Source organism: Saccopteryx bilineata, chromosome 2 (assembly GCF_036850765.1).
Source record: "Saccopteryx bilineata isolate mSacBil1 chromosome 2, mSacBil1_pri_phased_curated, whole genome shotgun sequence".
In the NCBI taxonomy this organism is placed as follows: domain Eukaryota; kingdom Metazoa; phylum Chordata; class Mammalia; order Chiroptera; family Emballonuridae; genus Saccopteryx; species Saccopteryx bilineata.
Genome location: NC_089491.1, coordinates 36,207,297 through 36,278,027, shown reverse-complemented (window position 1 = coordinate 36,278,027; position 70,731 = coordinate 36,207,297). Strand labels below are relative to the sequence as shown.

The 70,731-nt window shown below is 47.5% G+C and overlaps 2 protein-coding genes and 1 pseudogene across 12 annotated transcripts; 1 reads left to right on the top strand and 2 right to left on the bottom strand.

Annotated features, from left to right (window-relative positions):
- Positions 1–17,302: 17,302 nt before the first annotated feature.
- Positions 17,303–32,797, bottom strand: LOC136322205 (uncharacterized; annotated as a pseudogene).
- Positions 32,798–33,688: 891 nt separating this feature from the next.
- On the top strand, positions 33,689–44,034 carry GRHPR (glyoxylate and hydroxypyruvate reductase). The gene is made up of 9 exons (XM_066256736.1): positions 33,689–33,847; positions 35,888–36,018; positions 36,418–36,490; positions 37,040–37,156; positions 38,726–38,814; positions 39,546–39,650; positions 40,415–40,550; positions 41,887–42,017; positions 43,706–44,034. The coding sequence occupies exons 1-9, from the start codon at positions 33,765–33,767 to the stop codon at positions 43,825–43,827; spliced, it is 987 nt and encodes a 328-aa protein (XP_066112833.1). The 5' UTR covers positions 33,689–33,764; the 3' UTR covers positions 43,828–44,034.
- An 856-nt stretch (positions 44,035–44,890) lies between these two features.
- Positions 44,891–70,384, bottom strand: ZBTB5 (zinc finger and BTB domain containing 5). Of its 11 annotated transcripts, none has more exons than XM_066256723.1 (4): positions 69,184–69,352; positions 68,597–68,730; positions 52,196–52,329; positions 44,891–49,392 (listed from the first exon to the last, which is right to left on the bottom strand). In XM_066256723.1, exons 3-4 carry the CDS (start codon positions 52,282–52,284, stop codon positions 47,358–47,360), a joined length of 2,124 nt encoding a protein of 707 aa, XP_066112820.1. In that variant the 5' UTR covers positions 52,285–52,329; positions 68,597–68,730; positions 69,184–69,352; the 3' UTR covers positions 44,891–47,357. The 11 variants fall into 11 exon arrangements, with proteins under 11 accessions (XP_066112820.1, XP_066112821.1, XP_066112823.1 ...); XM_066256724.1 differs by having other exon boundaries at positions 68,597–68,727; XM_066256726.1 differs by lacking the exon at positions 69,184–69,352 and adding an exon at positions 69,007–69,031 and having other exon boundaries at positions 68,597–68,727.
- Between the last annotated feature and the right edge of the window lie 347 nt (positions 70,385–70,731).

Here is a 70,731-nt window from a genome sequence, read left to right as displayed (position 1 = left end):
ACGTAAATGAACAAGCCTTCCCGTGTTCCAATAAAACTATATTTAAAGACACTGTAATTTCTCATAATTTCTATGTCACAAGATATTATTTTTCTTTTAATATTTTTCAACTTTCTAAAATATAAAAATAATCCTTAGCATTCAAGCCACACAGAATTAGGCACCTGGCAGGATCTGGCCCACATGCCTTTGATTGCTGACCCCTGGTGTAGCCGGTCACTGGGTGTCTGCATCCACAGGGATCGCTGGGTAAGTCAGCATTTCTCCCCCGATTGTGGGTCCTGAGCAGGAACCTCTGTCACCTGGTACAGAAGCCTCAGCCATGACCTGCCCTCACCATGTGGGAGGGAGATTTGGGGCAACCTCTGAGTGATCCACAGGCTCCCGGCATGTCAGGGCTACAAGGGCCTTGGGTGACCGCACAGCACAACCTCCTTCCTGTAAACCCAGAGAACTGAAGTCGCTTACGCCTGCCAACTGGCCTAAGGCCACACATCTTATGAGCCAGGGCCCCACAGGAGCTGGGGTGCTGTCGTCCAGCAGGCTTTCTCCCAGAGGTGGCAAGAGGAGATTGATTCTTTTATTTATTTATTTATTTTATTTATTTTTTACAGAGACAGAGAGTGAGTCAGAGAGAGGGATAGACAGGGACAGACAGACAGGAATGGAGAGAGATGAGAAGCATCAATCATTAGTTTTTCATTGCGCGTTGCAACACCTTAGTTGTTCATTGATTGCTTTCTCATATGTGCCTTGACCGCGGGCCTTCAGCAGACCGAGTAACCCCTTGCTGGAGTCAGCGACCTTGGGTGGGCTTTTCCTCAAACCAGATGAGCCCGCACTCAAGCTGGCGACCTCGAGGTCATGAACCTGGGTCCTCTGCATCCCAGTCAGATGCTCTATCCACTGTGCCACTGCCTGGTCAGGCGAGGAGATTGATTCTTAAGCCATATCCTCCAGGTGCTGGCTTCCCGTTCACACACCCTCATGAATGTGGCTGTCCTCATCCCAAATTCTGCCAAGCTGTGACAGTGTGACAGTGGCCTTTCCTGCTCACCTGTGAGGCCCAGGTCTATACCACATGCTGTGGGCCTCGCCTTCAGGGTCCCTCCCAGCCTACAGAGCCAAGAAGACACCTTTGTACCAGGCTCTGTTTCAAAGGCCCAGATGGCTCCAAATGCATCTTCTCCACCTGCAGGGGGAAACAGACATGCATGTAAAAAGGGGAATAAATGAATATTTAATGACTTAGTTTAAGTAACGGAGACAACATTCATTTTCTTTAAATGTTAATGCATAAGTAATTGCTAATAAAATTAATTGAGTAAAACAGTCTATAAACAATGCAGCCCTTGTTACATAAGTGCGTCAAAAGAGCTTTAATTGGCCCTGGCCGGTTGGCTCAGCGGTAGAGCGTCGGCCTGGCGTGCGGGGGACCCAGGTTTGATTCCCGGCCAGGGAACATAGGAGAAGCGCCCATCTGCTTCTCCGCCCCTCCCCCTCTCCTTCCTCTCTCTCTTTTCCCCTCCTGCAGCGAGGCTCCATTGGAGTAAAGATGGCCCGGGCGCTGGGGATGGCTCCTTGACCTATGCCCCAGGTGATAGAGTGGCTCTGGTCGTGGCAGAGCGACTCCCCGGAGGGGCAGAGCATTGCCTGCCCCCTGGTGGGCAGAGCATCGCCCCTGGTGGGTGTGCCGGGTGGATCCCGGTTGGGCGCATGGGTGTGCCAGGTGGATCCTGGTTGGGCACATGCGGGAGTCTGTCTGTCTCTCCCTGTTTCCAGCTTCAAAAAAAAAAAGAGGAGAAAAGAAAAAAGAGCTTTAATTGTCCCAGAGACAGTCGAGTCCCCAGAGGCAGAAAAGGAAAGACGCTTCCTCCTGACGCCCCTGCTGGAGCTAGTGAAGGTGAAGTCTGCCTCTTGAACCTCCACAACTTGACAATGGATTTAGAGCACATCTCAATGACCGTCCCAGCCCTGACAGCACCCCTTCACCATCACGAAAAAGAAAAAGAGAGAGAACATAACCTTTCTTTCATAACCTTTTCTTAGGTTATGAAAGAGAAGACTCGCTGAGACCTCATGAACCCCTCCCTTCCACCGATTAGTGCTCGACCCTGTGCTGACCGTGGCCGGGAGGCCAAACTGTGTGAGGCTCTCCTCCAGGAGGCCTAAGAGGTCAAGGGAAAGAAGATTCAGACACAAAATTCCCCTAACACCTGCAGAAGGAAGTGAGCAGGTGGGCTGGGGTGCAGTCAGAGGAGGGAGAACGTGATTGGGGGCCGGCTGGGACCGGCGGGCATTGACAGTGCAGATCAGGGCAGAACAGGAGCCACGAGGGAGGCAGGCAGGGAGGAATGGGATCCACAGGATCAGCTGGGACCTGGTTTTGCTGAAAGGGCAGAACAGGAGCCAGGAAGGGGGCAGTGATAGGTGGTGCTGGAGGGGCAAGCTGAGGGAGGGGCAGGCTGGGGGGGGCAAGCTGAGGGAGGGGCGGGCTGAGGGAGGGGCAGGTTGAGGGAGGGGCAGGCTGAGGGAGGGGCAGGCTGGGGGGGCAAGCTGAGGGGGGGCAAGCTGAGGGAGGGGCGGGCTGAGGGAGGGGCGGGCTGAGGGAGGGCAGGGTGCAAGAGAACAGCCGCTGGGCTCTGGCCACCAGGCCAGGACAACCCTGCAGGCTCTGGGTCCCACTGTGGACCTTGCCTTTTATTATTAATCTCTTGTGAATTCAGGTGAGGAAAGGTCTTCTGAGAGTCATGCCAGAATTCACAGGAGAAAGATTCTGTAATTTCTTTTAGCTCTGTGACTCTGGACAAAGTATTCAGTATTAATGCAGTTGACCATGACGTCTTCTGTGTGTGCAACTGACAGACCAAATTACCTTTTCTTATCTCCTAGGGAGGAAAAAAAGGGCCATTCATTTGACATATTTCATAATCATTTCACCTGCTTGCCCCCTGCGAAGTGCGCCCCTGACCTGGCCACACAAGGCAGGCAGCGTGTCATCTAATAAAGCCCAGTTTCTAAAGAATGTTTTTAATCTTGGAATAGTGAGCGTGATTTTCTATTGTATTTTTAATTCTCTTTCTACTTTTTTTTTTTTTTTTTTTTTGCATTTTTCTGAAGCTAGAAACAGGGAGAGACAGTCAGACAGACTCCCGCATGCGCCCGACCGGGATCCACCCGGCACGCCCACCAGGGGCGACGCTCTGTCCACCAGGGGGCAATGCTCTGCCCATCCTGGGCGTCGCCATGTTGCGACCCTCCTGGGTGTCGCCATGTTGCGACCAGAGCCACTCTAGCGCCTGGGGCAGAGGCCACAGAGCCATCCCCAGCGCCCGGGCCATCTTTGCTCCAATGGAGCCCTGGCTGCGGGAGGGGAAGAGAGAGACAGAGAGGAAGGCACGGCGGAGGGGTGGAGAAGCAAATGGGCGCTTCTCCTATGTGCCCTGGCCAGGAATCGAACCCGGGTCCTCCGCACGCTAGGCCGACGCTCTACCGCTGAGCCAACCGGCCAGGGCTCTTTCTACTTTTTAAAAGCCCATGTTTCTCTTCTCTCTAATGTTTATCTTGCCTCATCAGAGCTGAGAGGGAGCTTAGACATAACAGGCTTCCATTTCCCTGGTGTTTGACACATGGAGAAGACAGTAGGTAAAGTCACCTGCAAGGCAGTGGAGAGCAGGCTGAAGACTCAGACTTTGTGTCCTCTGTGCCCACTAGGCACTGGGCTGTGTTGGAAATCCCCAATCTGGGCAACTAAAACACCCCAGAAGCATTTTTTTTTAATTGCGGTTAACATCCTGGCCGGTTGGTTCAATGATAGAGCGTCAACCCAACATGTGGAAGTCCTGGGTTCGATTCCCAGTCAGGGCACACAGGAAAAGTGCCCATCTGCTTCTCCACCCTCCCCCCTCTCCTTCCTCTCTGTCTCTCTCTTCCCTTCCTGCAGCCAGGGCTCCACTGGAGCAAAGTTGGCCCAGGAGCTGAGGACGAATCCATGGCCTCCGCCTCAGGGGCTAGAATGGCTCCAACTGCAACTGAGCGATGCCCCAGAGGGGCCGAGCATCACCCCCTGATGGGCATGCTGGGTGGATCCAGGTCGAGAGCATGGGAGAGCCTGTCTGACTGCCTCCCTGCTTCTAACTTCAGAAAAATACAATAAATAAATAAATAAATAAATAAATAAATAATTGTGGTTAACATATAACATAAAATTTACCATCTTAACCATTTTTTTTTACAGAGACAGAGAGAGAGTCAGAGAGAGGGATAGACAGGGACAGACAGACAGGAATGGAGAGATGAGAAGCATCAATCATTAGTTTTTCATTGCGCATTGCAACACCTTAGTTGTTCATTGATTGCTTTCTCATATATGCCTTGATCGTGGGTTTGCAGCAGACAGAGTAACCCCTTGCTCGAGCCAGAGACCTTGGGTCCAAGCTGGTGAGCTTTTTGCTCAAACCAGATGAGCCCGCGCTCAAGCTGGCGACCTCGGTGTCTCGAACCTAGGTCCTCGGCATTCCAGTCCTACGCTCTATCCACTGCTCTACTGCCTGGTCAGGCCCATCTTAACCATTTTTTTTTTCATTTTTTTTTTTTTTCAATTTTAGAGAGGAGAGAGAGAGAGAGACAGAGAGGGATAGAGAGGAGAGAGAGAAGGGGGAGGAGCTGGAAGCATCAACTCCCATAGGTGCCTTGACCAGGCAAGCCCAGGCTTTCGATCCGGTGACCTCAGCATTTCCAGGTCAACGCTTTATCCACTGCGCCACCACAGGTCAGGCCATTAACCATTTTTTTTATAATAAATAAATTTTTATTAATTTTAATGGGGTTGACATCAATAAATCAGGATACATATATTCAAAGAAAACATGTCCAGGTTATCTTGTCATTCAATTATGTTGCATACCCATCACCCAAATTCAGATTGTCCTCCGTCACCTTCTATCTAGTTTTCTTTGTGCCCCTCCTTCCCCCTTCCTCTTCCCTCCCCCTGCCCCCCGTAACCACCACACTCTTGTCTATGACTCTTAGTCTCGTTTTTATGTCCCACCAATGTATGGAATCCTGCAGTTCTTGGTTTTTTCTGATTTACTTATTTCACTCCGTATAATGTTATCAAGATCACACCATTTTGTTGTAAGTGATCCGATGTCATTATTTCTTATGGCTGAATAGTATACCATGGTGTATATGTGCCACATCTTCTTTATCCAGTCTTCTATTTTTTTTTTTTTTACAGTGATTAAAGCCTTTAAGCAAACTCTTGGCCAATACAGCAAGAATCCATAAAAGAGTATTCTCCTTAACATGTTCGCCAAGTCCAAGTTGGCCCCAACACCTTGCCAAATCCCTGAAAAATGCAACCCAACCCCCATTCAGTCTGTTAGGAGCTGTCACAAGGAGCAGGAGTCCAGGAAAAGTCCACATCCAGGAAAAGTCCGCATGGCACTGGAATTGTTGTCACAATTCTATACTTTGCAGCTCACGTCCAAGTCCCAATGACCGCTGCTTCTAGCTGGTAATGATTCAGGTAGACTGGAAAAGCCATTTGCAGCATGTGTAGAGGTGGAGCTTCTGTTCTCCTCTGCCTGGAGAGATGAGACCAGGGTGCTTTTCCCTGGAGCTCTGCGACTGTGGCTTGGTAAAGAGAACCTTGGGATACACTAAGCTGGGTGGCAAAGGTAGATTCATAATAGAAGTTGGCAAAAGGGGGAAAGAGAGCTCTAAATTAGGAGTAGGTCCCAGCCTGAAATATGAGTGGGGCATTGAGGTAGGAAGAATAAAGGAAACACTATATATTAAACAAAGCAGCAGAAAATAGGACTATTAACACCCACAACAGAGATCTTCGAGGGAAGAATAAAAAAAACCTGACTATTCAGGCAAGACATAGTTAAGTGGCCCTTGTGCAAATGAGATCAGTTTACCTGCTTCTTGGAAGAAATACCCTAGGCTCGTCCACAGTGTCGTAGATAGGGCTGACGGCCCTGGGCACCTTCAGCCTTCAGTGGCAAACCCCAGCTTTCTGGGCAAGGTTAGGTCATAGGTGGCTGGAGCAGGGCTGGAAGAGACTAAACCCTCCCTTAGAGGAGCGAGGGGGGAGCCTACCTTCCAGTGTCCCTGTTTCCTCACAGCAAAGGCATGTAAGTCTGGCAGGCTTTAGCTCAATGACCTTCCTTTTCACTATTGAAGCAGGACCCAGATGGCATCCTATGAGACCCTTTTGGGGCGTTGGAGCCTTTAAGAGTGTATCCTAAAAGCTGGTAGTTCCCCTGATCTCTATTGGGCTTTTTCTGCCTCTTGGTATCTTAAAAGCCAGCTCAGAAGATCTTGCTGAGGGGTTTGAGGATCCCCATCTGCCTATATAAATCTTTTCCATATATCGGAGCTATTTGGAAAAAGACAAAACAGTGTTATTAGCTGGATCAAATAAAGAAGGTAGTAGTTTGCAGGAGAAAAAGATTTGGCGTCTCCTGTTCATCAGCATTCATTCCTAGGTCCTGGCCGGTTGGCTCAGTGGTAGAGCATTGGCCTGGTGTGCAGGAGTCCCAGGTTCGACTCCCGGCCAGGGCACACAGGAGAAGCATCTATCTGCCTCTCCACCCTTCCCCCTCTCCCACCTCTCTGTCTCTCTCTTCCCCTCCCGCAGCCAAGGCTCCATTGGAGCAAAGCTGGCCCAGGCGCTGAGGATGGCTCCGTGGCTTCTGTCTCAGGCGCCAGAATAGCCCTGGCCGCAACAGAGCAACACCCCAGATGGGCAGAGCATCCCCCACTGGTAGGCGTGCTGGGTGGATCCCGGTCGAGCGCATGCGGGAGTCTGTATGATTGCCTCTCCGTTTCCAACATTTTTAAGTGCACAGTTCAGTGGCGTTAAATACATTCATATTGTTGCACAACCATCACCACCATCTGTCTCCAGAATTGTTTTCTTCTTGCAAAACTGAAACTCCATGCCCATTAGACAATAACTGCCCAGGGGCCCCACCCCCATACTGTCGTACCACCGTTCTACTTGCTGTCCCTATGGCTCTGACTACTCGAGGTGCCTCGCAGAAGTGGAGTTACAGAACATTTGTCTGTTTGTAACCAGCTTGTTTTACTGACTCTTCAAGGTTCATCTGTTATAGAATGTGTAGCATTTGCTCCCTCTCTAAGGCTGAATAATATTCCACTGTAGGTGGAGACCGCATGTTGTCTATCCATCACCCCTGACGGACGTTCAGGCTGCTTTCATTTTGGCGATTGTGAATAATGTTGCTGTGAATAAATTATCTCTTCACATCATCCCTGCTTTCAATTCTTCAGGAAACATACCCAGAAGTGGGATTGCAGGGTCAAATGGTAATTCCACTTATAATTTTTTGAGCAGAAGCATATTTTACCAATCACTTCTCATCCTTCTTCCAGTCCTCGGGCCAGAGGCCACGCCAGGCAGCCCTCCAGAGCCTGAGAAGCAGCCCTCGCCCACAGGCTCCTGGGCGCACGGGGGCTCCTAGGGGAGAAGTGACCCCGGGGCGGTCTGCCCACCTGCCAGGTCTGTACACAGCCTCTCAGGGCCTCCCCGTGGATTTCAGGTCAGTGGTTTGGGGGTCACCGAGACCCCGGCTCTGGACACTGCCTTTGGGAGCCAGAGGCATGCACACTCCCACATTAATAGAATAAGGAGTGTGGGGGGCTTCCATGCAGTATCTCATTTAATCCTCACCTCAGCCACGGGAGGCAGGTGTGACCATTGTCGCATTTTACAGATCAGAGCGCTGATGCTCAGAGAGGTTCAATAAAGGGCCCAGGGTCCCCAGCTAGAAGGTGGCAGGACTCAGACGCAAGCCCAGCTCTATCCACATTCTTTCCACCTCAAGCTGCCTCTGGTGGCACATAGGTGCTGTGCTGAGAAGTACAAGCCCGTGCTGCAGGAGCGTGTGGGAGCAGGAATGCGGAAGGCTGCATTTCAGCAGGACCTTGGAGAACAGGTGGATGTTGGAAGGTAGAGAAAGTGGAGGGAACTGTGTGAAGAGCTTGGGTGGTTCTCTCTGGGTGGAGACAGAGGAAGGTGTGTAAACCTTCAGTGTGGTGAAGATTATTTTAAAGACAATTCTAATAAATTTGAAAGGCTTACAAAATGGGTAACTTTCTATAAAAGTAAATATTTACAAGATTGACTCAAAGAAAGGTAGAAAGCGCAAAGAAGCCATGGAAAAAATTGGAAAGTTTTCACTTTCTGTATTGTATATTTCTATAATATTTGAACTATATAATACATATGTTCTTTTGAAATCTGAAAACTAAATATATAAAATTAAATATTATGGAAAATATATATGACACATTGTTAAGTATAAAAAGCAGATCACAAATTGGTGTATGTAGAAAATGACGCCATTTATGTAAGCAAATGTGAACGCATATTTGAAAGAATACCCACCAAAATTTTATCAATATTTGCCCTTCAGAAGTAGAATTATGGGTGACTTTAGTTTTCTATTGTTTGTATCTTACTACTAAGGAAAAAATTAATTTTAAGAGAAAGCCTAAATGACCTTCAGTATGGTGATGCCTATTCAATTTCAACATCAAAGACACTGTCCATGCCTGACCAGGCGGTGGCGCAGTGGATAGAGCGCCAGACTGGGATGCAGAAGGACCCAGGTTCGAGACCCTGAGGTTGCCAGGTTGAGCGTGGGCTCATCTGGCTTGAGCAAAAAGCTCACCAGCTTGGACCCAAGGTTGCTGGCTTGAGCAAAGGGGTTACTCGGTCTGCTGAAGGCCTGCGGTCAAGGCACATATGAGAAAGCAATCAATGAACAACTAAGGTGTCACAACAAAAAACTGATGATTGATGCTTCTCATCTCTCTCTGTTCCTGTCTGTCTATCCTTCTCTCTGACTTTCTCTCTGTACCTGTAAAATAAATAAATTAATTAAATTAAAAAAAGATACTGTCCATGAAGGAAATAATTGATAAGCTAGACTTCATTACAACTTAAAACTTCTGCTCTGCAATACACAATATCAAGAGTCAGAAGACAAGACACAGACTGCCAAAAAATGTTTTCAAAAGACACAGCTGATAAAGGACTGCTGTTCAAAATCTACAAAGAACTCTGAAAACTGAAAAGTAAGAAGACAAACTACCCAGTTAAAAAATGGACAAAATACTTTAACACAGAACAGGTCACCAAGAAAGACATGCAGATGGCAAATAAGTATATGAAAAGATGCTCCACATCGTATGTCCTGAGGGAAATGCAAACTAAAACAACAAGGAGATACCAATACCCATGGGTTTGAATGGCCAAAATCCAGAACACTGACAACACCAAATGCTGGCTCCGATATGGAGCATCAGGAACTCTCATACACTGCTGGTGGGAATACAGAATGCTACAGCCACTTTCAAGTTTTGCCAGTTTGGCAATTTCTTAGGAAATTGAACATATTCTTTTTTTTTTTTTTTTTCAGAGAGAGAGAGGGATAGACAGGGACAGACAGACAGGAATAGAGAGAGATGAGAAGCATCAATCATTAGTTTTTCATTGCGTGTTGCAACACCTTAGTTGTTCATTGATTGCTTTCTCATATGTGCCTTGACCACGGGCCTTCAGCAGACCAAGTAACCCCTTGCTGGAGCCAGCAACTTTGGGTCCAAGCTGGTGGGCTTTTTGCTCTAACCAGATGACCCCACATTCAAGCTGGCGACCTCGGAGTCTCGAACCTGGGTCCTCTGCATCCCAATCCAATGCTCTATCCACTGCACCACCACCTGGTGAGGTGGAATTTGAACATATTCTTAGCATAGGGTCCAGCAGTTGCACTCCTTGGTACTTACCAAAGGAGCTGAAAACTTATGTGCACACAAAAACCTGCACACGATGCTCAACATCACTAATCATCAGAGATATGCAAATTGAAACCACAATGAGATTTCACTTCACACCTGTCAGAATGGCACTCATCAATAAATTCTCAAACAACAAGTGTTGACAAGGATGTGGAGAAAGGGGAACCCTCCTGCACTGCTGGTGGGAATGCAGACTGGTGCAGCCACTGTGGAAAGCAGTATGAAGTGACCTCAAAATATTAACAATGAAACTGCATTCTGACCCAGCGATTCCACTTCTGGGAATCTATCTGAAGAAGTGCCCATCAGTAGATGAGTGGATAAAAAAGCTGTGGTCTATTTACACAATGGAATACTAATCGGCCATAAAATAGAAGGAAATCTTACCTTTGTGACAGCGTGGATGGGCCTGGAGAGCATTATGCTAAGTGAAATAAACCAGTCAGACAGGTACCCTATGATTTCCCTCACATGTGGAATCTAATGAACAAAAGGAACTAACAAACAAAATAGACACGGACTCATAGATGCAGAGAACAGACTGACAGCTGTCAGAGGGGAGGGGGGTTTTAGCGCTGGGTGGAAAAAGTGAAGGAATTAAGAAAAAAAAGGACAGGGTGCATCCAAGACAATGGAATATTATTCAGTGCTAAAAAGAAATGTTATCAATCCATAAAAAAATGAAGGAGGGACGTTGCAGCAGTGGCTCTGACAGCTCTGGGCATGGACGGAGGAGGCGGCCGCGACGTGCCTCCAGCCAGCCGGGGCGGACAAGGAGAGACGCAGGTTCCCCAGAAGGATGGTACGTCCTTGTCTCTGCAGCGCCGTTGTTCGGGGAGCTTAGTGAAGAGGTCGGCTGATCCCATCCTTCCGTGAGAACTCAGTGCTCATCCTGTGCTCTGCACCCATGGGACTCATGGCGACTACCTCCAAGGAGTTTGCATCCCCTCTCCCTTCTTTATTTTGAATTACACAGTATTCTCCAGCCTCCTTGACGCCCAGCTTTAAGTTACACCCTAAACGGAATTTTTACCGCTAAAAAAAAAAAAAAAAAAAAAAAAAGGAGGAAGCTTAAATACACATTGCTAACTAAAAGAAGCCAGTCTGAAAAGGCTACATACTGTATGATTTCAACTGTAGGACATTCTGGAAAAGACAAAACTATAGAGTCAGTAAAAAGATCACTGATGGCCAGGGGTGGGCAAGAAGAGACGTGAAGAGATGGATAGGTGGAGTACAGAGGATCTTTAGAGCTGGGAATATACTTCATATGCTATTGCAATGGTGTAAATATGTCATTTTACATTGGTCCGAACCCATAGAACATGCAACAAGAAGAGTGAAACCAAGGTCAACTATGGACTTTGGGTGATAACGGTGTATCAAGTAGTTTCATCTTTGGTTATAAATGCCCCAAGGGAGAGGGGAGCCCAGGGGGGATAATGGGGGACAAGGAGGTGGGGATGAAGGAGTTATATTGAGTGGGACACTTGAATCCATGTTAACACAATAAATTAAAATTAATAAAAAATTTTTATAGTGCACCATGGTGGTGAGACTGTTGATAACAGAGGAGGCTATGCATGAGGGGAGGGGGGTGGACAGGGGCTATATGGGAAATCTCAGTGCCTTAATCTTTTTGTAAACCTAAAACTTCTCTAAAAATATAAGCACTTAAAAAACTAATTTTAAAAAGAAAAAGGAAGTAAAGCTTGTTCAAGCACTGCTCTTGCAGAAGGATATGGGCAGTTCTCAGGATGAATCTTGTGAGAGTTTCACGGGTTAGCTCATGCCTGTACTTTTTAACCTTTCCAGAGCTTAGAGAAAAGTTAAAATTTTTTCCAATTAATTTTACATGCTTAGAATCACTTGAATTCCAAGGCTTGATATACAAAAGAAAAGAGCACGAGATGAAGTACATTTATCTAAAATCAGGAGCCAACATCATACTCAATGAGAAAACAATCAGTTCTAGTCTAGAGGGATTCAGACTTGAGTCAGAATTAAGACAGGCATTAGGTATCAGCACTGGTGGTTGCTGTATTAACAATCAAAATCCTAAGTCTCAAAGGCTCAACACAATAATAGTTTATTCTTATACACGCAAAGGACAATGAAGGTTCCTGGTCAAGCAAGCACTTCTCATGTGGCCTTCCAGGGACAGATACTCCTCCGCCTTGTGGCTCTGCCAGAACCTATAACCTCTACTAGATCCCCTGACACCAGCCTGAAGAGAGGTGAGGAACGGATCGACGGTTCTATGTGCCAAGCAGGGAAGCCCTATACATCACTTCCACCCACAATCCAATGGCTAGAACCATTCACATGGCCACACCTAACTGCAAGGGGGCTGGGCCATGTTGTTTAGCTTTGTGCCCAAGAGGAAAAGGAGGCGGGTGATAATTCAGCATTTCGTGATGAGAGCCCGCTGCTGCCTTCTGGGCTTTTTTTACAAGTTGGCGACATTTCTGCACATTTTGATGTGTGGAAGGCAGACAATGACAGCAACCTGTGCAACAGTGATTGTAAATGCATTCCAATTTCAGAGACATAAAATGTGAAACACTTCGAATAAATGAAATACGACATGTAACTACTAGACAGAATGCGTAAGAGCCTGTGGACGGGCAAGGGCTGTTCTGGCATGATCCCAAAGGCAAAAGACATAAAAGATAGACTTCACTACATAGACATCTAAAACTCCCTCACATCAAAAAAGAAAATTAAAAGCAGAAGAACTTATTGAGGGGGAAATATTTGTAACGTGTGGTAGAGAATTAGCAGGCTTACTATTTTAAGAGGCCTTACAAACCAACAGTGACAAAGATGAACACTCCAAGATAAAAATGGACAAAGAACTGTAACAGGAAATTCATCAAAGAAGAACTAAAAATGGTTAAATATATTAACTATGTAAAACTATTTGATAGACAAAGAAAGGCAAATTAAAACCACAATTTGCTATCTTTTTTAAGGCATCAAACTGGCAGAGATCTGAGACTTGATAATGGCGTTTGCAAGGACTGGAAATGAGAATCCATTGCCCTCTGTTGGGGCGGGCGGGGAGATCAGAGCCCTGCTCAGCGCTGTGGATATAGATTCTTAAAAATGCCTAACGATCCCACTTCTGGAATTTATTCTAAGAAGACAAATTCAAAAATTGTAAAGCTATACATATGAGGATGCTAATCACAGGGTTCTGTTTTTGTTTTTCATTTTTTAATTACAGTTGACATTCAATATCATATTAGTTTCAGGTGTACAACAGAGTGATTAGAAATTTGTATAACTTAGGCCCTGGCAGGTTGGCTCAGTGGTAGAGCGTCGGCCTGGCGTGCAGGAGTCCCGGGTTCCATTCCCGGCCAGGGCACACAGGAGAAGCGCCCATCTGCTTCTCCCCCCCTCCCCCCTCTCCTTCCTCTCTGTCTCTCTCTTCCCCTCCCACAGCGAGGCTCCATTGGAGCAAAAATGGCCCGGGCGCTGGGAATGGCTCCTTGGCCTCTGCCCCAGGCACTAGAGTGGCTCTGGTCGCAACAGAGTGATGCCCCGGAGGGGCAGAGCATCGCCCCCTGGTGGACAGAGCGTCACCCCCTGGTGGGCATGCCGGGTGGATCCCGGTCGGGCGCATGCGGGAGTCTGTCTGACTGTCTCTCCCGGTTTCCAGCTTCAGAAAAATACAAAAAAAAAAAAATTGTATAACTTACAAAGTGATCCCCTGGGAAGGCTGGTACCCCCTGGCACTATACACAGTTTTTCCAGTCTTACTGACTCTATTCCCTCTGCTGCACTTCACATCCCCATGGCTGTTCTGTAACGACCAGTTGTACTTCTTAATCCCTTCACCTTTCTCACCCAGACCTCCAACCCGCCTCCCATCTGGAAACCATCCGTTTATCCTCTGTATCTATGAGTCACAGGGTTGTGGTTTATTTTAATTTAATTTTTATTTTTACCAAAGTTTATATGCAAATAATTTTAAAGGTTGAAAAATTCTACATGGCTTGTTATCGAAATCAGCAATTCCCTGAAGTCCCTCCCTCCTTCTCGCCCAACTGCCCCCCCCCACCCCTGCGCAACTGCTGTTTCTCAGTCTCAGAGAAACTGCTTTCAATCCTTCTGGCATTTACTGTATTTTCTCTAAATAACACGCTTATAGTGCTACTTATTCGTTTTTTAGGTTTGGGCATTATCTAATGATGTCTCATCATGAAAAGAGAGGATGAATTTTCTCACCAACCCCTCCCCTCAAATATCCCCCCTTCACACACACACAAAACACATAAACACTCCTCCCTCCCCTCTCTCCCTCCACTTTAGGTAACTCCTGGTCATCAGCCTCCTAACATAGATATTTGTCATTTTGACTAGATCATTATTTATTATTTGCCTTATTTTGACTGTAAATCTATTGTCGAATGAACTGTATAGAATACTATCATTTTATTTTTCTATATAACATTTCATCTTCCTTGGAGTTATAATTGACTTGTTTTTATCATTGACTTAGTTTGCTAATTTTTTTTTAATTATTTATTTATTTATTCATTTTAGAGAGGAGAGGGAGAGACAGAGAGAGTAGAGGGGAGGAGCTGGAAGCATCAACTCCCATATGTGCCTTGACCAGGCAAGCCCAGGGTTTCGAACCGGCGACCTCAGCATTTCCAGGTCGACGCTTTATCCACTGCGCCACCATAGGTCAGGCTAGTTTGCTAATTTTTATCACCAATTTAATTACAAACTCAGAATTTTGAACGTATTACTCCATGTGTTCTGGCTTCCACTGATGCTATTTAAAATATCCAATGCCATCCTGAGCCATAATCCTTTGTCTACTATCTACTTCGCCTCTACAAACTTGTAGGATCTTTTCTCTGTCCACCACTTTGCCTTAGTTCCAAGATACTTGGGGTATCTTGTGTTGGGGCCTCTTCAAGGTCCTGTCATACCAACCAGACTTCTTTTCTTTTTCTTTTTTTATACATTTTTCTCTCTTTTTTAATTAAGGTAAAAGGAGGGGAGATAGCGAGATGGACTCCCACATGCGCCCTGATAGGGACCCCTGTCAAGGGTGGATGCTCAAATCAACCAAGCTATTTTTAGTGCCTGAGACTGATGCACTCAGACCAACTGAGCTATCCTCAGTGCCTAGGACCAATGCTGGAACCAAGCAAGCCATTGGCTACTGGAGGGGAAGAGGGAGAGAAGCAGATGGTCCCCTCTCGTGTGTGCCCTGACTGGGAATCAAACCCAGGACACCTATATGCCAGGCTGATGCTATATCCACTGAGCCAGGCAACCAGGGCCAGGCTTCTTTTTTCAAGTTTGGGGTTTGGCTTTCTTGAACCTATTAAATCTCTCTCCTTTTCAATTTACAAAATGCTGACGACTCCTGTATTACTATATTCTTCCTTATGGGTTTTTTCTTTTTTAAAAATCAGTTTACTATAGTTTAGAGAGAAAACAACATACTGCCTATTGACTTTACTTCTATCTTTGTTGTCTACCTACTACACCCAGGTTGCTGTATCCCTAGGACTGTGCCTCAGCTTCCTTATCTGTAAAGTGGGGGCAATCATACCGATCAAATAGAAGCAAAGATGAAATGAGATAGCATATTTTCTTACTAAATGAAGCATATAATTATTAATTGGTTCCAGGAGAGGCATATATGTGACATTGCTTCCTCTTTCCCCACTTTACAAACACATCTCATAGGCCTGGACCTGCAAATATGGTGATTAGAAGAAGACCTGATAGAAGTATGCATTGATTTACGATTAAACCTCTAAGCAGATTGGGAACAGAAGGGAATTTTCTTAATCTGATAAAAGTTATCTATAAAATACATATTTAAACAAAACATTACTTGATATATAAACCATAGAAACCTTTTAAAAATCAGAAAAAAATAAAGATGCCCACTATTACCTTTTTTATTCAACATTGTACTTTTGAATTTATTTAAATAAATTAATACATTTAATGACAGAAGTTTTTACATAAATAAAATAAAGAAATTAATGGCATATATTTGAAAAGAAACTGTCATTATTTGCAGATGATATGATTGTTTATTTAGAAAAAACCCCAAAGAAATCTACAGACCAATTATTAGTCAGCAAGATTAGCAGATATGAAATCAATAGGCAAAGCCAATGAAATTTCTAGTCATTAAAAAAGAAACACAAATGGTAGATAAATTTGCACAAATATGCTCAACCTTTGTTGTTATCTGGGAAGTTCAGATTTAAACAAAGATATAGCATTTTACATTCATCAGATTAGCAAGTATTTTTGAAAACTTGACACCCCAAGTGTTAGAATAGAGGTGGAGTTACAAGAACTCTCTTCTCCAGCCCATTGCCTCAGTGGTAGGGCGTCGGCCGGCATGAGGACATCCCAGGTTCAATTCCCGGCCAGGGGACACAGGAGAAGCGCCCATCTGCTTCTCTACCCCTCTCCCTTCCCCTTCTCTTCCTCTTCCCCTTCTGCAGCCAGTAGCTGGATTGGTTTAAGCGTCAGCCACAGGCACTGAGAATAGCTTGGTTGATTCAAGCCTTGGCCCTAGACAGGGGTTTTCAGGTGGATCCTGGGGCACATGGGGAAGACTGTCTCTCTATCTCCCCTCCTCTCACATTAAAAAAAAAAAAGAATGTTCATATGTTGCTGGTAGGAGTGTCATTTGTACAACCGCCTTGGACACCAGTGGTACCATCCAGCTTAGTGATGTCAAAGATAAAGATGCCGGGGACCCAGCAAATCTGTCCTGGGGCCTCCACATGCCCCCCAAAATATCTTCCAAGTGTGTGCAAAGAGACATTTATAAGAATGTTTATGGCAATTATATTGTTTATATAATTATTATTGTTTGTATAATTATATAAACAATATTGTTTATAATGACCAAAAAAAATCTTAAATATTTATTGACAAGGCAATGAGATGGCACCTTCATAAAAAAAGAAAAATGTAATATTGAGTAATTAAGCAAGATATAGAAGGATACGATCCTATTAAAACTGCAACATTCCATCGCCACATCTCTGACCTTATTTTTCCCCTTTGTACCTCTCACATTCTAACATATCACAGGACTTATCTATAATCCATAAGTTTCGCTTATCATTTGGCTCACCCCACAGAATTGCACACAACACAATAACAGTGGCCCTGTCTGTTTTGTTCACCAATGTTCCCAGAGCTTCGAGTGGTGCCTCACATACAGGGGCAGTCAGTAAATATTGGTTGAGTGGATTTGTGGAATAGATACAAGGCAGTATGAAACCACTGAAAGTTTAAAAGCATGCAAAACAATACCACTTAACATTTATGGATAAACACGCCATTCTGGTTTGGGTCATGTCTGTTACAGAAGTGGGACACCCAGGAGCCTTCCAGTGTCCCTGTAATGTGTTTATTTTGTTTGTTTGGTTGGTTGGTTTTGGTTTTGGTTGTCAAATGATCTTTAACTGAAATAGTTCTTAACTAGCAGGCATTCCACTGCACCATTGCTGATGTCATCTGTGATGTCAGGAGGTGGTGGCGGTCAGCATTGCAGCACACAGACTGGGCAGTCCCAGAATCTCTTTAATGGTTCCAGAGAGTTCTCTAGCTAAAGATCAGTGCCACATCTGTTGGGCAATGTTGACAATCTCGATATTTCCACTGTGCTTAATGTTTCTGTGCATCTTTCTACCTTGTGATGATGAGGGCGGAGGCAGACACACTAACTCACCGGAACCTGTCTGTTCTGGATGGTCAGTTTCACTGTGCTCCTCAGACCCTTCCAATCACTGCTTGTTCTGGCGATGTGGTCACCAACCTTTCTTGAGGGCAGGCCCAGGCGGCCGATCTTGGGGCCAGAGCAGACATGCACCGACTTCCCCAGCGGTGCACCTCAGCTGTATGACTTTCATTTTGCTGGGGTCGAGTTTCAGTGGCTCGGTGGAGGTGGCTATTGTCAGGTGATCCCGGATTAGGGACAACTGAAGAAAGTTGCTCCTAACCCTCCTCTGAGCCAAAAACTGAAAGTGTCCCTGTAATGTTTTATTTCCTAAACTGACAATGGAGATGAGAGTGTTGGTTATACTATTACCAGTTTTTGCATAATGGAAAACTTTCACATTACAACTTACTTTTTTCGGTTTTTTTCTTTTGTTTTTTTTTTTTTTAATCTTTTTTTTTCTTTTTACAACTTACTTTTTTAATAATAGAAACAACAAACACCTGCGTTGGATGTAGAGTGTGTAAGGGTTTTCCCACATGACAGGTCAAGTGTGTAGAAGGGGCTTCCTATAAGCCCAACTCAGAACAGGGGGGGGCTTGGCACTGGGGATTCTTCCAAATCTCCCTAGGGGGGGAACCCCAGCCTGAGAGAGGGGAGGGCCAGTCCAGAGGGCCACCTCTGCTGAATGACACAGGAGGGGTGGGTGAGAACTGGGTTTTGTCTTGCACTGTCCTCACCCAGAAGCAGGGGGCTTGCTGCGGGGTCCCCATGGCAGGGACAGGCTCCTCACTCCTTGCAGGCAGCACTGGTCCCTGCGTTAGGAGACCCAGGAGCTGGCCCCGTTCCGAATGTGCATCCCTGCGGTTTCTCACTTTCTTCCCTTGAATCATGGGAGACTAAATCATGACCCTGCTTTGTCTGCCTCAAAAGGCTGTTGTGAGGCTCTAATAGGAAAGAAAATTGCCCTTCCAGTAGAGAACAGCATCTCAACGCAGTTTTGCATTTTCCCTTTGATAGGAAACCCTTGAACATAAGTGTCAACCGTGTGGACTCCCCCAGAATGATCATTTATATTGGCTGAAGAACCACAATGACTCGAGCATCATTTACTCAGTGGCCCCCCGTCGTTATGACTGAGTGTGTGTGCTTACCGTTTTCTTTAGTTATGAGCAACACTACAATTAACATCTTTATGTTTCCATTTTCGCTTTGCTTTGCAAAAGTTATTTCACTAAGACAAATTCCGGAGGAAATAACTAGTCAAAGTATACAAATGATTTATTTCTACGGCTCTTGATGTGTTCTGTCAAATTGCTCTCTACCAAAGTGTTGGCTCTGGCAACCTACAGACGTGTAGAGGATACTGTATCTCATGCCAGGAAGGGTCTATTCCTGCTCTGCAATAGATGGAGTTCAAGACTAATCCTGAAAAAAGACAAGAGGAGACATTTTTTAAAACACCCTCCTTGGTAATATTGTAAATCCAGTTTGCTGCTCACTTAACTGGGCAGTTTTAAAATTATTTGTTTTTTGACATATATCTTAAAGGTTAAGAGAATTCAGACAAAATGAGACTTTACTAATATTTCACATTTGATCAAACATTTCCCTGGCGTGTTTGAGATGCCCACAAAACGCTGCCGCACTGTGCTGGTTTGGCCACACCACGTCCACCACTGAACACGAGCTTCTCCTAAACCAGCACGCCTTCTTCTGATCACCATATTTGCAGGTCCAGCCCTGTGAGATCTGTTTGTAAAGTGGGGAAAGAGGAAGCAATGTCACATATATGCCTCTCCTGGAACCAATTAATAATTATATGCTTCATTTAGTAAGAAAATATGCTATCTCATTTCATCTTTGCTTCTATTTGATCGGTATGATTGCCCCCACTTTACAGATGAGGAAGCTGAGGCACAGTCCTAGGGATACAGCCGTCATGGGCATAGTAGGTAGACAACAAAGATAGAAGTCAAGTCAAGAGGCAGAGGGCCCTGGTCCCAGCTCTGTTCCTAATTTCTGGTTCATAGTTCACCCCTTCTGGGCCTTGTCTTCAGCCCAGTGAGAGACTGAGGATCACGGATGGGTATGGTCGGGTGACTTATTCACATCCCACAGGTGCCCTTGGCCCCCTGGAAGGGAGACTGACTGCCTTTTCTTTCTCCACACAGAACACTAGCAAAGTCATGGTCTTGAGGCTCCGCGGAACATGGGGTGGCCACACTGATGGCCTGGCGGCAATTTGCTCTTGCCGTGATGACAGCATCCTCATCGCTCAGCAGGAGCCCCAGAACTCAGATAGGCCCTGTCATTCGTTCTCTAAAAACTTTTTTAGTACCAACTGTGAACACAGTAGGGCTGCCATGAGGCCACAGAGCCTGGTTCCACTTCACCTTACAACACCAGCCGTGGGACCTGGGTAAGTCACTCATGCGGCCTCTGACCGCAGTTTCCTCAACTGTAAAATGGGAGTAATAATGACTACCTCACAGGGTTGTCATGAGGCTGCACTAAGGGAAAGGGTGTGTCTGAGAACACACATGCCGAAGCAGCTCTCCAGGTGTTCTAGGCATGACTCACTGACACCCAGTACAGATCACAGAGGGAAAGTGTCAGGCAAGGGGTGGGTAAGAACGAACTTTCCCTCACGTTTGGGAAAGGTTCTGGGAGGGCCCCCAGGAAGAGGTGATGTTTGTACCAAAGGAAAACCAGCCCTACTGAGTGATCGGAGCTGTTGCCTGTTGTTGGAATGTCCGTTTAGAACCTGGATAGCAGATTCCACAGAGGAGAGAACGTTGGGCGACTCCACCCCCGCAGAGAGGACACCCAAGAACTCCTTGGGGAGCTCTCCCCACCTTCTCTGTCAAATGACAGGTGTACCCCTTTCATTCATTCATTTGATAAGTATTTCTTGAGCATCTGCTACGTGCCAGGCATTGCTCTCTATACTGGAGATGTCAGCAAACAGAACAAATCTCTTAGCCTGACCAGGTGATAGCACAATGAATAGAGTGTCAGACTGGGATGCTCTATCCCAGGTTCACAATCCCAGGTTCAAAATCCCAAGCTCACTGGCTTGAGTGCGGGCTCATCTGGTTGGAGCAAGGCTCACCAACTTGAGCCCAAGGTCGCCGGCTTGAGCAAGGGGTCACTCGGTCTGCTATAGCACCCCCTCCCCATCAAGGCACATATGAGAAAAAAATCAATGAACAACTAAGGTGCTGCAACAAAGAATTGATACTTCTCATCTCTCTCCCTTCTTGTCTGTCTGTCCCTATCTGTCACTCTCCCTGTCTCTCTCTGTCTCTGTCACACATACACACAAAAAAATCTTTATTCTCAGAAATTACATTCTAGAGGGAAACTAGACAACAAACAAACAAACAAAAATAGCTAAATAAAAACAGGGCTCTACCAGGCTGATGCGAGTGCTAAGGGGATAAATAAAGCAGGGTGAGGGAGAAGAGAATGGAGGGGGGAGGGGGAGGGGATGGTGCAGTCAGGGAAGTCTGTGGAGGGCTGATTTTTGAGTGAGCTCTGGAGGAAATGAAAGGAAGAGTGTTCCAGGCCAAGGGGAACAGCAAGTGCGGGAACCCTGCGTGCTCACTCTGCAGGGAATAAGACAGCAGAGACCCCAGGGAAGCAGAAGGAGGGAGAGAGGCCAGAGGGCATCTCTGGGTGTGGTGGGTCAAGGCAGGACTCACTGAGACCCAAGGAGGCTATGAGGGAGCCCTTGGAGAGCTTCTCATAGGAGATTTGTGCAGGGCTCTGGCTGCCTGGGGGAAGTGACTGGAGGGGGCGGGGCCAGCAGAAACAGGGAGGAAGCCAGGAGTCCATCGCAGAGGTGGACTTGAGTGGAGGAAGTGGAGGGGAGAAGAGGTCAGATTCTGGCTGTGCTTCAAGGTAGAGCCCAGAAAATTTGTCATGAACTAGACTGCCCCCATCGCCCCTTCCCAGTCCCCCCTGGGGCAGCAAGACTGCAGGGTTCCCTGTGACCTCATGAGGCCACAAGTGAACGGGGAAATAAGACCTTAAGTGCTTCATGGAGGGATTTGTTTTATTTTTCTGAAATAAAACCAAATGTAATCCCTGTAAGAGAAGTTCCACCTCCAGGGCGCTGCTCCCTCAGGTGGAGGCAGGGATTAGATGAGATTTGCAGGACTGTGTTGACTCACAATTTAGATGCCATCCATAAATTAATTACAGAGCAAAGCCAGAGAGCGAGGCCCCGAGGTGGGGCCAGGGCAGCTCTCCCCGACTGCGGCTCACCAAGCCCTGCGGGCTCTGGAAGCTGCTGGGAGTTCTGATTTCTGCCTGAGTCAGTCCCCGAGGGCTCATCACCAGGAGAGGCCTTGGGAGAACATGGAGGTTTATGACTTTCTTTTGATGGCAGTGGGGAGCCATAGAAGGTGGCAGGCAGGGAAGGGACAGGATCAGATTTGCTTTTCAGAAGGGATCCTCTAGCACAGGGGTAGTCAACCTTTTTATACCTACCGCCCACTTTTGTATCTCTGTTAGTAGTAAAATTTTTTAACCGCCCATAGGTTCCACAGTAATGGTGATTTATAAAGTAGGGAAGTAACTTTACTTTATAAAATTTATAAAGCAGAGTTACAGCAAGTTAAAGCATATAATAATAATTACTGGCCTGACCTGTGGTGGCACAGTGGGATAAAGTGTTGACCTGGAACACTGAGGTTGCTGGTTTGAAACCTTGGGCTTGCCTGGTCAAGGCACGTATGGGAGTTGATGCTTCCTGCTCCTCCCCCTTCTCTCTCTCTCTCTCTCTCTCTCTCCTCTCTCTCTAAAAATCAATAAATAAAATATAAAAAATAATAATAATAATTACTTACCAAGTACTTTATGTCAGATTTTCGCTAAGTTTGGCAGAATAAATCTTTATAAAACAACTTACTATAGTTAAATCTATCATTTTATTTATACTTTGGTTGCTCCGCTACCGCCCACCATGAAAGCTGGAACACCCACTAGTGGGCGGTAGGGACCAGGTTGACTACCACTGCTCTAGCAACTCCAGGAGACTAGATTCTAGGAGGTGAAGCTGGAAGCCAGGGAGTTCCAGTGGGGCCTTGAGGGAGAGGAAGGGAGAAGGCCACTGGGTCAACTGAAGGTTCAGAAGCTGCCACTTATATGACTCACCGCCCTGGGCCCAGTCAACTGTAGCTCTGGCCTTGGGGCCCAGGCCCATTGCCTACCTGGCTCAGGACCCTGAGCCTTCTGTTAATGCAACCTCGTAGGGCTCAGGTTAGGCCAGTGACTCATTTCTGAATGGTTTTAGCAGAATAAGACCGTTTTATCACCTGAACTATTTGTCCTTCCTCGTCACAGTTCAGGGTTTTGGCCCCAAACAGTGGCACATGCAGAAAGGATTTCCGGAGGTGGTTTACGGGACTTTTGCTGAAATACTTGAGTGAACTTCACCTGCAGCCGACAGAGAGCTGACCCATTCTTCCAAGCTCCATGCTCTTCCTTGGCCTGCCCTAAGTCAGGGACGGGGCTGGGGTCCTCATCCAGGTAGGAAATACCAACCATGTCCTTCCAGCAGTGTGCCTGAGCTCCTCCTTGGGGCCTGCACGCTCAGTCATCACACACCACACAGCCTCCTCATCCAGGAAGCTGCCCAGATCTCCCTGGATGGTCCTGACTGATAGGGTACAGGGAGAATGGAAGCCCAGCTTCGTTGCCTAGGGTTTTGACAATCCTGAGACATAACTACACTTCAGAGACCCCCACAGAACCAGACCGAAGCCACCCTCTGCGGACCCAGCCAGAAAGGGGGTCACTTGTTGACCTCCCGGCCCCCTCCTCTCCTGCTCAGTTCCTGGCTTGTCTGGGAGCACTTCCTGAGTGAACCAGGACCCAGGACCCCCTCCCATGCTGCGACTCCTGCTGTCTCCTTGTCTCACGCCATTCTCAGCTCCTTTACAAACAAGAATGGTGCCTGCCAGGCCCCACCCAGCCTTTCCTTCTGCAAGAAACGTCCCCTGGCTCCTGCTGACCAGTCTGGGTTTCTGGGAGGCAGCCCTCCCCTGGGCTGCACCCCACTGCACCCACAGTGCAGTCTGTGCATGGACTTGTGCTGCCCTGGTTGGGCCTTGGTTCTGCCCCCAACCTCATAGCCTCCTTGGCTCTCAGTGAGTCCATCTGCAAAATGGGGATGCTGGGCTCTGGTCCCATGTAAGCACTGCTGCTCCAGTCCTGGATCCCAGCTCCCTGCTCCTCCCTGAAATATACAAGAAGGGAGGAGCCGGCTCCTTTAAGAATGGACAGTCGTTACCTGCTCGCAGAACCAAATACAGTACTCCGGCTGCTTCAGCTCATTACTAAGTCTCAGCCATGGCCTGAGCAGGATTAGGGAAGCAGCTCTGGTAAACAAACAAACAAACAAACAAACAACTGCAGAAATAACACACTGCTGCCACAGGGAGCCCTAGAAATCTGACTACAGTAGCCTCCTGGCCCTCACATTCGGTGTTTGCACGCCAGCAGGGGCAGCCTGCTTCCGGGCAGTCGCCTCTGCCTGGCTGGCAAAATAGTGACCCAGAGTGGCAGCCTTCGGATCCACACTCAGGACTCCAGGCTGCGCAGCCGCCAGGGGAAGTTTGTTAGGCCATCTGCCCCATGGGGGGACCCTGAGCCCGGGCAGCAAGAGCCTGCTCAGGGCACTGCTCTGCCTGCAGCTTGCTGGTAACTCAGGCAGGTCAGTGTTCCCCCAACCCTCAGTTTTCTCGTTTGAAAAATGGGGGTGGTGTCCACCTTTGCAGGGGTTCATTCACAAAGGACATGTTTGCTTGTGTCCGCCCTGGCTGGGTGCTGGGACCTCAGAAAAGACTCGGACCCTACCCTGTCCTTACCCTGGTGTGGCGAGGGTCAGAGGAGAAATGGGGTGTATGGTGGGGACCCCATTAGCACAAGACCAGGGGCCTGCAGCCAGCACCCCAGCGTTAGGACAGGAGCAGATGCCCCAGGAGCTGCCCAACCTCTGAGAACGTGAGTGAACTGACAGCTGGCGGTGTGGCTGGTGGTTTGGGTCATGGGCAGTCATGGGTATTGTAGTCAAATGCTTTGGTGTCACTTTGACCTGGGTTTGAGGTCCAGCTCAAACTTGGAGACGTGGGGCAAGTCATTCTACCTCTCTGAGCCTCAGTTGTTGTTTCCTTTTTGTCTTTGTTTTTTTCTGTTTGAAGGTGGGAATCATAACAGCGCCCACTCTGAGGCCTGTGTGCTGGTGAAGATCACAGAGTGGATCCCGACACAGAGCTGGGCTCTGTCTGGGTAGAGCTGGCTCCTCACGCCCCCAAGTCCCCCAGGCTGGGTGCCCTCAGGCAGAGGAGCTGAGAAAGGGACAGGTGCTTCCTGGGCTGGAGGCAGGCTCAGCAGGGCTGGAAGTATAAGGGCGATCCAGGCCCGCTGCCGGGCTAGGAAAACTAGGTGGCCCGCCCAGCCCTCCCACAAATCCTGTAGTGTGGGTCCAGCTAAGCCCCCTGCCTTCTTCAGAGAGGTCCAGCTCCTCACCTGAGGCTCCACACACTCGCCCCATCCCTGGGACACACCTCACTGGGAACCAAACCTCAAACACATTTCCTAGGGGCCCCAGCCGGCCCATGGGACCCAAATAGGTCCTCCGCTACTCTCTGTGGCCAGGGCTCAGGCCTTTCATATGGTAGCATCAGCTTCAAGCTACCAGATGGGAGCCCAGACCTGGGCCCGAATGAAACCACATTGAGCCTAGCTTGGTATACATCTCCAGGAAAATCCTTTCCCCTCTCTGGCCTCAGTTTCCATATCTGTATAATGGGCAAGTAAGAGATCTCTGAGGTCCCTTCATAAGTCTGTATAGCCATAGTGCTCTGTGGCCTAGAAAGGAGAAGGGAGCCCAGGCAGAGCTGAGACTAGAACCCAGGCATCTGCCACCCAGGCTGAGCTCTAGGAGAGAGCAGAGGGAGGACCCTGGGTAACATGCTATCAGGCCGAGACTGGGAGGAGGCTATGGGATGCAGCCCCTCGAATCCCACGTATGCCTCACCTCATGTCTCCCCTCCAAGCACAAACCAGGGGCAGGCACTCCCAAGAGAAATAGGTCATTTAGATCAAATCTAGTTCTACTCTTGATCAGCTGTGTAACCTTAGGCAAGTCACTTCACCCACCTGGGAGTCAGTTTCCTCATCTGTAAAATGGGGAACCTAAAATCTACCTCATTGGGCTTTGCAAGGAATTAACTGAACTTCTATGTGTGTAAAGTGCCTGACATGGACCACTCACTCACTGAGATCGAACACTCCCTCCCTCTCCTCGGGCCTCTTCCCCTCCTCCCGTGTCATCACCTGCCCTCATCCTGCACTGCCCATCTCAGCTGCTTCTACTTTTCTTCTGTTTTGGCACATGCCTATGCTTTTCAGCCTCTACCAGGTGTCCCCAAACTACGGCCCACGGGCCGCAATGCGGCCCCCTGAGGCCATTTATCCAGCCCCCACTGCACTTCTGGAAGGGGCACCTCTTTCATTGGTGGTCAGTGAGAGGACCACTGTATTTGGCAGCCCTCCAACGGTCTGAGGGACAGTGAACTGGCCCCCTGTGTAAAAAGTTTGGAGACCCCTGCTAGACCTTTGCTGTTCATTCTGCCAGAAATGCCTTTACCCTCTCTCATTTCCACCATTCCAAAGCTTATTGTCTTCATTGTTCAGCTCAAATGCTGCCTCCTCCAGGAAGCCTCTTCTCCAAGGAGCTCTGTGCCCTAGACAAGAACACAGAAAACAGGGGCACCACAAGGGGACGCTCTCTACCCACAATGGCCTCCTCTACCTTCTGCCTGGGTCAGATTCAAATAGAGCATTTTCCTCCCCCACTCCACAGTACATAAAAATGTCCACTAGGTGGTGATAAAATGACATATTCCCCATGGGATGAGCAATACCCGTGGCCAACCCCTGCCTCATCCATTCATTTCTTCAACAAATATTTTCTGAGTACCTGCCATGTCTAAGACTGTAGCACAACAGTGGTAAACAAAGCAACGAGGTCCTGGTCTCAAGGAGTGTATGTTCTAGTGGGGAAGAGGGGAAGAGAGGAGCAGACAAAAAAAAAAAAAAAAAGGAAATAAAGCAAGAAAAGCATGAGACAGAGGTGAAAGCTGTAAGAAAATGCTGGCGCCTGCTTATATCTAGACCTCTGAATGAGCATCTCTTCAATGAACAGCAGGAGCAATGATCAAAGCATCACATGAAGGATCTCAGAGACTGGCCAAGTTGGAAGATTCCCCAGCCCCTTGCGATTCAAAGTACCGCCGTGGACCAGAAGCATCCGAGCAGGGGTCCCCAAACTTTTTACACAGGGGGCCAGTTCACTGTCCCTCAGACCGTTGGAGGGCTGCCACATACAGTGCTCCTCTCACTGACCACCAATGAAAGAGGTGCCCCTTCCGGAAGTGCAGCGAGGGCCAGATAAACGGCCTCAAGGGAGCCGCATGCGGCCCGCGGGCCGTAGTTTGGGGACGCCTGCAAGGCTGATTCAGTATTAGGGGCACCTGCGCTGTGCCCAGCACTGGTGGCCGCTTGTCTGTGTGTTGCCTCCTGCAGCCCTCCCCCGGGTCTAGGAGGCAGCCATACTCTCCCTGTCTACCACACACAGCTGCTTGCTGGCCGTTTGATCTGCAGGTGTCCCTGGGCCACATACTCAGGCTGAGTCATTCTATGCCAGAGTGAGTGCAGTGAGGGGGCTAGGTTACAAGGTCAGTCCTGGGTGCTGTGGTGGGACCCCAGCCCAGAGGATCAGACCAAGGTTGGACTCTAGGCAAGGCTAGGGGAACAGTGGAGAAGAGAGTGGGGCCGGTGATTGGGGCGCAGGAGGGTAACTGGGTTGGCTCTGGTACTCAAGGTTCCAGATTCCAGAAATCTGGAGTGGGGATCAGGCAGAAACCACATGACCAGAACAGATGCCCAAGAGCCAATCAAATTCCTCAGCTCCGCTGCCCTAGGCCAAGACCCCAGAACATTCCCCACCCCCTGCCCCGAGGCTGGAGGTATCCAGGGCAGGGAACAGGGAGGGGCTGCAGGGGAAAGTGCGCAGTGGCGGGGAGTGAAGCCAGTGCAGACAGGAGGCGGGCAGTGCCCCACAGGGACAGGTCTGGGCCCATCTCCTTCCCCTGGCCAAAGGCATGAGGTTGAAAGTCAATCCATTGTTACCGTTTCCTGTGCACCCCTGAGGCCCCAGGTCCGCGCTCAGTGCACACCAACCACCATGGCATCAAAGGGTTGTCCCCATTATGTAGTTCGGAAAACAAAACTCAGCAGATGAGCGTCTGAGCTAGCCTTGTTCTCACAAAGACCTAGAAGTGACACAAGCCACAAGTACCTTTCTGCTTCTCAAGGGGGCTTCAGATGTGTCCTTACCTATATTAGTGCACTATTGTGACATAACAAATGACCACAAACTTGGTGGCTTAAATCCACACCCCTTTACTATCTCACACATGACTAGTCACATAGCTCAACAGAGCAGGACAGGGTAGAAAGTTCAGAAACAGACCCTAGTAGACCCTAGTAGATTTAGTATATGATAGTAGTAGAATTTCACATCAGTAGAGAAAAGATGGATTATTTCATAAAAGTTATTGAGCAATTTGCTGGCTATTGGAAAAAATATATAAAGAGAGATCAAAATCTCAGTAATTCTTCCATACTCTTCCCATCAAGAGGTGGATTCCTGTCCCTTGGAATGGCCCATGCTTGGAGGCCAGGCTCTAGGCAGTGCCACATGCAGAGGTCCTGTGTAGATGTTCAGGCCAGCAGCCTAGCTGGGCGCCCGGCTGACATTCAGCATTGACAACCAGCCTTCGAGTGAGGAAGCCATCTCTGGACTCCAGCCCGACCACTATCTGACTGCACAGCATCAAAGAGCCTGAACAAAAACCTCTAGCTGAGCCCAGCCAACCTCCAGAAATATAAGATGATAATAAAAATAATCGCTGTTGCTGTAAGCCACTACATTTTATGATCATTAATTACACAGTCACAGATAATTGATACACTATGTTGACCAAACTGAGAAGCCATAAGAATAAAAAATTTTTGCATAAAAAATAATTAACAAAATTGTAAGACAACAAACCAGGGAAAATACCATATCTGCAACTTTTATTATAGATAATGGGCTAATTTCCTTATTGTAAATAGTTCCTACAAATCACTAAGACAGAGGTGCCCGGGACATCTGAATAAGCAAAGAATATCATAGTTTATAATTTATAGAAAAGGAAATAGCCCTTATATGAATAAAAAGTGCTCAAGTTGGATTAAAAAAAACCTGTAAATTTATTTATTTTTTATTTTTTATTTTTTGGTATTTTTCTGAAGCTGGAAACGGGGAGAGACAGTCAGACAGACTCCCACATGCGCCCCACTGGGATCCACCCGGCACGCCCACCAGGGGCGATGGTCTGCCCCTCCGGGCATCGCTCTGTTGCAACCAGAGCCCCTCTAGCGCCTGGGGCAGAGGCCAAGGAGCCATCCCCAGCGCCTGGGCCATCTTTGCTCCAATGGAGCCTCGGCTGCGGGAGGGGAAGAGAGGGACAGAGAGGAAGGAGAGGGGGAGGGGTGGAGAAGCAGATGGGCGCTTCTCCTGTGTGCCCTGGCCGGGAATCGAACCCGAGACTTCCTCATGCCAGGCCGACGCTGTACCACTGAGCCAACCGGCCAGGGCCAAAACCTGTAAATTTAAATTACAAGAAGATACTGTTAGAAAATAATACACTGGCCTGACTGGGCGGTGGTGCAGTGGATAGAGCGTCGGACTGGGATACAGAGGACCCAGGTTCCAGACCCCGAGGTCGCCAGCTTGAATGCGGGCTCATCTGGTTTGAGCAAAGCTCACCAACTTGGACCCAAGGTCGCTGGCTTGAGCAAGGGGTTACTCAGTCTGCTGTAGCCCCACGGTCAAGGCACATATGAGAAAGCAATCAATGAACAACTAAGGTGTCGCAACAAAAAACTGATGATTGATGCTTCTCATCTCTCTCCCTTCCTGTCTGTCCCTATCTATCCCTTTCTCTGACTCTCTCTCTGTCACTGTAAAATAATAATAATAATAATAATAATAATACACTGGAGAAATAAGTGTTTTCATACATTGCTGGTAGTAAATTGATCAATTTCTAGGAAAAGCAGTTTATTAGTATCTATTAAAATTTATAGTGCACATCTTTTTTTTTGACAATTTTATTTATTGATTTTAGAGAGAGGAGAGAAAGACAAGCAGAGAGGAGGAGTGGGAAACATCAACTCATAGGTTGTTGTTGACCCGGCAAGCCAGGGTCTCAAACTGGCAACCTCTGCATTTCAGGTCAGTGTTTTATCCACTGCACCACCATAGGTAGGCAGTACACATTTTTTTTGACCCAGCAATTCTGCTTCTAGGAATTTATCTTACAGGTACATTTACATATGTGCAAACTGACACCTGCCAAAGACTCATTCCCGAGGGACTATAACTATAAAATATGAAAACAACCTAAGTGTGTTCATTCACAGGAGACTGTTCATTAGTTATGGTTCTCCCACAGTGAAACACTGCATCGATAAAAAAAAAAAGGCACCACTACATGTACCAATCTCCAAGATATACTTGTTTAGTGAAGAAATCAGGTAATGCAAAGTATATAGGCTACCATTTAGGTGTACAATGTTTATATATAAAACACCTCTGGAAAGTGTGACCGCCTCTGGGGACAGGAGTTGAGTGGTGGAAGACAAGGTAGGAGAGAAGTAATTTTCACCTGGTACCTTGTGTACCTCTGGGAATGTCTGTCTCGTGCATTTGCTATCTATTCAAAACATAAAGAAAACACTGATTTAGAAATAATACATAAATAACTAGCTAACCATTTGGAAAAAACATTAAGGACAGCCCATCTCAAACCATATGCACAAAGTATTTCAAATGGATTCAAAATTTAAAGGGAAGAGTGAAATTATAAAAGTTCTACAAATACTTTTCTTACTGTCATTTTGAATTTTTACATGCTGTAACTTTCAGTTCCCCTGCCGGAGCTGTGACCCTGACCTTCAGTCAGTCGGCCTGTGGCCCCCGGGCTGCCACTTCCATGCTGATGACACTGGAGCAGCAGCTCCGCCCCCACCTCTCGTTCACCTTCCGATCCTTTAAAAAAAAATTTTTTTTTAATTTATTCATTTTGAGAGGAGAGAGAGAGAGAGAGAGAAAGGGGGGGAGGAGCAGGAAGCTTCAACTCCCATATGTGCCTTAGACCAGGCAAGTGCAGGGTATTGAACCGGCAACCTTAGCATTCCAGGTCAATGCTTTATCCACTGCGCCACCACAGGTCAGACAACCTTCAGATCCTTAAACCACCTCCCTTTTGGTTGCTCTACCAGAACATCCCTCAGGCCTCTGAAACCCAACCCCTGCCAAGCCGAACTCTGCCACCTTCTCTCCTACCCCAGCCACCTGCACATCCTCCTGGATATCCACCTAAGTGACAGCCACCTCCAAGAGTCCCCCAACCCAATGCTGAAGTCATCCCTTACTTATCCTCGTTACTTCTGTTATAGACTGAATGTTTGTGTTCTTCCTCCCCTAAAAAAATAATATATTGAAATCCAATGTGATGGTATTAGTAGGAGGGGCCTCTGGGAGATGATTGTGTCATGACAGTGGAGCCTCATGAGTAAAATTAGTGCCCTTATAAAAGAAGCTCCAGAGAGTTCCCTGGCCCCTTCCACTGTGTAAGGACATAGCAAGAAGATGGCCCTCTGCCAGCCAGGAAGAGAGCTCTCAAATGTGCCAGCACCTTGATTTTGGACTGCCAAGCTCCCAGCTTGTGAGAAAGAACCATCTGTTGTGTAAGCCACCCAGTCTATGGGGTTTTGTTACAGCCATCCGAATGAACTAAGCCACCCTCCCCACTCCCACAGGCTCACACAGTGGTTAGGAGCTCGGGTCTGGAATCAGGGTTCCAAGCTTGAATCCAAGCTCAGCCTCTAACTAGCTGTGTGACTTTAAGCAAATGAGTTCACCTTTCTTGTCTTCAGCATCCTCAGCTGTGAATGTATGTGCCTTACAGGGTGTAGAAACTGTTAAATTGTAGTGAGTTCTTACTTCTAGTTCTTAGGACAGTGTCTGGAGCTTGCTAGGAACTCCAAAAACCTTAGCTATGTGTCTATTAGATGATCAGTTTTACCCTGAGACACCCAGGTCAGACCTCCAACTCCTTTCCAGATGGGACCCTTTCTCTCCCAACCACTTCACCGCGTCCCTCCTCCTGGGCTTTCAACTGGCTCTGTGTTCTGGCTCACGCAGATCACCCAGCAGCACTTTTGAGTGTCAGTTGGTGCTTTGCCTTGGGGGAGGGGATCCATTGACATTTTCATGCCCTCTTTCTGCCTCTGGTGAACAAGCTTGCCCAGTGTCCTCTCCTGTCCTGGTGTTTAAGAGGAGCTGAGCTCACATGTCACTCCTGATTAACAAAGGTTAGAGCCACAGAGCCATGCTGTCCCCCAAAGGACCTGGCCTTGGGACAGAAAAACACCTTGTTGTGTCAATGTTTGAGGTATTTCAAAAAGTGCCCCTGGGGTGGCCTGGCAGTGCAGATAATGGTTTGTGGGTTAGACATTTATTAATATGTTACTTTAGAGAGGGAGATGGCAGGTTGCAGCCCTGGCCGGGGATCCAGGTAGCCTGGAGTGCCAACTCCGGCCTCTCCTGAGGCTTGCCGTGTGGCCCAAAGCTGGACCTGTCTCTGTGCTTGGCTCTGTACCTGTCTCTGTTTCCTATCTGGGCCTGGAGGGGCAGGATGGATGCAGATAAAATGAGCAAAGGGGCTACCAGGTAGGGCTTTTGCCCTCTGGACACTCCCAGGCGTGGGAGCAAGTAATGAACAGCGCCTGGGCCCTCTCACTGCCCTGAGACTGGCTCCAGCATGTGCATCTCTGAGCGACGCCCGGCCCGGGGGCACCAGCGCGTGGGTTTCCTGGGATGTGTTACTAACTGTTAAGTACACACTAGGTGTGTCACATACTGTCATAAGCACTATATCTAGTTCATCTCTCAACAAGCCATGAGGCAGGCAGGCACTACCCATTTTACAGATGAGGAAACTGAGCCACACAGATGTTTAATGACTTGTCGGTATATGGAAAAGATGGGATTTAAACTGAGGCAGTCCTGGTCCAGTGTCTGAGCTCCTCACCTCTCTCCTCCATGGCCTCTGTGTTTGATGAACACCTAACATAGCCCAGGATCCATGCAAATGTTGCTTGTTTAATAATCATAATAACTCTCAAAGGTAAGTGCTCATAACCCTATTCTGTAGCTGAAGAAATTGAGACTTAGGAAGACAATGTGAACTGATGGAGACCACATAGCTTGTTAATGGACTGGGATTCAGACGCTGTTCCATCTGACCTGCAAACTCCAGGTCTACCCATGACCCCACAAGGCCCCATCCAGCACCCGGGCCTTTGCCCTATACATGACCTGCCAATCAGCAGGTGTCAAACAAGCTGGGTGGTCCATGACCAATTAAACCCATCTTCCCACAACAGTGAGTTTCATAAGGAGAATTGCACAAATATTAAATAGATTCCTGGATTCAGACTGCCCTGGTCAAGTCTCCTGTGTTTACACGATAGGCTAGGCTCAGAGCCCAGTCCGGGTGACCAAAGACCCCTGCCTAGAACAGTGTGACCACGATGAAACGGACTTAGAGAGGATGGTGTCTGGCTGCATCCCCGCTCCTGGAGCTGTAGGCACCCTGACAGACATCCCCACACAGTCACACAGGACTCTGGGTCCCTTTACCTTCCCCAGCCTCCAGACATCCCTGTCAGTCGCTGAGCTCCTTGGTCAGGGCTCACAGGGAGGCTCTGGGGGCCTAGCCTGGCCGCACCACCCCAGAACCAGTCCCAGTTCCATTAAGGCTTGATTACATACCCACCGCTGCACACGGCGCACACTTAGCGCCCACAGTTAACACCCTACACAGACACACTGTGGGTGCCTGAACACGCAGTTAGTTCCAGTTCCACCCGCCCCGCCTCTAGGCTCCCCCCGCCCACTTCTGCCCCGCCCTCTCCAGCTCCGAGCCCGCCCGTCCCGAGGCTCCGCCCCCACGCTGCGTCCAGCTTCCGGCCGGCGGGGTTCGGGTCAGCGTGCGGCAGCAGCAGGTTGATGAGGCCAGTACGACTCATGAAGGTCTTCGTCACCCGCAGGATCCCCCCCGAGGGCAGGGCAGCGCTCGCCCGGGCCGCAGAGTAAGAGCCCGGCGCCCGCGCCGCTCCGCGCGCCGAGCCTCTCTGTCCCTCGGGCGCAGGCGGACGGTGGTGCGGAACTCCCGGGGTCTCAGCACCGCGCACGCCGGCTGACTCAGCGTCTCCAGGAGCTACTTTGGGGACGCCGGGGGCTGCGCCCAGGCGGGCTGAGGGCGGGCCCCAGACCCTAGTTATTTTTAGTGGGGAGAACCCAACGACCCTAGGGGCCCGGAAGAACCCGAATTCTGCGCCTGGGCCAGCTGGGACCGTCTTGGGATTTGGGGGAGGCTTAGAGAAAGTTCTCTGGGGCGCGGCTTTTTCCAGGCCCGTTGACTCCCCCCACCCCCCGGCACTTGCAGTGGGGGTGAGGGGAAAGGGCTGGCTGGAAGCCCCCAGCGATGGGCCTGGGGAGAGGGAAAACCGCTCACGATGCAAGGTCCAGCCTATTAATCCTTTACTTTCCAAGGTCACTTGGCGAACGAAGTCAGGAGCTTTGACAGTCTCTGATCTGATCCTTCCAACGGTTGGCAGGGGCTTTCGGTGACACTTCTTAAATTGAACACTGGGTGCCAACCATGCCAAGTACTTCATATACATAAACGCTTTTAATCCTTGCAACACTTTGAAGTTGTACAGTAATTCCCATTTTACAGATGAGAAAACTTGAGGCTGGGGAGGTTGAGAACCTTGCCCACAGTCACACAACTCTGCATGTGGCAGGGCTGGGATTTAACTCAGCTGTCTGACTGCTCTCTGAATATGGCATTACATAGGTTTGTACTGCCTGCGTCCAGCAGGAGAAGGCAGAACCCAGCCTCAGAAACCAGTGCCAGGAGAAAATGAGATTTGTTCATTTTGTTCAGTGCAACAGAAGCTTTGTTGAGGGCGTGTTGTGTGCCCAGCATGGAGGGGGGAAAGGGAAAGGCAGAAACAATGGTGGTAATGGCAGTGGCGCACCCTGCTATAGCTTGGCACCAGGCTCATGGAAAGGAGCATGAAAGGTGGCCTGTGTCTGGGCCTCATCAGCCAGGTGCTCCAGCAGCGAGTACCAGGAGGTGCCAGCAGCCGTCCTGAGTCTGGCACATGTAGATGCTCCATACGTGTCGGCTGCAGTGAATTAAATGGCCAGGGCGGGAGGCTGGGCAGCACCCCTGGGAAACCTGCCCAGAGCCCATAAGTGGCCCCTCCATGTTGCATTGCTTTGATCATGTCCTTCCTGGCAAAGTCCAAGTATGAGTTTTCCATTTCATGGACTCACAGGATAGGACGTGCAACTGGACATGGATTCCAGTCCCATCTGGTTGGGATATACCCACAGCCCTCACTCCTCCACTCGCCTTGCCACAAATTGGCCACCTGGGGCCAGGGAGCTCTTTACCTGTGAGGCCTCCCCGGAGGGTGAAAAAGCTCTTCCTTGTGTTGAGCTGAGAGCTGTCCCCATGACTTTCCTCTTTCAGGTTAGGCTCAGCCCCCTCTGCTCTGTGACAGCCCTTCACCCTTCAGCCACCATCTTAGGACAGTTCTGAAGTTGCCCATACATGACCCTGACTCCCCTCAGCCAGTTTCACGCAGTCTGAGACCTGAGCATGCAGAAGAAAATGTTTCCTACTCTGAGAGGGCGGCTACAGATGTGGCCAGGGGGACTTTGGAGGCCTGGGAGCATCTAGAAGGCTCCCCTATTTCTTTTCTTTTTTTTTTTTTTTACAGAGGCAGAGATAGACAGGGACAGAAAGACAGGAACAGAGAGAGATGAGAAGCATCAATCATCAGTTTCTCGTTGCGCGTTGCGACTTCTTAGTTGTTCATTGATTGCTTTCTCACATGTGCCTTGACCGTGGGCCTTCAGCAGACCGAGTAACCCCTTGCTGGAGCCAGCGACCTTGGGTCCAAGCTGGCGAGCTCTTTGCTCAAGCCAGATGAGCCCGCGCGCGACCTCGGAGTCTCGAACCTGGGTACTTCCGCATCCCAGTCCGACGCTCTATCCACTGCGCCACCGCCTAGTCAGGCTCCCCTATTTCTGAGTGGTCGTTCCTTTGCCCACAGCTGTGAGGTGGAGCAGTGGGATTCAGATGAGCCCATCCCCAGCAAGGAGCTGGAGCGAGGTGTGGCTGGGGCACATGGCCTGCTCTGTCTCCTCACTGAGCGTGTGGACAAGAAACTCCTGGATGCTGCAGGTGTGTCCGGGGGCAGGTCTGGGGAGGATTCCGAGGGTGTCCTGGCCTGCTGCTGCTGGTTCCCGGAGCAGGTCTGCAGTGACCTCTCTGGGTTCCGAGGGCACTGGCTGCAGTACTAGGCCAGAGGGAGCAGTTGTGCGCAGCTCCATCTGCCACGCACGTTGCTCCTCTCTCCTGCCTTTGAGGCCCTAGAGGGAGACCTTAGGAGGGCAGAGACCATGCGTGGAGGCAGCAGGATGTGTGGAAGAGCATTCCAGGGCTCTGGACCCTCGTCCAGCCTTGCCACAGCCTTGCTTTATGACCTCCAGTGAGGCCCTGCCTGTCTGGACTCACCTAGAGCATGCGGGCAGGTTTGATCCCATGAGGAAAGATAAAAATGATGCTTCTTCTGCACAACAGGAGCCAATCTTAAAGTCATCAGCACATTTTCTGTGGGTGTCGACCACTTGGCTTTGGATGAAATCAAGAAGCGGTAAATGCAGCATGGGTGCTAGAAGGGGGCCTGGAGTGGGAGGGGTGACTACCAGACAGGGAGGAGGAGGAGCTGAGTCTTTTTATTTCACATTGCTTACCATTTGGTGAGAATGAGAAGTGGCTGACGATAAAATCTGTCTATATGTGTACAGGTCAGTTAAAGTAAGACCAAAGGTTAGAAACAGTGGGTAGATATCTGGCCATAGCACCCTTTTACATTCATTATCTGTTTTGACCCCCACAATAACCCCTTGAAGTAGAAAATGCAAGTATTATTGCTTCCCTCTTCAGATGAGGAAATTCAGAAAGGTTAAGTAGTTACTTGGCCCAGACTTTGGACCCCGATCTCCCATCTTTGTATCCTTTCCAAAGTGGGAGGTATTCGAAGTAGAATGCAGGCTGACCATTCCTGAGTGCTCATTTATAGCTCTGAGCTTCCCAGCAGGCAGCGCAAAGAGGGAACAAAGCAGCAGCATGAAAATGTCCCAGCGATAGAAACTAGTGAGGATGCTTAGGCCAGTGTTACCACAAGATATTTGATTTGTAGCGGGATCCGTGTGGGCTACACCCCAGATGTCCTGACAGATGCCACTGCAGAGCTCACTGTCTCCCTGCTGCTCACCACCTGTCGCCGGCTGCCAGAGGCCATTGAGGAAGTGAAGAAGTGAGTGAAACACCTGGTGGGGAAGTTGGCTCTGCATAGCAGTTGGTTCCTAAGCATCCAGTGTCACCTGGCCCAGATGTGAGGGGGCACAGACTAAGCCAAAATGCTAAAGTACAAGGCAGAGCTGAAATAAACAGAGCATGAAGGCAAATCATGAGAGAAGAGGATAGGAGAGGTGAAGAGGCAGGGGGAGGAGTGTGGATCAGGGAAGGCTTCATGGAGGAGTATCAGATGGGTGTCCTCTTGATGCTTAGAGAGCAGGTCCACTGTTCCACACTCACAGTGCAAGAATGCAAAAGCTCGAAAACTGAAGGTTGTTTCATAAGTCTTTTTGCAGCAAAACTTGACTGGAATTAATAGCTTATGGGGTTTTTTTGTTTGTTTGTTTGAATTTTTTTTTTTTTCTGAGGCTGGAAACGGGGAGAGACAGACAGACTCCTGCATGCGCCCGACCGGGATCCACCCGGCACGCCCACCAGGTGTGATGCTCTGCTCACCAGGGGGCAATGCTCTGCCCCTCCGGGGCGTCGCTCTGCCGGACCAGAGCCACTCTAGCGCCTGGGGCAGAGGCCAAGGAGCCATCCCCAGCGCCCGGGCCATCTTTGCTCCAATGGAGCCTTGGCTGCAGGAGGGGAAGAGAGAGACAGAGAGGAAGGAGGGGGTGGGGGGTAGAGAAGCAAATGGGCGTTTCTCCTATGTGCACTGGCTGGGAATCGAACCCGGGTCCCCCACACGCCAGGCCGACACTCTACCGCTGAGCCAACCGGCCAGGGCCAATAGCTTATGGTTTTAATTTCTCCCAATGCCGGGCCCCACATGCTGCTAAGGGGTTATGTAGAATATAGCACATGCCTTTCTGAAATCTGAAGGTTTTTGGAATCTGGCCTGCAGGGGTTTGGGTCTGTGTATCCCGAGTTGGGAAAGGCATTCCAGGTGCAGGGACCAGCCCGGGCAAATGCAGGCCCTTAGAGAGTGTGGGCCAGGAGCATAGCTTGGGCAGGAGTGTGATGGGCAGAGCTGGACAGCATCATGGGTGGATTAGACACAGTGATGAAAATCGCACCCACCCTTCTGTCGAAGGAGTCTGTACTTTAAGTGGAGTTAACTCAAGATGCGCTACGTCCCCATCTACCCAGGGCAATGGAGTGGGCCTGTGGCTTTACATTTTGTTGGTTCCCTGAAGCACAGAGAATACTAGTTTTGGAATCCCAGATCCTGAGTTTGCAACCTGCTGCTCCCAACTCTGTCCTGGCTCTGCGACCTCAGGCAGGTCACCCATTCTGGTCTTAGTTTTTCCATCTGCTAAATGGGGCGAGAACTTCTAAGGCCCCTTCCAGCCCTTGGGTTCTCTGTCGCCAGTGGCTTTAAGGGAAGAGTCATTCTGCTACTTGTCCATAGTGCTGAGTGGCTGTGTTTGTGGCTCATGCCACTCAGTCCTTTGACCTGAAGGGCAGGGCCCATCCGTTGGAACACAGCCCCTGCCCCGGGGTGCTGGGTCACTGAGTTAGCAGCAGGCCCTGTCTTTGCCCAAGGCCAGGGCTTCTCACCTCCCTGTCTCCCTCCCTGCAGTGGTGGCTGGACCTCCTGGAAGCCCCTGTGGCTGTGTGGCTACGGCCTCACGGAGAGCACTGTCGGCATCATCGGGCTGGGGCGCATAGGTGAGGCACGTGCCCTCTTGCCCACCCTAACTCACGTGGTTTGGTTTGAGTCTCCAGCACCACGAGCCTGGATGCTCACGATCCTTCTTTGGAAAGGGTTGCCATAACTGCGTGATATCTGCATGCAGTGGGTTATCGCCAGCACAGCTTTATGAAACACAGGCAAAAACAAAAAGAAAAGAAAAACATGGGAGTTCCTTAAGAACTCGCTAGGTGATAGAAGCTGGTTGTAAGAGCCCGGGTTCTTTACAACTACAGCTCCACACAGACAGGTGGAGGCTGGGCTGGGCCTGGAGGAAGGGTCACTGCGGGAAAGCTGTGCTCCCCGGGGCCTGGGCTCTGAAGGCCTTTGACTCCGGAACCAGAGGGTCCCGTGGGCAGAGCTTACCTGTGATTCTGCAGCTGGGGCAGAGCTGCTGTTCTTCCACTGGCCCCATTGAAGAAGCCTGGCATAAAGGCTTGAGCTCACCCGGGCAGCTGCCAGTGGTTCCTTAGCATCCTGCTTGGTGCCAAGTGAGAGAGGATGGAAAGTGTGTGGATAATCTGTCTGGCCAGCTGGCATCCCTGCTTCTTATGCTAGAGTTGCTTGAAGGTACCCAGCAGTCCTGGGGCATGTGCTGAGTCTGAAAATCCAGCTGCCCCCAGGGGCTCCCTGTCCCTGGCGCTGCTGGGTGCTGCCCTGCCCTCTGAGGGGTTGGGAGCCAGCCGTGACTCTGATTCCTTGTCTCCAGGCCAGGCCATTGCTCGGCGTCTGAAACCATTCGGTGTCCAGAGATTTCTATACACAGGGCGCCAGCCCAAGCCTCAGGAAGCAGCAGAATTCCAGGCAGAGTTTGGTGAGTAAAATCTAGATTTCCACAGGAGCCTGTCTGTGCTGAGTTAGAGGGTTTCCCCGAATTTCTGCAATGGCAGCGTTAGCAGGTAGACTGCAGGAACCCCAGGTGTACACAGGGCCTGCATGTCCCTTAGGGGTTGTCTGCATTCCTCTGGACCCAGGCCCACTGGGAGCACAGACTCACCAGGCCCTGCACTGAGCTCTCTGAGTGCCAGAGGAGCTCTCCAGGTCTGTCTTGCAGAGTCCCTTGTCACGTTGCCCATTGTATGGGCAGAGCAGCAGGGGTGACAAAGGTAAGGAGCTGCTGGGAACTTTTACTCACAGCTTCCGTAATAAACTGGTGAGCATTACTCACCTCCAGCCTGTGTCCAGGAGGGACCCAGTCCCATCAGGGTACACAGCATGGTGTGCAGAGAGCAGGCCGGACTCAGCCATTCCTCACCCCCTTGGCACATTGGGCCCTGAAGTTGGTGAAAGTGGCCCAGACACCACTGTAACCTTGAACAAGCTCCTGCCCCTCTCTGGCCTCCATTTCCCCATCTCTCAGACCTGGGGGCTGGGTGGATGATGTAGTACACACCAGGGTCCCATGAGTGGCTGTCGACTGTCCAGTTATGAGTCACGCAGACAGGAACAAGGCCTTCAGGAAGCGACTTGGGAGTTTCCATTATGGGAGGAGGAGGGAAGGGTCTGGTCTCCTACCCATTTGCTGTCTGTAACCTGAACCTGGAACTCGGCGTCTGATGGAGCCCTGCCCTCCCCTAGTGTCCATGCCCCAGCTGGCCGCTGAGTCTGATTTCATCGTTGTGGCCTGCTCCTTAACGCCTGCGACCAAGGGGCTCTGCAACAAGGACTTCTTCCAGCAGATGAAGAAAACAGCTGTGTTTGTCAACATCAGCAGGTACCCTGGGGCCGCCTGACATCCCTGGGTCACTGGGCAAAGGCCCCCATCACATGCCCATGGGTTGAGGAGACCTCAGGCTGAGTTTGCCACTCTCCTTAAACCAACCAGCTAGCCACTCAGAAATACAGTCCAGGCCACAAGCGAGTGCCCAGGCTAGGAGGCAGACCCATGGGGGCAGGGCCCAGCCTGTCTGGTTCCCAGCAGTCTCCCAGCCCTGCTCAGGCCGGGCACACATCATAGCGTTCGCTTAGGGAGAGAAGACAGGATGGCATCGAATTCCCAGGCGTCCTTGGGCAGACCCTGCTCCTCTGTACCACAAAGGGTTGGACTTGATTTAACCGCCATTCGCAGGCGGGCCCTCCAATGTGCTGTGCCTGGGGCTGCCTGTGTGAGTCAGTGACAGCTTGAGCCTTCATTCTTCCAGAAAGACACCTAAAACTCAAGTTGTCTTGGTTCCTCAAAATGTCCCCAGGGTACCTTCAGGCCACTGGACATGTGATGGGGGCGGACCTTCCCTCTTTGCCTCTCCCAACCCCTCCTAGCTGGTGCCCTTTGAACCTGGTTCAGTCAGTTTGGAGGCAAACAAAGGTGAGGGATAGGGTTGGGTGAGGTCACCCCACAGGGTCCTCCACTCCAGAGGTGCCTGTAATTACTGTTTAGCTACAAAGGGGTGACCTGGAACTGGAGTGAACACAGGGCTCACGCTGCTGGCTGACAGTGTCACAGCTTCCGTTTTCCGAGCACCCACACGGACCCAGTCCTGAGCAGGGTGCTGTCACTTGTTATTGCGTAGACATTATTTAGTCTACAGAATAAAGTCTTGAGCAAATTAGTTCTTTACTTCAGTGGTTCAGTCACAGGAAGGCAGGCTGCTCACTCAGAGGGGTGTAGTTAGGTGTGTCATGTCTCTGCCCTTGCTTAGGCAGGTGACCGATGGCAGGCTGCAGTGGTTCTTAGGGGGTGGGCTGGGGAGCAGCCAGCTCAGAAGCACCTGGATGGGGCCCTGTTTGTGCAATAGTGCACATCAGTACACTTTAATCCTCCCGACACCCCTGAGAGTTCAGTTCCTCCTGCATTTCAGAGGAACCTGAGACACAGCATCGGCGACACTTGCCCAGGGTTGCGCAGCTAGACAGTGGCAGCGCTGGGGTTCTCTGAGTGAGAGACCGCTATTATATGCAGACCCTGTAAGGAAGTTCTATAAGATTCACTGCTTTAGAGGTCAGTGCCAGGTGGTGGGAAAAGCCACTGTGTGGGTGGTTCTGCCCTCAGGGCAGCCTCAGTGGAGGGAGCTGCGGGGCACCCAGGGCACTGCTGTCATTCCCGTTCCCAGGGGAGATGTGGTAAACCAGGACGACCTGTACCAGGCCTTGGCCAGTGGTCAGATTGCAGCTGCTGGACTGGACGTCACAACTCCGGAGCCACTGCCTACGAACCATCCCCTCCTGACCCTGAAGAACTGTGGTAAGTACTGCATTTTCCAGTGCAGTCAGCTGCCGCCCGGCAGAACCACTCTAGTTAGAGGTGGTCTGAGTGCTGAACGCAGAGGGACACACCCAGGGACCATAAATGTTTATGCCATCAGTAGCTCTGGTACATAATACCACGGGGGAGTAGTCTCCTGGGTCTGTGTCCATAAAGGAGCGAATGGAGGTAGGGGTGAGTGGATTTGTTTAAAAAGAGTGGGTTGACCCGGTGTTTTATATCCATAGCTAGTCACAGGTAAAACTCATTACTATCAATTACTGTAAGTTGTGAGAAGTCACACGTGAAATTACAATACTAGTATTTGTAACCTGTGCCAGTTATTAAGCCTTTGTCTCTTGGCTCTAAAGCTACTCCGTGTTTATGCTTTGTGGGACAGGTGCTGGTTCTCTGATTGCTGCTGGGCCATGCTGGTGTGGGCGCGGGAGGCCGCCGGGCCTGGCCCCCTCCGGCCTTCCCGTCTATCTGAGCGGCAGCTGGGGGAGCCGGGCTGCAGCCTTCCCAACACTTGGTTAACCATTGTGCCCCCTCAGACAAACCACAGCCAGTCTGTGCCCCAGCCACAGAGGTCTGAGTTGCAACTCCAAAGGGGTCCTTCCTTTCGTTGCCTAGGTGTTAACAGTCCTACCCTTCTCTTCTGTCCCCAGGCAAGGGACATAGATGCTTCTGACAGTCCGTCTCTGTGATGCCCAAGTGCTGTGGTTCTCAAACTGCCATATTCCTCAGTCCCCTGGAGACTGATCCAGCACAGGGTGCTGGGCCCCGAGAGTTCTGCTTCAGTAGGTCTGACATGCTCCCGCAGCACGCTGCTGGACCTGGGACTACACTTTTAGAACTGTTGCCTTTAGTGTTCTATTTTCAGATTCCTGTTAACCTAGTTAACAGTTCTTTATATTAGGTTTTCCCTGTTCAGGTAGCTGGTGTGGTTTCTGTCTCCACACTAATATTTAACTTCAAGCGGCAAGACCCTTCCATTGTCTGGGCCAGTCCCTGTCCTTTGTATTCTGCAATGGAAACCCCAAGGGAAGGGCCTTAGCTGCCTTCCCCACAATGAATGCTCCCGTTATTGTAGCCCTTGGGAAGTTCACTGTTCCCACCCCCACACCAGCCAGAAAGGAACACTGGCTGTGATGTCAGGCCTGTACCCACAGCCTGGGAAACTGTTCCCATCCCCCAAGGCCTGGGAGTTCAGCTCGATGCCCCGAGTTCTGCTTTCAAAAGGCACACTTTGGGAGCAAGTGACCTCACTTGCTCTGCTGTGCTGTCCAGAGTTTCATCCTGTCCTTGTTTCTGTAAATCAGGAGCCCGTGGTACCGCTTTTCAGGGCTGCAGGGTATGGACAAGCAGTTGAATTTGCGCCATTCACTGGTCACTGAAGGGCTGGGTTCTAGATAAGCTCTAAGACCCCTTTTATGCCAATGTTCTTGTATTTAGGATACATAGGTTACCCTTGTGCCTGGGTGTCAGTAACCTGGATGCCCTTGACTCTTACTCTGCCCCTCAGCGTTGGGGTAGTGGATTGCTTAGTGACAGGAGGGAAGGCAAATCAAGGAATATTGTGGCAGGCTCTTTATTCTTCTTTCCAGCAAGCCAGGGCCATGAAATAAGGACCCGCTTTAAGGCTCCTGCACCACATTCTTAGCTCCTTCTCTTTCTTCTCTTCCCAGTGATCCTGCCCCACATTGGCAGTGCTACCCACGGGACCCGAAACGTCATGTCCTTGCTGGCAGCTAACAATTTGCTCGCTGGCCTGAGAGGAGAGCCAATGCCCAGTGAACTCAAGCTGTAGCCAGGAGACCCCGAGGGCCAGGCCGACAGTGCCCCAATGCTGTCTGGTGTGCCAGGCTTGAACTGGACCCACAGGATGGAAGCCAAGGAAAGGTCTGGCCTTGTACTGATGCCAGGGAAGACTGGTGCTAAGAGATGTGCTTGCCACTTTTGTGGTTGAAAACATCTGAGGCAAAAGCACGTTATTGTATTAAATAATTCTCTGAGACTGTGTTGGCCTGTGACTGGGGGGAGCGAATGACAAGCATCTGCTTCACCTTCCCACATCAGGACATCTGGTGACTGTGCACTCAGCTTCCCACCTCAGTCCTTAGCCCCCTAGCATTTGAATTATTAGAACCTGTCCAACCACCTTCCCCCTCATCCACTGCTCAGACTCCTTCATGTGTCCATCACTGAGAAGGAACAACCGTAGCCTAGTGGGGACCATGACACTTAAATCTGCTAACTAGACCACTGGGGAAAATTAAATATATACAGCAAAGAGAACTAGGGAAGAAAATTACAAGTTTCTTAATTTTTAAAAAGGTCTTAGCACCTTCACGCTTTGTTCCCTTTGTCTATCTCGTCCTCATCCCCACTCCACAGGTGGATGCCCTTTTTCTAATCACCACCTCATTCATCCCCAAGGCCAGGCCACCAGCACTGCCAAAGCTACCCCTGCTGAGGGAGTCGGGGTCCAGCCCTTCCCCACAGCCAAGCCAAACTGGCGAGTGGAGTTTTCAAGTCTGGGGGGCAGGTGAGGGAGCAGCGGAAAGCATAAGGTTAAGCAATAAAACTGGGTAGGCTGAGAACAAAACCTCACACATGCCCACTGCTCAAAGACAAGGCAGAAGGGACTAAATTGAGGGGAATGACCAATAACTGTTATTGAGAGCATTAGAGTATTTTCTAGAAGACCTGGTTAAAAAAAGTACTGGTCAAAGCAGCATTAGCAGAGAAAGCAATACAACGTCCCTTTTTTGTTTTAACCTTAATAACCTAAGCACAAAAAAAGAACACATTTAGTTAGAGGCATGAACGTCACAAATTTTTTATTTAAAAATCTCAAATTTTGACCAGCATAGCACCACTGACATGGGTGCCCTGATAGAACTCTATGATTTGATCACCAGAAAGGATTATGCCAGGCTATGATTAAGGCTAACCAATCAAAATCCAGGTACGCAACACCAGTTATAATTCCGGTAGAAACTATGGATCATAGGACCCTGGGACTGGTTTTCCAGAGAGCCTCTGAGTTATCCTTTACTACAGCTTGTAAGAGGGCACTGGCCCGCAAGCTTGCTTCTCACACAAAAACTGATGACTAAGAGGTAGATGAGCAATCCCGATTCCCTTAGCAGAGGGAAGGAGGGCTCCGGCTGCTGCACCGAGACAGGCCCCAGAGCCCAGTCCTGAGATGAGGTGCGGGGCAGCCTGGCGCCACCTCCTCAAGATGGGAGGGAAGCAGGGCGGCCACTGCTCCTCCTGGTGTCACTGGTTCTTCCCAGGTACAAGCAAGGCCTCTTGTCCAAGCTGACCCACGTGCCTCCCAAGGTTAATCTCACAAGACACTGGTCCCCACATCATGTAGAGGGGTGGAAAAAGCCTCCCATCAAGTCAGAACACAACTGCTAACCATTAGCACTGAATTTCAGAGGTGACCCATGCCCTCCAGTGGTCTCTTTCCCACATCCGCTGGAAAGGAGAGGAGTCGGTGTTTTCCTTTCCTCCCTGGGAATCCGTTCACAGGAGATGCTAAGCCCAACTATGAACATTATGAATTTACCCCAAGACAGGTGTGTAACCGCCCAACTAGATTGAGAGGAGAACACACTGAGTTTTGTTTTAGGCTACACATACTTAGCTTTCTACACACAAGAACTGATTTCAATTATGCACAATGGTTGGTGTTGAAAAAAATGAATAAAAATGAACTCATGTTCATGCATGAATTAAACTGACTCCATGAGCACTACAGAGACATGAACTTGTGCTGTTTCCCCAGAAGCGCATAAGCCAGGGCTCAGCCTGACATGGGTGCCACCAATAGCCCTTACAGCACAGGGTCAGATGACCACAAGGTGGGCTGGAGAAGTGAAGCAGTGGGACCTAACGAGGCCCTGGACAGTGACCCAAATGTCTCTCCCAACAGTCTCAGATGCTACACGGTGAGGTTCTGGGCTACCCACTAATAAAGTCTGTAACATATCAATGAACACTGCTGTTTGGATTTCAAACATTCGGTATTGGGCTAGAACAACAAAAGTTCACCTTCTGGCCCTCGCTGGTGGTACAGTGGATAAAGCAATGTTCCAGAGTGCTGGGGTCACCAGCTCCATTCCAGGGTTGCTGGTTCAAGCCCTGGTCAGAAGCAATCAATGGCTGCACAATTAAGTGGAATGAGTTGATGCTTCTCTCTCTCTATCCCTTTCCCTCTCCCCCTCCCACCTTCTTCTCTCCAAAAGAAAAAAAGTTCACATTCTGTACTTTAAAAACTATAGTATGTAACAGCAATAAAACCTACAGCTTTTGGTTAGTTTTGTAACTGAAAACACCAGTCTAGGCCTGGAAATGAAGCCATATAGGGTGTGAGAGTGTGAAGAAGCGAAGCAGAGAACAGGTTCATCATTGGGTGAGATGTATCAGGCGGGACTGGCCCCGGGTCTGGATGGAGCAAAGGTAAATGCTCTATGAAAGATCCCACAGAACAGGACTCCACGTCATCAGAACAAAGACAAACACTAGCTCTTTTCTGACTCCCAAACATGGAACTGTAACAAGTTGGTCAAAATACGGCTAAAACAGCACAGAAACAGTACCTTGTCACTCCCTACAAGTACATACTCCATTTACAACTTTGTTTTTAAAACCAGGAAAAATTGTTAAAACATCTATCCAACAGTGATGTTTTCAAAAGTATATATATATCTAACAACAGCCCAGAGAATAGTCACTCTGGACCCAGTGTCAGCACCATCAAAGTGCAGTGTCTGTGACTGCAAATCAGACGAACATAAAAAATACAGTACTATGAGGCCTAGGACTAGCTCATGATAGACTTTAAAGCATTTGTGACAACAGGCATGTTGTCCTCAAGGGCCTTTTAGACGGGCACAAAGTCGCCACTGGTTAGACATAAGTGAGTTTTGCATCACTGTACAGGTATATAATATTCCCATCAGAGGGTACAGGAAATTTAAATGCTTCAGAGTTTTACAAAAATTGCTAAAAAAAGCTTTTTTGCACTTCAGTTTTTAATTTTTACATGTGCCACTTTAAACAACATTAATTATAAACTACTTTCTGACTGTATTACTCAACCCTAAGGAAGGACTTGGTTTGGGGCTGCATCTCTCTCTGAAAGTGCATTTCACGCAGAAATGCAGCGGCACTGGTGCTACACATGCTAGTTCTCCACGGAGTCATCAAGACTTGCAAGGGCCATCGGGCAGCCTGAAGACTCAAACCCAAGGGCATCAGCCCTCAACCACAAGAGATTTTAGTTCCGGTCCTACAACTGGCACTGGCATTATCTCGAGGTCGGGGTCAGAGCAAAGTGCTGGGAAGACCGCTGCTCTGCCAGCGCAGGCACGTCGTCTTAGAGTGTTTATACAGGTGGCTGGACTGGCTGAACCTCTTGCCACACTTCAGGCAGGCATAGGGTTTCTCACCTGTGTGAACACGGATGTGCTTCTTGCAATCTGTCAAGGTCAGAAAGGTCTTGCAGCAGATTTTGCAGGCATACTTGCGGGTTCCTTCTACAACCAAGACGTTGTGCTCTGATAAGGCCTTCTTGCACTTTGACAGGACATCGGCAGATGCCCTGGTCAACTGTGGAGGGCCAGGCTGGGAAGGATGCCCATTTTCAAATGAGGATGTGGGCCCACTCATCATTAGCTGGGAACTGGCAGAGTTATCTGGGATCTCTGAGCTCCTGACAGAAGTTACAATGGGCATTTTGGGAGCTATACGGCGGTAGTATGGAAAGTTACTGGCCTTTCCTCTTGAGGAGCCCATCATTACTCTGGAGAAGGAGGAGTGGAGGCCCAAACCAGCCCTGGAAAAATCCATCCCAAACTGTTCTCCTTGATAGCCTGAAGTCGGCACACATGGCAGGCCCATCGCTTCCTGCATAGGCCTCACAAAGTGGGAGTCTGCAGGCTCACTGAAAGGGTTTTCCACGTGAGAGCCAGGGGCCGAGGAGGGCCCACCTGCAGGCCCAGCCTCTGGACTCAACAAATATGGGGCCTCACACTCCAGCCTGCAGTCACTAGTGGTGTTTGGGATATTATCATCATTATTCTGATTTGCACTAAAGTTATTTCCTCTGCTCTTGTTAAGAAAATTTGAAATGCTAAATGTGGACTTATGATCTAAGTTATTAGTGACTTCCAAAATATGGATGTCACCTACCCTGTCAGTGCTAGACTGGGGGTCTGAAAAGCTCCGGTCACTGCTTTCAGGACTGAGGTCTATCTTCTCAGCACTGACCACAACTCCCTCCACCTCCACAGACTCGCTGCCTTCTGCTTGTGAGGTCACATCGCTCACTTCATCCTGAGGCTCCGGGGAGCTCAAGGGCTCAGATTTCACCACCACTCTCATGTGCTCCTTCTCATCAAGGCCAACCTCAGGATTTTCACACTGAAAACCACTTTTATCCGTGGCAGCTTCCTGCTCAAAGCCGGTCTCAACCTGAGTTGCGCGAGAGGCCATGGACAACTGTGCCATGTTGCCGGCACTGTTGTCGGACTGGCTGGGCACCTGGGCATCTTCTTGAGCACCGAAAGACTGGTCAAACATGATGGCACTGTCTTCCTGGTTGTCGGTCATTCCGTCCACTTTAGGGTTATCCACGATTTTCAGAGAATCTGGTGAGAAGAACTCCTCTCGAGAATGAACCCCTGAAGGCCCATTCTCTGGAGTAACATTGGAAATGGCAGACTCATCCATGGCAGGTTGGAGGCGCTGCCTGGCCCGCTCCTCTGCAGACTGCTTGCGCTTATGGAGGCGTCTCATCGGGAAGGCCGTCCGCTGGTCCAGGTTACTGCGCATCGATGAGCTCATGGGCGGTGGCTGCTCCTCACCACTCTGGTTGGAATTGAGGGCTGAGCTCACGATACTCAGTCCCAGCTGCTGCAGCATGAAGAAGCGTTGCATGCGGGCACTCTGTTCCTGAACACGGTCACTGGGGGGAGACATGGGCAGCGTCCTTGTCGTTAAGTAATGTTTACATGCCTTAACAACAGAGTTCAAATGCAGGTGGGAGGCTGCCAATAAGACATCCATAACATTGCTCTCCCCCAGCATGAGGGTGGAGGTATACATCATGTCAATCAGTGCGGCAAAGGCCTCCGCTGTCACTACCTCGCTGTCCAGCTGGATCATGTTCATGGTCTGATCTCCCTCTGCCACCGAGAACAGGGCTCGGAAGTGCGTGCTGCAGGCCGCCAGAACGGAGCGGTGGGCTTTAAAATGTCTATTCCCCACTACAATAACACAGTCACACAGCTGGCCATGAAGTCTTTGGTAGTTCAGTTGCTGGAAGATCTGCTCAAAATGTCCAGGAAAATCCATGATCCTATGGGAAAACAAAAAGAGTGTTAAGACTTAGAAAAACTTAAAACAAGCCAGAACACAGAGAATGTGATGAAAAGAAAGGAGTGGATGGCCAAGCTTGGATCTTTAAAAGCTTGTAATGTTTTTGATAATGGGCACACACACTAAAACCTTGTCAAACAAGGAGCAAATGCTGATTCAGCTACCACCCTGGACGCTTGCACACTCATGGGATCAGCTACTGGTTGTTAACAGGCCCCCCTTCACTCTTCATATGACTCACTTTAAGCACTTAGGGCTCATGTTAGAAAAGACCGATGTGTGAATGATATCTACCGCACAGAAGTTAAATCGAGTTCTACATTCCCCAGGGACAATGAATAAATCTCAGAATCTTTCAGTAACCTTAAATAACTGAAAAGGGTAAATCAATATTGGGGAAATTTTCTAGTTATAGATGGTAGATTACCCCCACTACACACACACTCATTCCTGAAACCCCATTAAAATTAAACTAAAGTCTTTTGGTTTTCTTGTTGCCTTAAAGGTATAAACCCACAAGAAAAAAAAAAGGGAAATAAGTATCAATAGCATTTTAGAAGCTGGTGAACAGGTAAAGGAGTGATTGCTAACTGACTTAGCACACCCAGAAAGATAAATCCTAAACTGGCAGTGGTTTCACCCTGACATATATAAGTTCCCCCACCCAACCATAGGGTTCAGGAACTGGTTGCCATGGCACCAGGGGTAGTGGGATGGAGGTGATACTAAGACAGGAGGACTTCATAAGAAGCTATTCAATAAAAAATAATCTGACCTGTGGTGGCGCAGTGGATAAAGCGTCGACCTGGAATGCTGAGGTCGCCGGTTTGAAACCCTGGGCTTGCCTGGTAAGGCACATATGGGAGTTGATGCTTCCAGCTCCTCCCCCTGTCTCTCTCTCCTCTCTCTCTCTCCCTCTCTCTCTCCTCTCTAAAAATAAATTAAAAAAAAAGAAAGAAAAAAAAAAAAAGAAATACATTAAATAAATAAATAAATAAATAATCCAATGAGCCTAACCAGGTGGTGGTGCAGTGGATTGAGTGTTAGACTGGAATGTGGAGGACCCAGGTTCGAAACCCCAAGGTCGCCACCTTGAGCGTGGGTTCACCAGCTTGAGGGTGGGATCATAGACATGACCCCATGGTCAGTGGCTTAAGCCCAAAGGTCGCTAGCTTGAGCCCAACATTGCTGGCTTGAGCAAGGGGTCATTTGCTCTGCTGTAGCCCCTGGGTCAAGGCACATATGAGAAAGCAATCAATGAACAACTAAGGAGCTGCAACAAAGAATTGATACTTCTCATCTCTCTCCCTTCTTGTCTATTTGTCCCTATCTGTCCTTTTCTCCGACTTTCTCTGTCTTTGTCAAAAATAAAAGAAATAATCTGTGCCTGTGGCACAGAAAAGGTAAATGTATAGAAACAGATCAGTGGTTATCTGGGCTGGGGATGAGATCGCGGAAGGACTGCAAACGGGAAAAGAGAATTTTGGGGGGGATGATAGAAATGTTCTAAAACTGGATTGTGTTAATAACTGCACAACTCATAATTTTCTAAAAATATGAGAACTGTACACTTAAAGCAAGGTATGTACAGTATACCTCAATTAAAAAATAACATGGAAAGAAAAACAAGACATGAACAAGATCCAGATGAGGGGGTCATAAAAGACTAACTTTCCAAATAAATGACATTTCAACCCAGCACACCAATTTAAAAGGATAATGATAATCTGTTCAATGGCTTTCTTCTTCAACAAGCAGCAGAAATACGCTTATTTGAGAAAAAATAGCCTCCATATTTTTTTGAAATGTCAGGTGTCTTGAGTATAAGAAGAAACCACCACCCTTTTTCACAAAAGGTCATTCACTAGAATGCCACCTCTTAATGTTCAGTCCCACTTTCAATTGAAAAGACCTAATAGGAAGGATATTGTGGTCCCGGAAGCAGCAGTTGGAGGAAATGTTCAGTGCCTAGAGATCTTTGAGAAGAGACTTCTCAGGTAGCTAAGCATGACCCCAACAAAGGCAGAGGTTGAAACAATACTGGAAGATAGATAAGCAATTCATACAAACATTTTACTTCCTATCTGCCTAAAGATCATCAGCCCTATACTAGATGCCCTACTGTAGCCCTGGAGATCAACTCAAGTTCTTCTCAAAACACTCAACTCAGGCTCTTCTCAAAAGAGGGATGTCTGGAATGTCCTGCTATGCCTTGTTGTCAGGCCATATTCAGGGCAGTACAAAGGCTAAGGCTTCCTTTTCTCTTCAAGGACTCTGGAAGTTGTGAAACTAACATGGTGACATTAGAGATGGTCAAAACCTAGAGAAACCGGGCTTGAACCACCGACCTCAGCGTTCCCGGGCAACGCTCTATCCACTGTACCAGTGGTCAGGACTGAAAATAGTTTTGACCTCACAGATTCCTTGAAAAATGTCAGGGTCTTTGGACTGTACTTTAAGAACTGCTAATCAAATGAAAATTCTAACTATACTGGAAAGATGGAGGTGGAATGTGTGCACTGAAATACATAGATAAAAACTAGTAGAGTTATAAGGAAAAATGAGTTCATAAAAAACAAAATTCTTATCTTTAACCAAGGGGAAGTCAATAGATAATATCTAACTAAAAAATTAAGTAGCTCCAAGCATATCATTTAGTATATGTATAGAAATATCAAAAGAATTAGCTAAGAGTTGAAAGTGGTAGGCTTAGGGAAGAGAAAATGGAAAGCAGAGAAGCTAAGTTCTGGTGTTTGTCTTAAAAAGTCTTGTGGTGACCTGACCTGTGGTGGTGCAGTGGATAAAGAAAGCGTCGACCTGGAATGCTGAGGTCGCTGGTTCGAAACTCTTGTTTCCCCTGGTCAAGGCACATATGGGAGTTGGTGCTTCCTGCTCCTTCCCCTTCTCTCTCCCCTCTCTAAAATGAAATAAAAAAAAAGAAAAAAGTCTCTTATGGAACTATTTGGTTTTTAAGTGATCTGTACTTAGCAAACTACATATACTTTTGGTAAAATTTGTTTTTAAAATCTAAAAAGAAGAGAGCCAGAACAGACTATAACCCCTGCCCCCCCCCCAAACAATTAGAAAAAGTGGCTAAAGAATTATTCCCCATCCATGAAAAGGCGTCAGTTCCAAATAGTTTTATAGAAAATATATATTAAATGCTAAAAGATAAGTCCTAAGTTATTTAAACAATTTTAGGAGAAGAAGCTTCCAATGAAATATTGAAATAAATCATTATATCACATGCCAGGCAATACAATTACATACAGTATATAGTGGTAAGGATGAGTTATGCAGAGAAGGGCAATCTATTGCTATGAGTGCACGAACAGATTTTAAGAGAAGCTATTTAATATCTATTAACAAATGCATAATTCAATTAAGGTAAAAGTGTAGCCGTCAGTCAAACTAAATGAGAAATGCAGCTGATGCACTAGCATTTTTAAATATATGTATTGGCCATCCCAGAGTGCCAGTCAATATTCCAAGAATGAATTAGAAATAGCAGGGCATTACTATGATGCACAAAAGTGATTCTAAAGAACATGAATATGGTCTGACCAGGCGATGGTGGTGGTGCAGTGGATAGAGCAGGGGTCCCCAAACTGCGGCCCCCTGAGGCCATTTATCCAGCCCCCGCCGCACTTCCGGAAAGGGCACCTCTTTCATTGGTGGTCAGTGAGAGGAGCATAGTTCCCATTGAAATACTGGTCAGTTTGTTTATTTAAATTTACTTGTTCTTTATTTTAAACATTGTATTTGTTCCCGTTTTGTTTTTTTACTTTAAAATAAGATATGTGCAGTATGCATAGGGATTTGTTCATAGTTTTTTTTATAGTCCGGCCCTCCAACAGTCTGAGGGACAGTGAACTGGCCCCCTGTGTAAAAAGTTTGGGAACCCCTGGGATAGAGCATCAGACTGGAACACAGAGGATTCAGGTTCAAAACCCCCAGGTCACTGGCTTGAGTGTGGGCTCATCAGGCTTGAGCATGGGCTCATAAGGCTCGAGCATGGGCTCACCAGCTTGAGTGCGGGGTTGCTGGCTTGAGCGTGAGATCATAGACATGACCCCATGGTCACTGGCTTGAGCCCAAAGGTCACTGGCTTGAGCCCAATGTCACTGGCTTGAGCAAGGGGTCACTCACTCTGCTGCAGCCCTCTGATCAAGGCAGTCAATGAACAACAAAGGTGCCACAATGAAGATTTGATGCTTCTCATTTCTCTCCCTTCCTGTCTGTCCCTGTTTGTCCCTCTCTGTCTCTGTCTCTGCCATACACACAAAAAAAGACCATGAATATGAAGGCAGCTTAGATTCATATCATTTTAGGTAAGGTTTCCTGGAAGCAGACCATGAGAGGATTTAACTGCAAGTGATTTATCAAGGAGGTGCTTCTCAAAAGGAGAAACTGAGAAACTGAGAGTGGGGAGCATGAGAGGAAAACAGCAGCAGCCAAGCAAGGATGCAGTTTGGGGCAAAATCCTAGCCTTAGCCTGGTCCAGCCAGGGAGCTCTGAAGTATAAAGGAGTTTAAGCCACCTCAAGGCAAAGACCTGGTTTCCTGTAGCCCTGCATTAGTCAGCCAATAACTAAGAGCCTCACCAGGAGGTATGGACACTGCCAGGCACTTCCAGCTCTCTGGGAGCATGCACAAAGTAATGCCAGTCACTCAAAGACCTAGACCCAAGAGAGTCGCAGATGCAAGCCATCTGCATAATGGGTACACAGAACTGATAAAAGGGATCAAGGGGATCTGATTAGAGCCCAGACAGTAAGTATCTGCTACTCACATTTGGTGATACTAAAGAATAAAATGATGTGTAACCATATAGTCAGACAGATACTACTGTCTGTATATATACTTAATATGTTTTATCCCCAATTTCCCACTGCTGTCCCAAAATTACAGCCCTGGCCAGACAGCTTGGTTGGTTAAAGCATCATCCTGAAGCCAAGAGGTTGCCGGTTCAATCCTGGTCAGGGGACATACAGAAACAGATCGATGTTTCTATCCATCTGTCTGTCTCTCCTTTCCTCTCACTAAAATCAATAAATAAAAATTTAAAAGAAAAGATCATGGTTATTCAAAACTCTCAAGCAATCTAGTAAACTCAGAGGTCCAGTCTAAAAGGTATGAGAGAGCTCATGCTGAGAAAATAAATGTTTTACCCAAAGCTGCCTGTCTGAAGCCTTCAAACCAAGGAAAAAAGCTTGAGGTCTCTTTAAAAGATTTCAGAATGTGGCCCTGGCCGGATGGCTCAGCGGAAGAGCGTCGGCCTGGCGTGCGGGGGACCCAGGTTCGATTCCCGGCCAGGGCACATAGGAGACGCGCCCATTTGCTTCTCCACCCCCCTCCCCTCCTTCCTCTCTGTCTCTCTCTTACCCTCCCGCAGCCAAGGCTCCATTGGAGCAAAGATGGCCCGGGCGCTGGGGATGGCTCCTTGGCCTCTGCCCCAGGCACTAGAGTGGCTCTGGTCATGGCAGAACGACGCCCTGGAGGGGCAGAGCATCGCCCCCTGGTGGGCAGAGCATCGCCCCTGGTGGGCGTGCCGGGTGGATCCCGGTCGGGCGCATGCGGGAGTCTGTCTGACTGTCTCTCCCCGTTTCCAGCTTCAGAAAAATACAAAAAAATACAAAAAAAAATACAAAAAAAAAAAGATTTCAGAATGTGACTCAATGAGTCTATCTAGCTGGAGGAAATATGGCAAGTAATCTATCAATTTGTAACTGTGTCTGACCCAAAGCAACTTATACACTACAATATTTGTTATCTGCAGGAACACATATTTAGTGATTTCCCACCTAAATATAATTAAGAAAATACACTAATACCTCTGCTCATTACATTAACATGGATAATCAAGGGTTGACTGTTTTCTCAATAGATTTACTTCCCTAATAATGCTTTACTACTAATAAAAAAAAGAAAGTTCATTTGTGTTCCAGGAGAACAAGCCAGTTAATAGCACATTTTAAACTATTTGATTTATAGATTGACCTACCCACAGGCTTTTCAGTAATATACTTACTTAGTTCATAAAGAAAAATACACCTGTACTCAAACATTATCTACCACTACAGCAAGTGATTTGCTGCCTGCCAGGCAAAATCAGCAAAGTTGCCAGCTATAGGAAGCACCTTAACATTTTAAAGAACTCTTAACATTCAATATCCCTAATCTAAATAAAACCCTAGCAGAAAAATAACAGAACTTTCCCTCCACTTGTAAAGATGATACAGATAAAAATAAATGTAAGACAACAAAACCAGGCAAAGTCCCACCCAGTCAAGCAGGCTTGGACTTTTGACAGGGTTCCAACTCCTGGAGTCTTGGAACATTCATCCATTGTTCTGATTTGATTAAGTGGAAGTAGGGAAAGGCTAGGAGTAGGGAGGCACACAGGTGCCCAGGGTTAACCCCAGATATCAGGTCTGTCAGCCTAATTTTAAAATCTCTCTGGTTCTGCTCTGTCAGGGCTGACTCAAGAACTGGTCAAATTAAGTCTATTAAAAAGGAAATCCATCAATGACTAAAGGTGAGCACCACTGGGGAAGTCAAGCCAATACCAGAAGCCCTTCCTGTCTCACCCTACCCTCCAACTCACCCCACTCTGCCCCCTTATTTTCTCGTTCAACAGTCCTGTGCATTAGCTGACCTAGAGCTTCATAACTCAGTTTAAATAAGAAAAGGTACTAGTGCCCTATTATATTCTTAATCCAAACTCAAAATGATTTATCTGTTTTGTTTCATTTTAACTAAAATAGTTTGTTGAGGCCAGGGATTATATTTTCTCTCTCCCTCAAAGTGCCTGATATACAGCTCAGTAAATTTGTTGGATGAACTTCGACTGTATGTTAATGAAATATTATACCATATTGCTCAATAGTCATTTTTCTGAGAGCCCCAACTATCTCTAAAATCAGCCAAAAACCAGAAAGAAAAAGTCCCAGAATATTCAAAATAAAGATCAAAACCAATGTATGGCCTGATCAGGCAGTGGCGCAGTGGATAGTGTATCAGACTGGGATGTGGAGAACCCAGGTTCAAAACCTTGAGGTCGCCAGCTTGAGCGCAGGTTCATCTGGCTTAGCCATGGGCTCACCATCTTGAGCATGGGGTCGCTGGCTTGAGCCCAAAGTCGCTGGCTTGAGCCCAAAGTCGCTGGCTTGAGCAAGGGGTCACTAGCTCTGCTGTAGGCACATATGAGAAAGCAATCAATGAACAACTAAGGTGCCGCAACAAAGAATTGATGCTTCTCATCTCTCTCCCTTCCTGTCTGTCTCTATTTGTTCCTCTCTCTGCCTCTGTCAAAAAAAAATGTATGAAAGATTTCCTCATAGGAAAGTCCCTCAAGCCTTCACACACTCTTTTGTTTTAAACAAACAAAATTCAGGTATTTCTCCTTTCTGAACTGATTGAAGATGAGAAACAGCAATTCTAGAATAAGGGGAAGAGATGGCTGCAGCCTGACAGCTGCAAAATGACAGCTAAGTGAGAAGAGGCCCAGCAACTTGGAGCCCTAGAAGGTGCTGTATATTTAGTACACAAATTCATTCATCCAATGTTTTACTTTATTATATTTTTTATGTTCATTTTATTAATTTTACAGAGAGAGGGAGAGAGGTGGAGAGAGGTAGAGAGAGGCAGGAACATTGATCTGCTCCTTCCAGATGATGTTCCAACCAACCGAGCTATCTGGCCAGGGCATCACTCACCCAATGTTTTAAGTGCTTACTTTGTTCAAGGTTAAGTGCTGTGCAACAGAGATTTATATGGCAAAGTCCTGTCACAGATGCTTAGTAGCAACAAGACATACACAAATAACCATATTACAAAGTAGGAAGCATTAAGTGCCACAGAAGTGATAAAGTGTACATGGTGGCTCAAAGAAGGCAAAGGTTATTTCCAGCTTCGTGGTGGCACTGTCAAAAGCAAAGTATCAGTTTCGATTAGGATGAAATGAGATATAAAGTATATTATAGAGAAGTAAAGTGAGAAGAGGTCTGAGGTGGGGGAAATTATGTATCCATTCTGGCTGGAAAATAGGTAAGGGGGAGCTAGATATTAGATAGTGAATGCTCATAACTGATGTTAATGATTATAGCAAGTCATCAGAAAAGTTAGCCATGAGGCTTGAACTAAAGCCTATCAGTGCCTGACTAGTCAGTGGGCACAGTGGATAGAGCATCGGACTGGAACGCAGAGGACCCAGGTTCGAGACCCCAAGGTTGCCAGCCTGAGCACAGGCTATGTGGTTTGAGCAAGGCTCACCAGCTTGAACCCAAAGTTGCTGGCTTGAGCAAGGGGTCACTCAGTCTGCTGTATCCCTCTCGATCAAGGCACATATGAGAGAGCAACCAATGAAAACTAAGGTGCCACAACAAAGAATTGATGCTTCTCTCTCTCTTTCTGTCTGTCCCTATCTGTCCTTTTCTTTGACTCTCTGTCTCTGCCACACTAAATAAATAAATAAAGACTGTCATCATTTTTGAGATAACTTGTATAAAAAATATTTTAAAGTTTAAACACAGTATCAGGGTTCTTGACTGCAGCAAGAGAAACTGATACTGGCTAACTTAAACAAAAAATAATTTGCTACAAGGTCATCAGTTGTTCACAGAATTGATGGGAAGGCTGGACACCGTAGCTTGAACTGGCTAGTGAAAACAATTCTGACACAGCCACGACTACAAGAATGCTGACTCTAAAGGGGACTCTAATTTCCCCTTGCCTTCATTATTGTTATTTAGTCTTTATTCTTGAATACCTGCATGTCTTTTTTAGTATTATGCGAGATGAAATGGGAATTTCACTTGAGGTAATGGTACTGCATATTGAAATAAGACGTCTCAAAAAAAAGTACTTGTGTAATTTTTGAATCACAAGCAGCATTCATTGCTTTTTACATGGAACACTACTTTTACTTGGAAGAATGAATGACAAACTATGGTTATTCAGACTTGTATTTGTCAGACATTTTCTTGGAAATGAATAAAATGAACTTGTCATTGCAGGAAAACAACTTACAGTATTTCTTGCCTATGATAAAAATCTGAGCTTTTGGGTAAAAATTAGAATTCTAGAATATCTGTATCTGCCGCTGTGTGCTTGACAGCTTCCCAATGCTCAAACCCATCTAATGAGATTATTAGTGATATTAATGAAATATGATTTAAAAAAATATTGTATAACAAATGTGTCAACATTTGAAGATCTGTATAATTCAGTGAATCAACATTTTCCAAATGACTAGTGTTATAACCATGATGTTGTTACAAAATAAGGTATACGTAAAAAAAAATCCATTCAAAGAACACAATTTAAATTAATGAATTTTAACAGAATATGAAAAGTTCACTGATCTAGTTTCAGATTCTACATTGCAACTAACCTGTCTCCTATTAAAACCAGACATTAAAGAGATTTGCAAAAAATGTAAAACTATGCTAGTCTGTGCATGCCCAGTGCACACTGGTTGGTTCAAATACCATTACCTAATAAAAGGAACCAGGGCTCCTTGGAGAAATGACTAATTCTAGGACTGAGGAAGGAAATATATAAGATAAGCCTGTAGAATCTTCTAGTGACCGAAAGTAAGGAAGTGCTTAAAACAAACAAACATGATGAGAATATGTGGTCTCTGGCCAGTTGACTCAGTGGTAGAGTGTCAGCCCAGCGTGTGGATATCCCAGGTTCGATTCCTGGTCAGGGCACACAGGAGAAGTACCCATCTGCTTCTCCATCCCTCCCCCTCTCGCTTCTTTCTCTCTCTCTCTTCCCCTCCTGCAGCCATGGTTCCACTGGAACAAGCTGGCCCCAGGTGCTGAGGATGGCTCCATGGTCTCTGCCTCAGATGCTAAAATAGCTTAGTTGCCCAGCGGATCCCAGTTGGGGTGCATACAGAAGTCTGTCTCTGCCTCCCCTCCTCTCACTGAATTAAAAAAAAGAGAGATTAGGTGAAAGAGACAAAAGATCTAACAGTAGAAAGCAATCTCAACGGCCAAAGCTGGAGTAGTTTGAGCAAAAAGATAAATAGCATTAGATTATAACCTAAAGTGTAAAGTAAGTATCCATAGGTCTATACTGATATAAATGATTAAATAAATAGGAGAGAAGATAATAAATGGAATAATCCTGTGCAAAAAAATTACAAGTAATTATATTAGCTACTATGCTCTCAAGGACATGGAGCATACTCCCCACTCCCCACTCTTTTTTTTTTTTTTTTTTTCATTTTTCTGAAGCTGGAAACAGGGAGAGACAGTCAGACAGACTCCCGCATGCGCCCGACCGGGATCCACCCGGCACGCCCACCAGGGGCGAAGCTCTGCCCACCAGGGGGCGATGCTCTGCCCATCCTGGGCGTCGCCATGTTGCGACCAGAGCCACTCTAGCGCCTGGGGCAGAGGCCACAGAGCCATCCCCAGCGCCCGGGCCATCTTTGCTCCAATGGAGCCTTGGCTGCGGGAGGGGACGAGAGAGACAGAGAGGAAAGCGCGGCGGAGGGGTGGAGAAGCAAATGGGCGCTTCTCCTGTGTGCCCTGGCCGGGAATCGAACCCGGGTCCTCCGCACGCTAGGCCGACGCTCTACCGCTGAGCCAACCGGCCAGGGCCCACTCCCCACTCTTTAAGTGTGGGCTGTGCACAGTGACTTCCTTCCAGAGTACAGTACAGAAAAGGAGGGGAAGAGTAACTTTACAGTGGAGAATTCTGACAAACACTATCTCAGCCAGGTGATCAAGGGCAACATCAATGGTGATTAGTCATGTTTATAGTAGGCATATGTTGATGTGATGAGAATGGCACTTCTCTCTGTGGTCTTCCCCACAAACACCCATAACCCCAATCTAATCATGAGGAAAACATCAGACAAGTCCCAGTTGGACAGTCTATAAAATAACTGACCAATGTTCAAAACTATCAAAGTTACCAAAACAAAAAAAAGTATGAGAAACTGTCACAGCCAAGGGGAGTTAAGCAGACAAGATGATTAAATGTAGGTGGTATCCTGGACGAGATCTTGGAATAGAAAAAGTACAAAAGGTAAAAACTAAGGAAACCTGAATAAAGAATGGACTTTAATTAATAATGTATCAATAATGATTCATTAATCATAATAAACTTACCACAGTAACGGTAAGACATTAATAACAGGAAAACTGGATGTGGGTATATGGGAACTCTCAATACCATCTTCATAATCTTTCCATTACTCAAAAACTGTTCTAAAAAGACTTTATTGAAAAATACTGCTGCCTGACCTGTGGTGGCGCAGTGGATAAAGCGTCGATCTGAAATGTTGAAGTTGGCGGTTCAAAACCCTGGGACTGCCTAGTCAAGGCACATATGGAAGTTGACGCTTCCTGTTCTTCCCCTTGTTCTCTCTAGCTCTCTCTCTCCCACTTCTCTCTCTAAAAATAAATGAATAAATCTAATGAATATAATTAATTTTTTAAAAACTGCCATTCTTTTCACTAATATTTTTGAAAAGTTATTTTTCATAAAAATGTGTTACTTATGTTAACATATAATGGCTTACTATTTTTAATGTGATTAAATTGTTTTCAATTTTAATGTCTGGTATGTTAAATACTGATAGCTATAACTCACAAGAAAGCTCTTCAGACTCATTAATAATTTTTAAATGGCCTGACCTGTGGTGGCGCAGTGGATAAAGTGTCGACCTGGAAACGCTGAGGTCGCTGGTTTGAAACCCTGGGCTTGCCTGGTCAAGGCACATATGGGAGTTGATGCTTCCAGCTCCTTCCCCCCTTCTCTCTCTCTGTCTCTCCTCTGTCTCCCCCTCTCCTCTCTAAAATGAATAAATAAAAAAAATTTTTTTTAAATAATTGTTAAATGTGTTAAGAATTCCTGAAATTAAAAGTTTGGAAACCACTAACACAAACAAGTTTCATAAATGGAAAATGCATGTATGTGAAATCTCCTTCTTCAAATATATAGGATCAATGAGCCTTTAGTGTAGACCTTTCATTGCCTTTTAACTGACAAATCAAGAAATATATATATATATATATATATATATATATAGTGTGTGTGTGTGTGTGAGAGAGAGAGAGAGAGAGACAGAGAGAGAGAGTCAGAAGAGAGAGGGACAAATAGGGACAGACAGGAAGGGAGAGAGACAAGAAACATCATTCTTCGTGTGGTTCCTTAGTTGTTCATTGATAGCTTTTTCTTATGTGCTTTGACCGGGGGTGGGGTGGGGGGACACTACAGCAGACAGAGTGACCCCTTGCTAGAGCCAGCGACCTTGGGCTAAAGCTGGTGAGCCTTGCTCAAACCCGATGAGCCTGCACTCAAGCTGGCGACCTCGGGGTCTCGAACCTGGGTTCTCCACATCCCAGTCTGACACTCTATCCACTGCACCACCGCCTGGTCAGGCCAAGAAATATATACATTTCTTTTTCTTTTCTTTTTTTTTTTTTTACAGAGACAGAGAGAGAGTCAGAGAGAGGGATCGACAGGAACAGACAGACAGGAATGGAGAGATGAGAAGCATCAATCATTAGTTTTTCGTTGAGCATTGCAACACCTTAATTGTTCAATGATTTTCTCATACATGCCTTGACCGCGGGCCTTCAGCAGACCGAGTAACCATAACCCCTTGCTCGAGCCAGCGACCTTGGGCTCAAGCTGGTGAGCTTTTGCTCAAACTAGATGAGCCCTCGCTCAAGCTGGCGACCTCGGGGTCTCGAACCTGGGTCTTCCACATCCCAGTCCGACACTCTATCCACTGCACCACCGCCCAGTCAGGCAGAAATATATTTCTTAATGAATAAAACTACTTTATAAAAAAAAGTCTTGCCAGAGCTTTGAAGACACTATTGATGGTGTCTTTCCAGTAGAAAAACTAAAAAATAGATATAATTCATTTTTATACCTAGTTTATTTTCAAAGTAGTATATTCCTTCAATTCTGAATCAGTTATCAAATCAATGGTATACAGCAAGCAACTAATAGTTTACCTGCTGAATTGCTTTTGACATTCTACTCAAAATAAAGAGTAAAATTTATGTTACTAAATGTGTTAAGATTTTTGTACCATCTGTGGGTCCCTCTCAGAACTGAACACCAAAATAGTGGTTTTCTTCTCTTTATCCATCCTCAAATTCTCTCTGCCTTAGAGACCAAAACAGGACTAAACAATTGATGGTCTTGCATTTTTAGAGGAAGACTGTTGACTGGATTTTATTTTTTATTTTTTATTTATTTATGTTTTTTTTACAGAGACGGAGAGTGAGTCAGAGAGAGGGATAGACAGGGACAGACAGACAGGAATGGAGAGAGATGAGAAGCATCAATCATTAGTTTTTCGTTGCGCGTTGCGACACCTTAGTTGTTCATTGATTGCTTTCTCATATGTGCCTTGACTGCGGTCTTCAGCAGACTGAGTAACCCCTTGCTCGAGCCAGCGACCTTGGGTCCAAGCTGGTGAGCTTTTGCTCAAACCAGATGAGCCCGTGCTCAAGCTGGCAACCTCGGGGTCTCGAACCTGGGTCCTCCGCATCCCAGTCCGATGCTCTATCCACTGCGCCACCGCCTGGTCAGGCTGTTGACTGGATTTTAAATTGTAAGCAACCAATTAAGATGTAAAATCAATTACACCCATTAACAACATCATGTTCAGAAGAAAAGGGGGAGCAATTCACCCTAATCATTTTAAACTTAATAAACTGGAAATAAAGCATTTGTAAATTTGTTATCAAGTACACAATGTAAAAAAACTACCAAGTTTAATTTCTAAAAGCAGACTCACCACTCAAACATCCTTTAAAGTTAGTAAAGAAACAAAACACTTTAATTTCCATTTATATATGAAAAAAAAGGATCACTTTCAATAAGATTCCTTAAATAACAAACTTTTTTCAGAGTAGAAAAATTTGAGAAATTAATTGATTATAATTACAGTGAGTTAATTATGTACAAAAGTCTTTTAAGCATACCAAATGTCATTAAATCTTAGATGCCAGTGATTATAAGATGAAATGTTTAGGAAAGGAAAAAAAACCCTGTCAATTAGGCTACAGTAGAATGCTTATTATTGGCGTCATCAAGATTAAAATGGATCCTGACCAGGTGGTGGCACAGTGGATAGAGCGTCGGAACTGAGATGCGGAAGACCTAGGTTCAAGACCCTAAGGTGGCCAGCTTGAGTGCGGGCTCATCTGGTTTGAGCAAAGCTCACCAGCTTGGACCCAAGGTCACTGGCTTGAGTGAGGGGTTACTCGGTCTGCTGAAGGCCCATGGTCAAGGCACATATGAGAAAGCAATCAATGAACTAAGGTGTCACAACAAAAAACTGATGATTGATGCTTCTCATCTCTTTCCGTTCCTGCCTGTCTGTCCCTATTTGTCCCTCTCTCTGTCTCTGTAAAAAAAAAAAAAAAAAAAAAAAAAAAAAGATTAAAATGGAGCCCTGGCCAGATAGCTTGGTTGGTTATAGCTTCCTTCTGGTATGCAAAGGTTGCCAATTTGATCCCCAGTAAGGGTACATACAGAAACAGATTGATGTTTCTTTCTCTCTCTCCCCCTAAAATAATTTTTTTTAAACGATTAAGATGGGGGCCCTGGCTGGTTGGCTTAGCAGTAGAGCATCAGCCCAGCGTGTGGAAGTCCCGGGTTCAATTCCCTATCAGGGCACACAGGAGAAGTGCCTATCTGCTTCTCCACCCTTCCCCCTCTCCTTTCTTTCTATCTCTCTCTTCCCCTCCCGTAGCCAAGGCTCCATTGGAGCAAAGTTGGCCCGGGCGCTGAGGATGGCTCCATGGCCTCTGCCCCAGGCACTAGACTGGTTCCAACTGCAATGGAGCAACACCCCAGAGGGGCTGAGCATCGCCCCCTGGTGGGCATGCCAGGTGGATCCCAGTCGGGCACATGAGGGAATCTGCCTGCCTGCCTCCCCCGGGCTTCTCACTTCAGAAAAATACAAAAATAAATAAATAAATAAATTTATATTTATATATATATTAAAATGGGCACAAAATTGTTTTTGAATCAAGGAAATACCAGAATCTTAAACATATTCAAATATGTTAAAAGATCAGAAGGAGGCACTGGCTGGTTGCCTCAGTGGTAAAGCTTCAGCCAATGTGTAGAAGTCCCAGGTTCGATTCCTGGTCAGGGCAACCATCTGCTTCTCCACCCCTCCTCTTTCTTCCTCTTTCTCTCCCCCTCCCAAGGCTTGAATGGCACCACATCCTCTGGCGCTGAGGATGGCTCCATGGCCTGGCCTCAGGCACTAAAATAGCTCAGTTGCCCAGCAATAGAGCAATGGCCCATGATGCATAGAGCATCACCAGGGTAGGGGCTTGCCAGGTGGATTCCAGTTACGACGTATGCAGATGTCTGTCTCTCTGCCTCCCTACTCTCACTTTATATATATATATATATATATATATATATATATATATATATATATATATATGCCTGACCTGTGGTGGCACAGTAGATAAAGCGTTGACCTGGAAACGCTGAGGTCGCCGGTTCGAAGCCCTGGGCTTGCCTGGTCAAGGCACATATGGGAGTTGATGCTTCCTGTTCCTCCCCCCTTCTCTCTCTCTCTCTGCCTCTCTCTCTCTCCTCTCTAAAATGAATAAATATATATATATCAGAAAGAAAATTATCTATAGACAAAATGTAATCTAGAATACTAAGAAAGTTATCTATGCCTAGTATATTACAATACAATGCTCCAACACAATTCCTAAAATGTTTGAACTGTCAAAAAGATAATCAGCCTGACCAGGCAGTGGCGCAGTGGATAGAGCATCAGACTGGGACCCAAAAGACCCAGGCTCAAAACCCTGAGGTCACCAGCTTGAGCGCAACCAAGTTTGCTGGCTTGAGCAAGGGTTCACTTGGTCTGCTATAGCCCCCCAGTCAAGGCATATATGAGAAAGCAATCAATGAACAACTAATATGCTACAACGAAGGATTGATGCTTCTCGTCTCTTTCCCTTCCTGTCTGTCCTTATCTGTCCCTCTCTGTCTCTGTCACAAAAAAATTTAAATAAAATTAAATTAAAAAAAAAAACAAAAAAATAAACCTGCCTGACCAGGTGGTGGCGCAGAGGATAGAGCGTCGGACTGGGATGCTGAGGACCCAGGTTCGAGACCCCGAGGTTGCCAGCTTGAGCACGGGCTCATCTGGTTTGAGCAAAAGCTCACCAGTTTGGACCCAAGGTCGCTGGCTCCAGCAAGGGGTTACTCGGTCTGCTGAAGGCCCGTGGTCAAGGCACATATGAGAAAGCAATCAATGAACAACTAAGGTGTTGCAATGCGCAATGAAAAACTAATGATTGATGCTTCTCATCTCTCTCCGTTCCTGTCTGTCTGTCCCTGTCTATCCCTCTCTCTGACTCACTCTCTGTCTCTGTAAAAAAAACAAACAAACAAAAACAAACAAAAAACAAAAAAACCCACCTCTTTAATACAAAAAAGATAAATCAAAGCTTTTAGCAAATATATGCATAATTAACAAAATTAAAGTCACCCTCCCCCTAATTGGTCTTGAGATTAAAAACCACTATTTAGTGATGAAAATAATGAAAACTATAAAGAGCAACGGTGCACTCAGAAACAGTTGGTCTTTTAGTATCAGCAATGTTCACTGCATACTCAGACAGAAGGTGCAGTGTAGTGTTATATCCATCCCACCTGCTACACCAACAAAAATTAGCTCTAATGGACAACAACCATATTTGAGAAATGTTAAGTACAGTAAATGAGAGAGAAATCATATTCTTAAAACTGACACAGGAAGGGAATTATTTGTTAAAATAAATTTACACGCCTGACCAGGCGGTGGCGCAGTGGATAGAGCGTCGAACTGGGATGCGGAGGACCCAGGTTCGAGACCCTGAGGTTGCCAGCTTGAGCGCAGGCTCATCTGGCTTGAGCAAAAAGCTCACCAGCTTGGACCCAAGGTTGCTGGCTCGAGCAAGGGGTTACTCGGCCTGCTGAAGCCCGTGGTCAAGGCACATATGAGAAAGCAATCAATGAACAACTAAAGTGTCACAACGAAAAACTGATGATTGATGCTTCTCATCTCAATCCGTTCCTGTCTGTCTGTCTGTCCCTATCCCTCTCTCTGACTCTCTGTCCCTGTAAAAAAAAAAAAAAAAATTTACACTGTTTAAAAAGTTGAAAGCTAACATTGAAGCAATACATTGGGTTTTCTTTCCCCTCCCCCAAAATAAATTAAGGCAGATTCAAGAGTCTGTGTCAGCAATACAAGCGTTGTCATATCTGATGGCACATACAAGTCTCACCCACCCAGAAGAAATCAATACAATTCATGCTAAGTACTTTAAATACTAAAACATTTACAGGCACTTTGTATCCAAGTGATTTTTAAAAATTACTTCAACTTCTCATGAAACTCTTGTAACAAAGTCCCTTTGGAAAGTGCTGACCCCTAAATTTAGAACATTCTATTATAACAGTGGTCCCCAACCCCCGGGCTGCGGACCGGTACTGGTCCATGGGCCATTTGGTACCGGTCTGCAGAGAAAGGATAAATAACTTACATTATTTCCATTTTATTTATATTTAAGTCTGAACGATGTTTTATTTTTAAAAAATGACCAATTCCCTGTTAATCCGTCTAAGACTCACTCTTGATGTTTGTCTTGGTCACGTGATACATTTATCTGTCCCACCCTAAAGGCCGGTCCGTGAAAATATTTTCTGACATTAAACCGGTCCGTGGCCCAAAAAAGGTTGGAGACCACTGTATTATAAGATGCTTTTCTTCCAAATCTTACCACTTTCAGAATTTTCCTAGACACTTCAATTAACCAGAAGACAACCTGCCAGTATCTCTAGCTAACTACACTATGTTTGGGCACAATGTTTAGCAGAAAAAAAAAGGCAGATCAGAAAATAACTTGATTTCAGGACTAAAAATTCTTCTGCATTTATTCAGCAAAATCCAATGATCCACAACAAGTCTCCAAACCAATCAGTCTTAACTGACAGGTCATCAAGCTGACTGAGGCCAGGCCAGTCTTCCCAAGTTTACTGGGATTTCCAGAGGGGGTTAAAGCAATAATGGGAGGCCTTCACTTCTTTTAGGGACTTTCCTCTAATAAAATTCTCTTTCTTCTCTTCCCACCTTCTCCCCCCTCCCCCTCTTCTCTTTTATCTTAAGACCAAACACCTTCACTGAAAACTCTAAGACTTTAACATATGAAAAGCAAGTTCTCCAGAAAAGAGGCACCCAGTTCACCTTTTAAAAATTATCTAAGGCACAACAGCCCATACAAAAATAAATCATCGATGAGGGAGGCACAGCATTCTCCTCAACCTCTAAGATCATAGTGTATGCAGTATCTTCTATTCACAGCAACTGAAAAGTACAGGTTGGGACAAAGGTAGGTTTACACTTGTTCTTATGGAAAATACAACAATAAAAAATAACACACAAAAAACTCTTTTGCGATCCTGGCTGACTGGCTCAGTGGTAGAGCGTTGGGCTGGCGTGTGGAAGTCCCGGGTTCGATTCCCGGCCAGGGCACACAGGAAAGGCACCCATCTGTTTCTCCACCCTTCTCCCTCTCCTTTCTCTCTCTCTCTCTCTTCCCCTCCCGCAGCCAAGGCTCCACTGGAGCAAAGTTGGCCCCGGTGCTGAGGATGGCTCTATGGCCTCTGCCTCAGGCGCTAGAATGGTTCCAGTTGCAACAGAGCATTGCCCCCTGGTGGGCGTGCGGGGTGGATCCCGGTCGGGTGCATGCGGGAATCTGTCTCTGCTTCCGCGCTTCTCACTTCAGAAAAATACAGAAAAACCCACAGAAACAAACCAACAACAACAACAACAACAAAACTTTTGCATATTCACAACTGTATACCTATTTCGGAAAAATTTTTTGTTCAATTCTTGAATGTGAAGGGTTTCTCACTTATCTATTCATTCCAATTAACAAGCACCCAAGCATACTACTTAGTAATCAAGACTGCCTTTACCTAAAAAATTTCCTTCAAATTAGAATTTGTATTCTTTTCAGAAATTATTTTCTATAGTACCCTCCACCATGACAGAATACAGACTAATGTAATAACAAATGGCTTTTGGGGGGAGGAAAAAAACCTAATTTTCAACTCTCTCTTCAGGTATTTATAGACAAAATCTGCAAGGAGAGAAAGTGGAACGGCTGTTCTTACACGAAACCTGGATGTAACCGGCACTCAGTAACTGCCTATAAACACTTCAATCCTCAGCTGGACCGTTCCAAAACACTGGCTCCACTCTCCCAGGGTCAGCCGACAGTTCCAGATTCCAGACGGACTTGGCCCTGCTGTGGTGAAATTAAATCCTTGTCGCTCAAGGAGACTCATGATGAGGGAAAAGGAACCACGCAACCCCAACCCGCGGCGGGATCGTAGGCTGTCGATCCGGAGACCTATTCCATCCCACCCCAGTAACCAACCTCTTCCGCCCGCAGATCAGAGGGGACAAGAGCCCCCGCCCAACCCTGCAAACAGACAGCCCGGCGTCGGGACACGGGGGACGCCTGCGCAGAAGAACCCGCCTCCCATCCTCCTTTTCCCTCTGCTGGGAAGGGTAACAATACCCCCTCAGAAAGGCAGGCAGAGTAGGCGGGGGGGCACCCGTGCGCGTCTGAGTGCTCCCCAGGCACCTTGTCGCGACCCAGTTTATGCTGCCAGCCCAGCGCCCCTGGTGCTCAACCGTCTCCACGTGAGCGCGCCGGCGCGCGCCACCACCACTCGCCTTGACAGGGTCGCCTCACCTGAGCGGGGCTCCGCCCCCCTTCTCTCTGGAGAAGGCAATGACCCTTCTCTGATCCCACTCGACAGTGTCGGAGAAGGCGGGAACGTCCAAGCCGGCGCCTCAGTTATGGGATTTCCTCCCCCTTGGGCCCACCCTCCCCACCCACTCCGCCTATCGTCCCCCAGCTCCTTCAGTCCGTTTCGCCTCCACTCTGAGAGCACCACAGCTACGGCCGACAGTAAACGGAAGTGACGCAATGCTATAGCGCCTACTTTAACCCCTCCCCTCGGGCTGAACTGTAACCAATCACCAAGGGATAGAGCGGGGGCGGGGCAGGAGAGCAGCCAGCCGGCGCCCGGAATCCGGAAGAATTTACTAGTCCCGAACACTGACCAATCCACGGTCCCAGGGGTCTCGCTGTGTTTACTACCGACCGAATCCGTGAGCGCTGTGACCAATCACCACTTGCCTTACAACACGTAAAACCGATACCAAACGCCTTTAAGACAGGATTCATCCCCAAGCGGATCTAGGTTTGGGCTGCAGTAAAGCTTTTGGGTATCACAGCCAATCTAGACCCGTTGTAGTTGAGGCACGCGGATTTTCTGCCTAATTCCACCTATCACAATCACAACTAGTGGGAAGCGGGTCCTCGGTGTTCTGCGTTCCCCTTTTCGGAGAACCTGAAGGATTTCCTACTCTCCCAAAACCGGTTCTTCCGTGACCCCTAGCTCCTTGTTAGAAGAGAGTGCCCACACTCGCACCGGGTTAAAAGTTGAAATCTCACGTCGTAGACCTTGAAAAAAAACAAAATTCCAAGAATCTGTTTAGGTTGAATTAGCCGAAATCCAGGTTAAAAACGTTGAACCAACGCTGACGGCTGATGGAGCCGATAGCGCCCCAAATCCAATCCCGGCATGGCTTCTCGCAGCTCTGGCGCCTGAGGAGAATGGGGGGCGAGTCCCAGCTTCCGACTTGCACATTGCTCCACATTTTGTACCGCAGGTCACAGAAGCCTTTAGTCTCCAAAGCGAACCCCCGCCCCCCAAACAAAATTGGACAGTGGAACGGTGGCGGACTTCTGTGGTACCTGGCCGGAAATAGCAGTTCTGGGGCGGCCCCAGGTGCACTCTCGGATGCGGAGCCGGATTGGCCGCTGTGCCCTCCAGGAACCCGGGCACTAGGGCCGGGAGAAGCCCTACTCCCCTTTCTTTGGTGAAAAAGCGAGAGGAAAACTCCTAACAGGCGCGAGAGCAGGGCGGGGGTGGTTGGGTTTGTCCGGGACAGAGAGAATCATCAACTTGTAGTTCCACTTAGTTCCGTTTAGTTGCGCACTCATTGGTTGCTCCTCCTATGTGTCCTGACCGGGATCAAATTCGACTTCAAAGGGCAGGGAAGACCTGCTATCCACTTAAGCTACTGGGGAGGGCCAAGATCAAGTGATTTTTTTACTATGGCGCCAAGATCATTCAATGGAAGAGGCAAAGTCTTTTCAACACATGCGGCTGGGGAAAGTGGATAACCACACGCAAAATAATAAAGTTGGACCCTTATTTAACATCATTTT

Coding starts and splice junctions, on each gene's coding strand:
- ZBTB5 (XM_066256727.1), bottom strand. CDS start 52,284: ATGTGCCTTGACCAGGGGAAACAAGAGTTTCGAACCAGCGACCTCAGC. Junction 49,393..52,195: donor TATCCACTGCACCACCACAG/GTCAGGTCACCA, acceptor GTTTTCCCATAG/GATCATGGATTTTCCTGGAC.
- GRHPR (XM_066256736.1), top strand. CDS start 33,765: ATGAGGCCAGTACGACTCATGAAGGTCTTCGTCACCCGCAGGATCCCC. Junction 40,551..41,886: donor GTGTTTGTCAACATCAGCAG/GTACCCTGGGGC, acceptor TCCCGTTCCCAG/GGGAGATGTGGTAAACCAGG. Junction 42,018..43,705: donor CCTGACCCTGAAGAACTGTG/GTAAGTACTGCA, acceptor TTCTCTTCCCAG/TGATCCTGCCCCACATTGGC.